General features: G+C 33.2%; 2 protein-coding genes across 2 annotated transcripts in view; one reads left to right on the plus strand and one right to left on the minus strand.

The window, feature by feature from the left end:
- Positions 1-6,319: 6,319 nt before the first annotated feature.
- On the minus strand, positions 6,320-45,279 carry LOC132729122 (general transcription factor 3C polypeptide 1-like). Its single transcript, XM_060714864.1, has 25 exons — positions 45,136-45,279; positions 44,333-44,431; positions 43,097-43,239; positions 40,351-40,476; positions 39,601-39,721; positions 37,913-38,089; positions 36,026-36,153; positions 35,233-35,372; positions 34,425-34,641; positions 33,928-34,142; positions 31,266-31,385; positions 29,583-29,681; positions 27,459-27,550; positions 24,937-25,080; positions 23,197-23,361; positions 22,898-23,008; positions 22,231-22,686; positions 18,961-19,066; positions 17,303-17,391; positions 16,403-16,594; positions 15,131-15,326; positions 13,947-14,097; positions 12,089-12,177; positions 7,375-7,458; positions 6,320-6,444 (listed from the first exon to the last, which is right to left on the minus strand). Exons 1-25 carry the CDS (start codon positions 45,262-45,264, stop codon positions 6,320-6,322), a joined length of 3,714 nt encoding a protein of 1,237 aa, XP_060570847.1. The 5' UTR covers positions 45,265-45,279.
- A 2,743-nt stretch (positions 45,280-48,022) lies between these two features.
- LOC132729120 (2-aminomuconic semialdehyde dehydrogenase-like) overlaps positions 48,023-72,089 on the plus strand; it is a 24,385-nt gene continuing 318 nt past the window's right edge. The window contains 9 exon segments of the mRNA XM_060714862.1: positions 48,023-48,476; positions 50,965-51,165; positions 52,072-52,283; positions 54,250-54,416; positions 54,823-54,905; positions 56,204-56,432; positions 57,415-57,528; positions 58,536-58,635; positions 67,587-72,089. The exon segment at positions 67,587-72,089 is cut by the window's right edge and continues 318 nt beyond it. Of these exon segments, the coding sequence (XP_060570845.1) occupies positions 48,310-48,476; positions 50,965-51,165; positions 52,072-52,283; positions 54,250-54,416; positions 54,823-54,905; positions 56,204-56,432; positions 57,415-57,528; positions 58,536-58,635; positions 67,587-67,729 (1,416 nt within the window). The 5' untranslated portion in view covers positions 48,023-48,309 and the 3' untranslated portion in view covers positions 67,730-72,089.

Consider the following 72,089-nt stretch of genomic DNA (forward strand, 5'->3'; position numbering starts at 1 on the left):
TCCCTATTTAAAATTAAATCAAAACTTAAAATTATTCAAAGCATTAAAATATCTTTTTACAGCCGCTTAAAATTTCTGCCAAGACGCTTCTGCTGATTCAGATAAATTAACACTTGGGACTGATGTATTACTAGTATAGTTTCAGCTTTTCATCATGTTCAATTCCCTATCAATAGACACACAATCCCTAGCTGTATATTCTCTATTACATTTCCCACTACATCTTTACCATTAAATTTCTACTTGAGAAAGTTTAATGTCTAAGCTTTCCCTTTACAATAGATGCTAACATTTACATTTATTATTCTGGCGCTTATCTTATGTTCTACCGTATCGTAGCAACTGTCAACACTTGTATCTTAGCAAGCATTTTTCAGTTTCCTTACTATGGACAGCATATACAATTTTGTTATGTGGAATGTGTTGACAAACACCTGCTGTGTCTACATCAATTTATCTTACTTCATGTTATTGTGTGAGTATTATTTTATTTTTGTTTTTTTTTTGTTCTTATTTTGTTACGTCTTTGGGTTGAGTCGACATAATTCTTTAGAGAAAACTCTCAGATGCAATTAAAGTATTATTTCCAAGTCTAAAACATCAACCTTCGTAGGCTGCTCTTAACGTTCATAACATGAAAACATTTTATCCTCACACAACAATATAATATTACATTATTTCTGAAACTGTTAATAGAGATTCATTTATAATAGAATCGTCAAGTAGTAATCTTGTGTCATAGAAGATTATCATTTAATACCTAATAAAATGTTAAGTTTAGAAGAGTAATACTCCACATTTCTCATGTAAATAATCTTAACCTGATGCTATGATACCGTGCGTTTTCTTCTTAGTTGTCATGTCAATGTAGCCAACGACACATCAGTAGCTAAAATAGAAATTCATTTATCTTCAAGAAAAACTGGTTCCTGCGGGCACATTTTTAATAATATAAGATATTTCATTTACTCTTTTCAACATTGTTTGGGGGGGGGGGGGGGATAACTTAAACGTTTGTATCCGGAATATAGTCCTGCGGGGCCTTTTTATTAATAGAAAGATATTTCATTAACTACTTTTCAACATTGTGGGGGGGTAATAACGTTTGTATCAAGGAATATAGTTGACAATAATCGATCAATATAGAAGAGGTCTTTGGGAAAAACTGGTGACCGTTGATGAACCGAAGCACCGTCAACATAACAACAATATATTTCTTTTTAGAAAATGATTTAATGCCTACCTTTTATGAATAAATTCGAGCAAAAAAAAAAAGTAAACACACAAGTTTGCGCAGAAAATATCTCTAGTTTTTATGACAGATGCCACTGACGACTATTTTAATTTGTAGGTTTTCAGTTAACAATTCTTTTTTGTAAATTGCAGATACATATTTAAAGAAACATTTGATAAATTCAAAAACATCATTCAAGTTTTTTCACCTTTAGGAGAAATAAATCATTATAGAAAATTAGAAATATCTACCGTATCGTTTTTTTTCTTCATTAGATGTATTCTGACTAATTCCTATAGGTAAATCCGTAACACGTACCGGCAAACGGTATTTAGCCCAGTTTCGAAAGGTCAATTTAACCAATTCATATACGGTTTACGAGATACATGCTCACAATCTGTGTGCCGTAAGGGTCACATGCTCCTCCATGCCTCAAAACTTAAACCGTACCAACCTGCCAGTTCCAGACCGCAGGGGAATAATTAACAACCTAATGTATAAAATTAACAAGAGGCCATGATGCCCGAGTCGCTCACATGTATATGAGACCCCCCCCCCCCCCCCCCGGGCAATTTTCCAAGGGCTCTTCTTTGTTTATTTGAACAGACTTGCGTAAGAACCCATAAGAAGATGTTATCATCTAAACATCTAAGTTCTAGCTTGTCATTGGTTTTTTAAAAGAAGATTTTTAAGTTATTACTATACACATATAGTTAAAAAACAATGACACCCCTGGGCAGGGCAGTTTTGACCCCGCTTTAATTTGTAGATATTTACTTATAGATGTTTCATGCTTAATATCTAAACTAAAGCTATTGCGGTTTTTTCAAGAAGATTTTTAGTTTTGCTATACACATATAAGGAAACTCAATGACCCCGGGGCGGGCCGTTTTAGACCCCAGGGCTTTTATTTGAACATACTTGGTAGACACCCATAGAACATGTTTTCATGCTAAATATCTTAGCTCTAGCTCTTGGGTTCTTTAAAAGAAGATTTTTTAAGTTTTACTATAATGCATATAGGGAAAATCATGACCCCTGGTGTGGGGCAAATTTTGACCCAAGGGCTTTTATTTTGACAAACTTGGTAGACATCACAAGAAGAATGTTTCATGCTAAATATATAAGCTCTAGCTCTTACGTTCTTTAAAAGAAGATTTTTAAGTTTTTACTATATGCATATAGGAAATCAAATGACCCCCCAGGGCGGGGCCAATTTTGCCCCAGGCGGCTTTTATTTGAACAAACTTGGTAGACCACTCACTAGAAATGTTTCATGCCAAATATCTTAGCTCTAGCTCTTTGGTTCTTTAAAGAAGATTTTTTTTAAGTTTTTATATATGCATATAGGGAAAATCAATGACCCCTGGGGCGGGGCCAATTTTGACCCTAGGGCTTTTATTTGAACAACTTGTAGACATTCACTAGAAGATGTTTCATGCCAAATATCTAAGCTCTAGCTCTTACAGTTTTGTTTAAAGAAGATTTTTAAGTTTTTACTATATGCTATATAGCGGAAAATCAATGACCCCCCTGGGCGGGGCCAATTTTGACCCCGGGCTTTTATTTGAACAAACTTGGTAGACACTCTTTTAGAAGATGTTTCATGCCAAATATCTAAGCCTCTAGCTCTTACAGTTCTTTAAAAGAAGATATTTTAAAGATTTTTTCTTTCGGTTGCCATGGCAACCAGATTCTGCATGGAATTAAATTCTTTGAACATTTTTTAAAGGTGACCACCAAAGGAACATTCCTGTGAGTTTGGATGAAATTGGCTCAGTGGTCTTATGAGGAGATGTCATTTAAAGCAAAAGCTTACGGACGGACGCCGGACGAAAGCGATCACAAAAGCTCACACCTGTCACTTTTGTGACTGGTGAGCTAAAAATGACATATGCTGGATATAATTGTAACAAATTGTAACAAATACTCTTTTTTTCTCTTCAAGAAAGAGATAGCAATAAGTCTATATATAAGCTCAGACAGATTAAAATAATGTTAATAAGAAAATGTTATGGCTACAAATTTTCATAGTTTACAATCATCCTTAAGAAGACAATGATAGCGCTACAAAGATCACTCACCTAAGATCCATTGCTAAAAATTTCATCAATGCAGTAAGATAATTATACCACATTTGGGTATGTCACTTGTCCGACAATCTGGTCAACATTAAAGGTGCAAACAGTAAAAGTTTGGTCAGAATGTACAAACATCATGCTGAGTGGTTGTTTACATACTGGTGGAAAAGTTTGTGTTCAGTCCCCCCATAATTTATTATAACAACATAATTATACTTACCACAGAATCCTCTTTTAAAGACCAGACAACTCTCAGCTTACAACGATCTCTGTATATATCCTTGTCTTTCGCATCTCCCTTCTCATACGGCTCTAAAATATATCATATAATACACTGGACATAATAATTGTACTTGTATTAAAGCTCTATATTTTATATCTATATAATCATGATTCAAATCTAATATGTTATTATAGCTTATTATTCGTCATTTATAGGTTTATTTAAAGCTCTAAATATATCATGACACGTATGGGGCCCATGAAATCATACTAGCATAATATCTAAAAATATATTTTATAACACATATGCTATAAAATCTATTGACTTTGGTATAGAAACTCTAATTTTATTTACAATTTATATAACATGGTATAAAACTTACTAATATATGATTCATTACACTTGATAACATGGTGTATGTATAGGTGATCATAATAGAACATTTGTATAAAGCTCTAAATTTATATTATTTATTACACATGGGCTATTAAATTTCATGAAGTAGAGCTATAAAGCTCTATATATAATATCATATATCTACTAATGGACATAAATCATATCTGTATAAACGTCCACTATAATATATCATTATACACTGACCACATAAATCATTTGGTATAAAGCTCTTATATATATCACATATGGGCATAAATTATACGGTTATTAATCTTTACAGAATAAAATCTATGTAGTATTCACGATAATTGTATCCATATTCAATTAATATAGTCACCATGTGTAAATCTACGATTTTACTTAACCCACCATTTGTTTAGTGTTAGATAATATAGCATATCACATAAAAAAACACATCATCGTGTGTCACATTATTATACACGCTATATCAATTAAATAATATGTATAATGTGTGCATTCCAGTTACACTTATATAATTACTACATAGCTTGACACACCATGATTTGAGCTATCCACCTCAACATTCTTACAATTCGATGGTCTTCTAACTGATTTTATGCATTAAATAATTAGGGGACCTTATAGATATATAGAAATCCCCCAAGATACTGTACTAATAATCATGTGAGAGTGTCTAGATAAATTATATATTTCATTTGATGTATTCAGATAGATTACTTATCACATAAAATACAACACATTTTCTATAAAACAAAAGGACCTCTGCAATTTTAATTGGTTGGCATCCAAATTATAATATTTATATATAATATCAAAGTTCTACTAACTTTTGCATGTAAATAAAAGTTATAGATTTTACTTAGCAAGAAAATGGAGGACATTCATAATGTTTTAGTCTTTTTATTAACATTAGAATTTTACCAAGTTTGGTAATAAAGCAAGCCATTAATCGCCAGAAATATGTCCATTGAATAAAAATGCTCCAATTGTTGTGCCACAAAACATCTATATAAACTATTTTGCAAATAAACAAAGCAGTTACACTACAAGTTACAAGTGGCACAAGCCCAAAATTTTCAATCTTAAATCTTACAATATACTTTCAATTAAAATACTTAGGTGTGTAAGTTCACGTGCTGAAAACAATTGATAGAAAGTTCCATGGCTCTAGCTGTTATACTCTCTACATTCACATATGACCACAGATATAAAAAATGCTATTTTTGCTTAATCATGGGCCATAACTCTGCTGATCATCAAGATATTTATCATCAAAATGTTTAGCTGTGTAAGTTCCCACATGCTGACAACTATTCTTAGCAAGTTTCAATCATTAGTCTTTGGAGCTATACTGATTGAATTTCATACAACACAAACTTTGTCTACGGATGGACAGAATAAAGGCAGATGAGTATGATTGGAATGGCAGATAAGGGCAAATCTTTATCCTCCAATAAATTGTTGAAAATAAATGATGCACACTACACAACATGAGACAGAGTGTAATTACACTAGCTTACAATGTGAATAATGTTGCTCAGTGCTCAGGTGAGCTATAAACAATCACACAGGCACATAGTTAAAGCGAAAAATAACTTACTTTTCTTTTTCTTCACTTTTTCTTGTATTTTTATACATCTCTTTTTCATAATTTACCCTCATTCTGCTGATTATTTCTGAAAATAAGTATAAATTACATACATGTGTAATTCTATTCTAATTATCAAGCTATACAAAATAAAGTAACAGTATCTACATGTAGCAGTGAATACAATACTACACTTCATCATGATGTATCAATGAAGATTTACATAAATACACATGAGCCCTTGACCTGAATTTCTGAAATAGACTTGTCAAGATTCCATTCTAGACCAGTTTATTATCAAACATCGCTTATTTTCCAAACTCCATCAGGATCACACTATTGTTTCTTTGAAACAAGAAACTTTATACTGAGAAATATCTCAGTACTGGTTTGTTCCAGGTATAGATTTGAGAGTGTGTCTATAAGCTTTTAGCTTCCTACTATATCAAATAAAATAAAATCTGTATAAACCAATGGACATTATAACATATAATTTATAAATATTTATCAATCATATAGTCAATGTTTTAATAGTTAAAAATCATTATTATGATATCAAATGATTCCTTTACTGATTCTTACAGTCTAGTGTTTGTGATGGAATAAGATGTTGTTAAAATCAGCACCAACAGACAGTGGAATAGGTATGTTTATATTACCAGTGTACATGAAGTATTGTTAACAATGAAGACCATTTACCAAATTACCATGCACAAGTCAAGATTTCAAAACTTTTGAAATTGCTGTTTCAACTATTTACATACTCATTTGTGTTATAAACAATACCAGGTTCAGTTACAACAATAAGTAACAAATTAACAAAGGTTGGTGGACATACTATGAGTTTTGGTGAATTCTGTATGTACCCTTCTCAGGATGCCTTTGCCCCCTTTATTTCCAGACACTTCTCTTGTAATCTTTTTCACAACTGAAGGTTTTTCTACAATGTAAACAAAAATAGGTTAAAAGGCAATGGCTGCTCCCTTACCTACATATTTGTCCATATACTTCAATGCACAATGGTCAATTAATAAAGGCATGAAGAAAAAATAAATGTAAGTTCTATTTGACCTTGACCTTGACCCATATGGCCCTTAAACTTTAGAGGACCAAAGAAGGTATCCATCTATGGCATAGGATTGACTTCAGTAAATAAATAAACATCACTTAAATAATCTACAGGTTTCTAATTACTATAATTAGCAAATAAGATATCTGAACAGTATGATTTATACATGCAACAAATGCCTTTTACATTAGCTGTCAAAACATAAGACTATCAAAGGAACAATTAAGTATATTATGTGAAAATTTGAGAACAATAAATTTAGGTCATTACACATTGTTTCTGACTCTGAGCCACTTATTTAAATACACAATAATGATTTATTTGCAAAAGGTGAAATATAAAATGTTGTAAAAAAATCCTTAAGTAATTTGACAGATTTTTGAAAGTTTAGAATTTATGGTAAGTTTTACTCATATCATGTTTCAGGTAAACAGACTATAATAAATTCAAATGTTTTTAATTTATTTTTAAACATGGTATTTGTATAATGATGGATATAAACATGTTTACTTTTTAAACCATTTTAACTCAAACAGAATATATTATCTACAAAGAGATCATCTTATATCTTCAACAAAATGAAATAACACAAAGAAAATAAAAGCATGTACATAATTATAGCAATATGAAACATTTGAAAACACTTTTTGGGTACCTCGAGTCATATGTGACTTTTTTGGGCCAGTCCCATTGAAAGCCACAAAAGTTTGACTTTACTCTATACAAAATGAACACTCTAACTCATCATGAACATAATTATTACAAATTCAAAGGTGAGAAATTAGCCCCAAATAAACTTACTAGGATCATCAGGTCTTTCCTTGCCTTTCTGTCGATTCTTATTAAAGAAGTCCACAACTTCCCTTTTACTTTCTAGGTCCAGTCCTGAAATGTCAATTATTCACAAATGGAAATGAAAATATTATATCAATAACTCTTAAATTGGCAGACCTCTTACCTTCAATGGGTAGTAAGAACAAGAATTTGTAACAGAGTTACCAACGTCCCCAGCCCCGGGAGTTTTATATGAAGCATAAAATTGTGCTATTTCAAAAGATTGAGGTATGGATCTCAGGACATTCAGTCCAAAATTATGATCAATGCTAGATCTGCAAATGTAACAATAAATTTGTTAAAAAAATAAAATGAAACACGGAATTTAAAAATCTATCATGTTAAGCTTTGACCTCTAAGTGTGACCTTGACCTTGGAGGTAGGGGAGCAGGTGTTGTGCATAACATAACGTCTTATTATTGAGACTATTTGTGCCAAGTATTTTCAAAATCCCTTGAACTATGAAGAAGTTATAGATTCGACACAAAATATACCCTAAAACAGACTATGTAAATCTTTGACCTCTACGTGTGACCTTGACCTTAGAGGTAGGGACACAGATGTTACGCATGACATATCATCTAATCATTGTGCCTATTTGTGCCAAGTATTTTCAAAATCCCTTAATCTATGAAGAAGTAATGGACGGGACAAAAAATATACCAAATAACAGACTCTGTTAACCTCTGACCTCTAAGTGTGACCTTGACCTTAAGAGGTAGGGGTGCAGGTGTTGTACCTGACATATCAGCTTATTATTGTGACTATTTGTGCCAAGTTATTTCAAAATCCCTTGAACTATGAAGAAGTTCTAGATTCGACACAAATTATACCCTATAACAGACTATGTTAATTTTTGACCTGTAAGTGTGACCTTGATGTTGGAGGTAAGGATGCAGGTGTTGCGCATGACACATCCTCTTATTATAGTGACTATTTGTGCGAAGTATTTTCAAAATCCTTTGATCTATGAAAAAGTTATAGACCGGACACAAAATATACCCTGTAACAGACTATGTAAGTATTTGACCTCCAAGTGTTACCTTGATCTTGGAGGTAGGTGACTGGTTTTTACGCATGACACATCATCTGATTATTGTGAACAATTATGGCAAGTATTTACAAAAGTCCTTCATAGATAAGAAAGTTATGGACCGGACACAACATATACCCTCAAATAGACAATGTTGACCTTGAATGAGCAAGTACGACCTTGACCCTGAAGGCACGGGTCTGGTTGTTGCGCATGACACATCGTCTTATTATGACAAACATTTGTGCCAAGTTATCTCAAATTCCTTTGATAAATGACAAAGTTATGGACCGGACACCAAATATACCCTGTAACGGACTATGTTAATATTTGACCTCCAAGTGTGACCTTGACCTTGAAGGTAGGTGACTGGTTTTTGCGCATGACACATCGTCTGATTATTGTGAACAATTATGGCAAGTATTTACAAAATCCCTTCATAGATAAGAAAGTTATGGACCGGACACGACATATACCCTCAAATAGGCAATGTTAACCTTGAATGAGCAAGCACGACCTTGACCCTGAAGGTAAGGGTCTGGTTGTTGCGCATGACACATCGTCTTATTATAACAAACATTTGTGCCAAGTAATTTCAAATTCCTTTGATAAATAACAAAGTTATGGACCGGACACCAAATATACCCTGTAACGGACTATGTTAATATTTGACCTCCAAGTGTGACCTTGACCTTGAAGGTAGGTGACTGGTTTTTGCGCATGACACATCGTCTGATTATTGTGAACAATTATGGCAAGTATTTACAAAATCCCTTCATAGATAAGAAAGTTATGGACCGGACACGACATATACCCTCAAATAGGCAATGTTAACCTTGAATGAGCAAGCACGACCTTGACCCTGAAGGTAAGGGTCTGGTTGTTGCGCATGACACATAGTCTTATTATAATAAACATATGTGCCAAGTTATTTCAAATTCCTTTCATAAATGACAAAGTTATAGACCGGACACGAAAGTGTGACGGACAGACGGACGGGCGGACTGAGCCTATTTCTATATCCCCCTTTTTTCTTCGAAAAGGCGGGGGACAATAAGTAACTATTATGACAGTCACAGAGAAACTGTTTTTGTAATGGTATATGAATAAAGAAAAAAGTAAAGTACACAATTGTAATATGGCACTATGGTGCCTGTGTGATTGTTTATAGTTCAGGCCATTCATCTGCATCCTCCCCAGTTACATCCGCTGTACCCCAGGGGACAGTACTAGGTCCTTTACTGTTCCTCCTTTACATCAATGACCTACCAAGGTGCCTGACTTCCATCAGCCGCCTTTTTGCTGACGACAGCCTGATCTACAGGAAAATCAAATCAGAAGCTGACGCATTAGCCCTCCAAGAAGACCTAGATAGACTCCAGGAATGGGAACGCAAGTGGATGATGTCTTTCAATCCCAGCAAATGTGAAGTCATACACATCACCAAGAAAAGAAGCCCCATCATTTATGCTTACAAGGTCCACCAATCAACTCTACAATCTGTCAAAAGTGGAAAGTACCTTGGTGTCAACATCGCAAATAATCTTTCATGGAACATACATACAGAATCTACCATCAAAAAGGCCAACAACTCTCTATCATTCCTCAGATGAATCATCACAAGCTGCCCACAAGACATCAAGGCCCAGGCCTACAAGACCCTTGTTAGACCAATCCTGGAGTACGCAGGCATAGTCTGGGACCCACACACAGCCACCAACATCAACCAGCTGGAAGCTGCCCAAAGGCGAGCTGCCCGATTTGTAAAAGGCGATTACAAAACTACCAGCAGCACCACTGCAATGATGACAGACCTAGGCTGGCCAACTCTACAGCATCGCCGCTCCAATGTCAAGCTAGTGATGGTCTACAGGATCACGCACAACCTCATAGCCATCCCAGCTGCACAGTACTTCCACCCCCTGACACTTGGTGGCCATGGCTACGGACACAGATTCCATGTCCCATTCTGCAGAACAGACACCATGAAGTTCTCCTTTGTACCTTCGGCCATCCGCCTGTGGAACCAGCTTCCAGAGCACCTAGCCACAGCAGTCAACCTTGAGGCCTTCAAGGGAGGACTAGTCATGGGGCCCTAATATGCCGGAGTCGATTTTATTTTTAACATGTTCTTCTTTTAAATCTGCACTTATGCGCCGCACAACACTTTGTACATACACCCTGTACGTCAATGCTCCAGAGTGGGTTATGTACAGTATTGGAAGAAGAAGAATTATCTTATAAAAATTATGTAAGTTTTCGAATATTTTAACAACCATAGTCATTATAGTGCAAAATGATACAAAACAAGATGAATGTGGCCTTGACCTTTGACCCCTTCACCCAAAATCAATAGTGCCCATCTAATGGCCAAGACCAATGCACCTGTAAAGTATAAGGATAAGGAACCGATGTGTTGTCAAGTTACTGGTCAATGGGAACATGAATGGAGTACATGACTATAGCAATTACTCTTATTTTCTAGCTAACAAATTGCAGAATATTAAACCTGCAGAAATAAGTATTCTAAGAGATGCAGAAACATATAAATGTATTATCATGATGAAATATAATTTAACTACTTTAATTAAAACTAAAACTATCACTAAATGTGAACAATACCCCCGCAAGAGTGCTTCGGCAATGAGGAATGTACTAGTAACAGAATACCTTGTAAAAGAATTGAAATAGAGTTATGGATGTGAGCAATTAAAGATAGTTGTGGTTCTTGTATGTTGCATTTCCTTTCAATGTGGTTGACCATTGATGAAGTTGCTCTTCTTGAGCACTGCACTTTCTCTCATTGCACTTTCTCTCATTGCACAAGCACCGGAGTAGAACCACCAATGTTCCGTAAGCTACCTTCTTTTATTTAATCGATAGGTAAGTATGTGCAATACTAAAACTACAACTATCACTAAATGTGATTAATAAGCCCCGCAAGACTGCTTCGGAAATGAGGAAGTAACTAGTAACAGAATACCTTGTAAAAGAATTGAAATAGAGTTATGGTTGTGGGCAATTAAAGATAGTTGTGGTTCTTGTATGTTGCATTTCCTTTTAAAGTGGTTGACCATTGATGAAGTTTTATTGAATTACTCTGTAATAAGTCCAGAAAGTGTACGCTTCTTGAGCACTGCATTTCCTTTCACTGTGCTTGAGCATTGTATCAAGTTGCATCAAATTCAAACCATTAGTTTTCAAGTTATGCTCCAGACAAGGAAAAGTAACAAAGGGCAAAAACTCTGTAATTAGTAAAGATGGAGTTATGGTTCTTATGCAATGCACTTCCTCTCAATGTGCTTTACCAGTGTATGAAGTTATATTAAATTCCAACCGTCTTCAAGTTATGCTCCGGACAAGGAAAATGCAACAGACAGCTGAACCAACCGCCTGACCGACACAATAACCGACCACCGACAGACTCCTATATACCCCCCAAACTTCTTTCCAGGGGGTGGGGGGGGGGGATAATTATATGATGATAAAAATATATATACATTTGTCCATGTGTACATCATTTTTACATAAAATTGAAATTAAAAAAATTACAATAACCTCTAAATGAAGCAAGCTAGGATTGTTTTTTTTTTATAAAAAGCAATTAACAATGATTTGATTAATTATCAATATAAAATAAACAATAACCTCCTTTAAGTCCAACAGCAATAGACAGTTTCCTGTATTTTCTATGTGGTTTGAGCACACCAGAGTTTGACCAGTTCTTCATTGTGTGACTGAAATATTATGTGAGAATCATTCACCATTAAGAAACGTACCAACTGAATACACCTTTAAATGCATATGTCACCAGTGCAGATCCAGATCAGCCTGCACGCTTTTCAGTTAGAATACTTTCTTTTCAATATAAAAGTGAACAGTGGAGAGCACAGATCTGCAGGCTGAGCTGGATCTAAACTTGTCCCATATGCGAAAGCACGTACTCATGGAGTAAAGGTTTAATTAATTAATGACCATCAAACAATGGTAAACATAACATTGTGTTCAGACTTCTAATCTATCTAGACTTCCCACACATAAAACATATATCCTTTTCCACGTCTGATAATGTTGTAAAAAGTATATACATGTATAATCAACAAATCATGGTATGGCTAGATTGTTCTGGGGAGTACAACGAAACATTGGTGATGGATAAGGCAATCATTCAATTCCTTTTTTAACAAACCACATGTGTGAAGATTCAAGTGAACACCTCAAATGATTGTGGATATAGAACTTGCAATAACCTGGCTATTAAGGAATATTCAATGTTTACAAGAGGACATGATTCAGTAAAACTTGCAGCTGGAGTAAAATAGGTTTCTGTTGTCATAACCTGTATTACCCTGAACATGTGATAACAGCTTAAGTGGTCAAAGTGATATTAATTTAAAGCAGCACACCTCCAGATTCATACTTATATTCGTGAAAATTTTGAAAATGTTTCAAAAAGTGTAATATTGTAATGTGAACAAAGAAAATAATTGTTTACATTGCAAACAGCACTTACAACCAATGTTAACTACCATAAAGATGTTAAAATATGCAAATTAGCCCTGCATTAGTAATGCAGTAAAATATGGTGAAAAATACCAAATAAATTTCTACTAAAAAAACAAATACAAACATGTATTGATGACTTTTTTTAAAAAATTGTAGTATTAAAATGAAACCCTGTACTTAGTCTCGAATTTTCCAGAATTCTATTGAGAGAAGGCCATTTTTGGCAGTCCCTTGAGTAATCTCTTAATTCAATGTCCACTGTATCACAAAATCGGTCATAAATCACATACAACATGGAAATTATTACTTTTATCTTGAATCTTTTTTTGTGTCTTTTTTTAAAATCTCAGTACATTATTTCTCAAGCTTGATTTTCTTGAAATATTTTGGTTCATATGGAGGCATGCAGCTTTAAGAACAAGAATCAGATATCCCTCTTACTCTTAGAACCAAAAATTCGCTGTAAACATGAACACATCTTGAAACGTTTTTATCCAATGCATTTAGTCTAATGTACCAAAAAATGAAAATCTCATTTCAACTTTTACTATCATATTTAAATAGAGAATTGCAGGTTTTCAAATAAGAAAGTAAAGATAACATATAGCATTAGAAGTTGCCTGAATGTGGAGATATTGGCAAATGTAATGAATCTATCTGATTATCTGTCTATTATAAACACAAGCATTCTGTTGACACATTAAATATCAATCAAACATAATATTGTGTGTTTGTTTGTTTGATTGGGTTTTACATTACACAGACACAGTATAGGTCATATGGCGAAGTTCCAGCTTTACTGGTGGAGGAAGACCTCAGGTGTCCTTCCACACAAACGGGCACCTGAGTAGAACCACCGTTGTTCCGTAAGCTAGCTGGATAGATTCCTCACATGAAAGAATCCAAAGTCCCTGTCGGGATTGGAACCCACATCAGTGAGGGGCAAGTGGTTTGAAGCCACTTCACCACAGACGCCCCAGCAAAATATTGTAAAGTTTACCTGAACAAAGAGGAATCTAAACCTGCACCTCCCCTACGATCACCAGGTAAAACACCAACATCTTTCACTGTTTCTGGATTATATGCTGCACTTGCTTGCTTCAAGGATTTTATTTCAAATGTTACTTCATCTTCAAGGTCTTTATGAACCACTGAAATATGCGAAATACAACAACTTGTCAACAACAGCAAACATACAGTTAGGTGAAAGATTACTTAACTTAGGCACTGAACACATTTGAGAAAAGGTGTTGATACATAGCTTTAGGTACTTGTATAAAATCTATCACATACCACATACATTTTTATGAAAATCTTTCAAAGGCTGAAAGAATGGAGGCTCAAACATTTGACCTTCAAGAGTAACCTTAACCTGACATGGTTGATTCATACTGCTTTAAAGAGGTTTACATCTAATTCAAGTTTATGAAAATCCTTCAAAAGTTATAGGAAATAAGCAACAGACAAAACAACCCATTCCCTTCATAATTTATGGAGATACCATCTTCAACACAAAAACCTAACCAAAGTGTAACGGTAATGGCTATGCCAACACCTACATCAGGATGATTACAATAGCTCTCCCTATTCTTCGCATAGTTGAGCTGAAAATGTTTTCAAGTCACACAAATAAACAGTAAGGTCGACATCTCTGTGTACAAGTATTAACAACTTTGAAAAAGAAACCCTCAAGAATGATTTAATATTCCCTATTGTTTCAAATGAAAGAACAATTATAAAACCCCTTCCACTACTCTGTGGGGGTTTATGAATTATAGCTATAGAATTTTATAATAGCGCCATAACAGAAAAAAACAACAGAAGAATGCCCTGATGGTACTGAATTTAAATTACTTTTGTTGAGGTCAACAAGAAATGCTACATGCTTAATGTATAAGCTCTGTGCATTGTAGTTTCTGAGAAGATTTTTTAAAATTTCATCTTTTAAGTCTATATTTAGCTCATGTGACCAACTGATACATTAGACTGGAACAATTTATATAACTTTTGTAGATGTTTGGTCAAAATCTTGATATTAAGAATGAGATGTTATTAAAGAAATCTTGGTAACATTATGTAAAGCACAAGACAGAAATCATGCTATAAAAAAAGCTCACCTTTAACACAACTTAAAAATTACATAAGTATTGTATTGGAAAGTAACCATTAACATGTCAAACTTACTTGATTTACATCCTAGATTACTATTTACTGCAGTAATCTGAAGAATTTCCCAGTATGTCTGCAGGTCACTTAAAGTATCAAAGTGGAATTGTTTCTCTTGGAAAACATGACCTTCAGGAGCGTTTGTTTTGTTGTAACCCTTTAACGATAGCTTTGTGTCTAATAAGGAAGCATTTTTGTGCAGGTATATGAACATCTGAAAATAAATCATAACATAATACTAGAAAACAAAACAAGACCATGATATGTAATTTTGTCAGGTTTCAGGTCTCAGAGTCCTATTAAAGACATAAATTGCATTTAACAATAAGCTAGAAGATTACGCCTCAATGTTAATCAGGCATATGCTCAGTCGACGTTACAACCACAGTGTAACTTACAAAAATATAGGATAGTTAAAAGTATTAAACTAATTAAAATCCAACTACATTGTAAACTAAAGAATGGATAATTCTGGAAACATAGTTGCCAGTGTTACAAACATTGTCATGTGCTTAACAGAGGAATGATTCATAAAACAATAATCATTAACCTTATATGTCAGACGGCTTATTGCAGGCACATTTTAAATGAAAGTAGGTAGATTCTAATTTGTAATCTTAAATTAAAAGGGGAGAAAACTCTTGAAATTAAGATGCTTGTACTAAAACTTTGTCATGTACTGGTTTAATGTGGGAAAAGATAAGAAACTAGTGTTCTAAGTCTGAAGTAAATTATTTTAGCAATAATGATTGAAGAGTAAAAATATCAAATTTAAACAAATTCTATGTTTACTGAGGTAAAAGTGGCGCAGTTTTTAAATATACAAGCCACGGTTAAGAACTTTATCACATATTATGTGGGTGATGATGAGGAACATACATTTGAAGTTTAAAGTAAGTTTAAAGTAAATATATAAAGTTTTCCCAAAATTCAAAGTTGAAGAAACTTGCAATCATGAAAAAGTCAAAATTTGTGATATTAGAAGATGGCATACTTGAATTATTATATGTATATATGTACCACATAAAAATGTTGACACAACAGAAAAATTCAACTTATGTGTAGAATTTTTATAGATATATCAGGAATTTCATTTTACCTCAACACAGCAAGAAAATCAACTTATCAAAGTTTAACACATAAAAGTTCTACTGAAGTAAATATTATTTCAATCCAAAAACTTTATTTAATCTGAAATCTGGAGACAAATGCTGCTGTTGCAGGACAGCTCTCTGTATACTTTGTATAGTCAAAAAAATATATTTCAAGGCAACGCTAATAAAAACAAACCTGATCCTTCTCTTTGAGGACTTCCCTGCCAAATGATAGAAGTCCCATCTCTGCCATGTAATAACACAATGTGGAGAATGATTGTACATACTTTTTAGAGTGGAGAAGTTGTTGGGTGAGAGAGAAAGGTAAGTTTATAACTGGATAAAACCTCTTCTGAGGATGTTCTAAAACCTCTTCTAGTCCTTCTATCTGTGAATCAAATTTTATACATAACATATATAATGATATAAAATGACAGACATATGTAACGTGAAAATACTGAAAACCTAACTTTCCAGATGTCTCTAGAGAACAATTCTAAATGTCTAGATGCTGCATGTTAATAATAATAATTCAGTACACTGTGTAAGATAATCTCATTCTCTGTCATAAAAGCATCATTGTACTTTAAAGATTTAAACTGTTGCTCCAGAATATCTAATGCAGAATGATGGTTTATATTATGAAATACTTTTTCACAGCTCAGTCAGTTTTGTTTTTGTTTCGCGACCAGGGTCCAAGGTTATAAAGAAATTCTCCAAGCTCAAACTCAAATCTCAGGTATTTGATTGGTCAGAAACTGCCACAGAATGTTCACTGACCAATTAAAATCCTGAGATTTGCGACAGAACTCAGAAAAGAAGTTTTATAAACCTGAGACCAGGTATAAGATTGACCTGTTTATAAGCCAGTGCTCTCTAATTGATCTAAAACAACGAACAGCTAATGTGTAATGTAAATAGTTTTAATTCAGAACTGCTTTATAGAAAAATTCTGATGGAATAAAATACTATGATTCTAACTCCTGTAAAGGAAGACACTTATACCTTCCATGTATTTTTATACTTGTTTCATTAGTATTAATTGCTTTTCAATGTAATTGTTGTATGAGTTAAGGAACAAGCTACAAGTACTTACTTTATAACAAACATTGACCATTTCACAGAACAAACATACTGGCATATTGAGCAAACAATCACTAAGCAACACCCAACCTTTTGGATAACCTGAAAAAAACCAACAAATGTTTAACAAGAAACATGGCAATGCCATGAAACCAGGTTTTCAATTATCACCATTGTAGATAAATATGTTGAAGTTGAAATACAAATACAAGCAACAAAGAATGTAACTATGTGCAACGTAAATCATGAATAATGTAGGAGGAATTGCACACAGAAGAATTGTTCACTATATATTCTGTTTAGGTGAAAAAAACAAAGGGCCATAATCAGGTAAAAAATTATCCAATCACAAAACCCCGACACTATAACCAGGGCACTTGATGAAAAGCTTCTGTGAAAGTTAGAACAAAATCCATTGAGAAATGTAGGAGTTGAGCATAGAAGAAATTGTTCATTATATATTCTGTATAAGGAAAAAAAACAAAGGGCCATAATTAGGTCAAATATTATTCAATCACAAAATCCCGACAATATGCGCCAGGGCACTTGATAACAAAGCTTCTGTGAAAGTTTGGTCAAAATACGTTGAGAAATGTAGGAGGAGTTGCGCACAGAAGAATTGTTCACTATATATTCTGTATAAGAAAAAAAAAACAAAGGGCCATAATTAGGTCAAATATTATCCAATCACAAAACCCTGACATTATGTGCAAGGGCACTTAATTACAAAGCTTGTGTGAAAGTTTGGTCAAAATCCGTTGAGAAATGTAGGAGGAGTTGCGCAAAGAAGAAATTGTTCACTATATATTCTATATAAGGAAAAAAAACAAAGGGCCATAATTAGGTCAAATATTATCCAATCATAAAACCCCGACAATATGCGCCAGGGCACTTGATGACAAAGCTTCTGTGAAAGTTTCGTCAAAATCCATTGAGAAATGTAGGAGGAGTTGCGCACAGAAGAAATTGTTTACGCCCGCCCATCCGCCCGCCCGCCCGCCGACATACCTCAATCTAATAACCAGTTTTTTCCTTCGGAAAACCTGGTTAAAAATGGTTGTGAATGGTTGTGTATAATTACAAGATTGTAGATTGTGTCACATACTTTAATACAAGATTTTGTATCATTACTTAATGCTAGACTGGCTGTCCATGAATACCTGATTTGTCACTGATTTAAGACTGGTTATGTAAAATTACCTCATTCTAGAATGGTAGTGTACAAAACCGTCCAGTTAGCTAAATTGGTATAGTGTTGAACTGTAAATCGGGCAACCAGGGTTCGATTTCCTGGATACTACAGGTCACTTTCATTGTGATTCTACACAAAAACTTTTCTACGGTCATTTGCACTGTACCTCTGCTCTGGCATGTACAGGAGTTTTCAGTTCCTTGCTAAAGTGAAGGCACTTGTACTGGTAAACTGCTTGACAGCATGGGCAGAAAAGATGCTGTGGCTGAACTGTGCTCTGATAATTCAAAGTGGCTTACTGATGTAATCCCAACACCAATAGTGTTAAAATTTCTGATTGTGTACTGGGTGTACATAATTAGCAGATTCCAGACTGAGTGTATATATTTGTCTAATTCTAGACTGGATATAAAGAAGAGGAGGAGGAGCAACATTGACTAATGACTTAAATGACAAGTTTTGTGTGTATGTGTGATTACCTGAATGTACTGGTACAGGTGGTAGATATCTTCTCCATGTCATCTCATTACAATATACTACAGGCTCATTCTCTACATGCTGACAATAACCACCAGTTATATCAACCTGCAGCAATTATATAACCATGTCAATAATACAAGAAAAATATAAAACTTTAGTTATAACAACTGCAACTCAATGTAATGAAATTACTGGATAAAACATGTATGTAAAGAAAAGACCTTTAATAAATTTGTTACTGTATATAGTAACAATTCAACTGATTATTAGTGTCACATGACCTGCGGCCGAAAATCATAATCATAATTGGCTCAATGAACACGAGTAATTGCACCAACTGAAACAATGACGTCACATTTTAGGTCATCAAAACCGCTAGCTGTCAAAGCGAAAGTAAGTTTCAACCACAAATCGCTTAATTTTATGGTGAGAACTTCAGTATAATTTGTACAAACACAGTTTACTTGAAAATAAAAGAATAAGAATACAACAAAATCATTCTGAGAAAATAAACCATGTTTCTTGATTTTAGCGTCCTTGTATGAACATAACCGAAAGCAACTGTCAGTATAAATCTATAAACAGAGACAGCAATTTCAACTAAAGAAATATCAAAGTAATTTAAAAGAAATGCTTCTGTTAGACCCATCAAGTGTATTAAAGACAAAAACACACATCAGAGACGGGCAGGAAAATGATAATCGGCCCTGAAATGAATAATGCCCTCGGGGGCAATTATTCATTCTGTGGGCCGATTATCACCTTCAGGACCTACTCTGCTGTGTATTTATCTCTTATTAACACTAAAATTCTTAACTTAAAAAAATGACAGCCATTTACTTTGTCATTAATTTTTACTGTCAAGATTTCAATAATAAATGATGTCATTAATTTTTACTGTCAAGATTTCAATAATAAATGATGTCATTAATTTTATACTGTCAAGATTTCAATAATAAATTCTTATATAGTAGGCCTTTACAGGCCAACCAGTAACATAAACATGAACACAAATATACAACTCACAGAGACTGGGATAACATTAAGTGACCTTGCCCCCATTCTAATAGCCTAGCATAGTGCAAAACAAAGAAAATTTAATGAAAACCCACTGTTAACTACAGTTAAAGACAGTTATAACTAGAACTATCACTAAATGTGATTAATGCAAGACTGCTTCGGAAATGAGGATTCTACTAGTAACAGAATACCTTGTAAAGAATTGAAACAGAGTTATGGTTGTGGGCAATTAAAGATAGTTGTGGTTCTTGTATGTTGCATTTCCTTTCAATGTGGTTGGCCATTGATGAAGTTTTATTGGATTACTCTGTAAGAAGTCCAGAAAGACAAGGAAAAGGAACAAAGGGCAATAACTCTATAAATACTGAAGATTGAGTTATGGCTATTGTACACTGCACTTCCTCTCATTGCGCTTGACCATTGTATGAAGTTGTATTGAATTCCAACTACTAGTTTTCAAGTTATGCACTGGACAAAAAAGTAACAAAAGCAATAACTGTAATTAGTCCAAATAGAGTTATTGTTCTTGTGCACTGCACTTCATCTCACTGCCCTTGACCATTGTATAAAGTTTCATTGAATTCCAATCATTAATTTTCAAGTTATGCTCTGGACAATACAAAGTAACAAAGCAAAAACTTTTAAATAAGTCAAAAGAGTTATGCTTTCTGTGCACTGCACTTCCTCTCAATATACTTGACCATAGTATGAAATAGTTTTGAATTCCAACTAGTAGTTTTCAAGTTATGCTCTGGACAAGGGAAAGTAACAAAGGGCAGTAACTCTGTAATTAGTCAAAATGGAGTTATGGTTCTTGTGCACTGCACTTTCTCTTATTGTGCTTGACCATTGTATGAAGTTGTTTTAAATTCCAACCAGTATGTTTTAAGTAATGCTCCAGACAAGGAAAAGTATCAAAGGGCAATAACTCTGTAATTTGTCAAAATGGAGTTATAATTCTTGTGCACTGCATTTCCTCTTAATGTGCTTGACAACTGCATGAAGTTGTATTGAATTCCAACCAGTAGTTTTCAAGTTATGCTCCAGACAAGGAAAAGTAACAAAGGGCAATAACTCTGTCATTAGTCAAGATGGAGTTATGGTTCTCATGAACTGCACTTCCTCTCAATGTGCTTGACCATTGTATGAAGTTATATTGAATTCCAACTAGTAGTCTTCAAGTTATGCTCTGGACAAAAAAAAGCAATCGAAAAGTAATAAAGGGCAATAACTCTGTAATTAGTCAAAATGGAGTTATGGTTCTTGTGCATGGCACTTCCCCATATTGTGCTTGGCCATTGTATGAAGTTGTTTTGAATTCCAACCAGTAGTTTTCAATTTTTGCTTCGGACAAGGAAAAGTAACAAAGGGCAGTAACTCTGTAATTAGTCAAAATGGAGTTATGGTTCTCATGCACTGCACTTCCTCTCAATGTGCTTAACCATTCTATGAAGTTATATTGAATTCCAACTATTAGTCTTCAAGTTTGAGTCTGGACAAAAGAAAGCAATGGAAAAATAAGAAAGGGCAATAACTCTGTAATTACTTTAGATAGAGTTATGGTTCTTGTGCACTGCACTTCCCCTTATTGTGCTTGACAATTGTATGAAGTTGTTTCGAGTTTCAACCAGTAGTTTTCAAGTTATGCTCCGGACAAGGAAAAGTAACAAAGGGCAGTAACTCTGTAATTAGTCAAAATGGAGTTATGGTTCTTGTACACTGCACTTCCTCTCAATGTGCTTGACCATTGTATGAAGTTATATTGAATTCCAACTATTAGTCTTCAAGTTATAGTCCGGACAAAAGAAAGCAATGGAAAAATAACAAAGGGCAATAACTCTGTAATTACTTTAGATAGAGTTGGTTCTTGTGCACTGCACTTCCCCTTATTGTGCTTGACAATTGTATTAAGTTGTTTCGAGTTTCAACCAGTAGTTTTCAAGTTATGCTCCAGACAAGGAAAAGTAACAAAGGGCAATAACTCTGTAATTAGTCAAGATGGAGTTATGGTTCTTGTGCACTGCACTTCCTCTCAATGTGCTTGACCATTGTATGAAGTTATATTGAATTCCAACCATTAGTCTTCAAGTTATGCTCTGGACAAGGAAAATGCAACGGACCGCTAGACCGACCGACCGACCAACCGAAAGACGGACCAACCGACCGACCGACCGACTACCGGGTGACTCCTATATACCCCCCCAAACTTCCTTTTTGGGGGTATAAAAAGTACCATCTGATATATTTACCCTATCTTCTCCAAGCCAATGTTCTTGTCCACTTTCAAACTCTCCTTTATCTGTTTTACTATCACCAGCATTATCACCAGCATTATCACCAGCATTATCACCGGCACTATCACCAGTACTATCACCAGTATTATCACCAGCATTATCACCAGCATTATCACCAGTATTATCACCGGCACTATCACCAGTACTATCACCAGTATTATCACCAGCATTATCACCAGCATTATCACCAGTATTATCACCAGTATTATCACCAGCATTATCACCAGCCTTAATATCTGTATCACCACCAGTGTTATCATCATTTCTTGCAGTATTATCAGAATGACTGGTCTCAGGTTTTACTGTCTTCACAGGTTGACCATGTGTATCATAGCACAGATAGAACAGATATTGATGAGCAGCCTGTATTCTCAGCATCTTAGGTAAAACTCCATATCTTAGACCTGCAGTCTGGTAAATCATAATATAAACTTAATAAAATAACTATTCTCTTATACATCTTTTTATACTTCCTTAGAAAATGGTCTAGATTTAAGCAGATCTGTACCCTATGACCAACACCAGAACTGAACACATTAGAGGGTAATTAATAGAAAGATTAAGCTGTTTTCACAAGTGTATTTAAAATATTGATCTAGTTAAAATGAACAGGGGAACTTACTCTGTCATATTTCATGGGTGGTGCTTTCTCAGCTAACTTCTTCCTGTATTCTTGATGACTTCTAATGGTCTCTAACGCAGACTGAGGGATATCAGATGTCTCTACAACTTTCTGTAAACGCAATCATGCAATACACATTCAATACTCTACAAATACAAGCATACACAATACATATTTATTTCTCAATGACTTTCAATAAACACAAACATACGCAATCTCAAACTCAATATCTTTACTAGTAAGATGTTTATTATAAGTTTATCACAAATAAGAGACAGAATGCTGAAAGTTTTGAATACCTTTTCTGTTGCAGGTTTGGCACCTTTTGTTAACAGTTTCCTCTGTAAGCTCCTGTTTCTCAGCTCCTCCTTGGACACACTGAAGTAACGTAACTTGGCTTCATCTATCATCCTCCACAATGTCTCATCTTCTGTTGATATGCTCGGTGTACACAGGTAGATAAACTAGAGTACAGGAAGATAAACTAGAGTACAGGTAGAAAAACTAGAGTGCATGTAGATAAACTAGAGTACAGGTAGATAAACTAGAGTACAGGTAGACAAACTAGAGTACAGGTAGATAAACAAGAGTGCATGTAGATAAACTAGAGTACAGGTAGATAAACTAGAGTACAGGTAGATAAACTAGAGTACATGTAGATAAACTAGAGTACAGGTAGATAAACTAGAGTACAGGTAGATAAACTAGAGTACAGGTAGATAAACTAGAGTGCATGTAGATAAACTAGAGTGCATGTAGATAAACTAGAGTACAGGTAGATAAACTAGAGTGCATGTAGACAAACTAGAGTACAGGTAGACAAACTAGAGTACAGGTAGATAAACAAGAGTGCATGTAGATAAACTAGAGTGCATGAAGATAAACTAGAGTGCATGTAGACAAACTAGAGTACAGGAAGATTAACTAGAGTGCATGTAGATAAACTAAAGTACAGGTAGATAAACTAGAGTGCATGTAGACAAACTAGACTAAATGTAGACAAACTCCAGTGCAGGTAGATAATCTTGACTGCATGTAGACAAACTAGAGTGCATGTAGATAAACTAAAGTGCATGTAGATAAAATAGAGTGCATGAAGACAAACTTGAGTGCATGTAGACAAACTAGAGTGCATATAGATAAACTAGGGTACAGATAGATAAACTTAAGTGCATGTAGACAAACTAGAATGCATTTAGACAAACTAGAGTGCATGTAGATAAACTAGAGTGCATGCAGATAAGATAAACTAGACTGCATGTAGACAAACTAGAGTGCATGCTGACAAACTAGAGTGCATACAGATAAACTAGAGTACATGTAGACAAAATAGAGTGCATATAGACAAACTAGAGTGCATATAGATAAACTTGAGTGTAGGTAGATAAACTAAAGTGCATGTAGACAAACTAGAATGCATGTACATAAACTAGGGTTCAGGTAGATAAACAAGAGTGCATGTAGACAAACTAGAGTACATGTAGGCAAACTAGAGTGCATGTAGACAAACTAGAGTGCATGTCGACAAACTAGAGTGCATGTCGACAAACTAGAGTACAGTTTGATAAACTAGAGTACATGTAGACAAACTTGAGTGCATGTAAACAAACTTGAATGCATGTAGACAAACTAGAGTGCATGTAGACAGAGTACATGTAGACATGCCATATATTTAACCAGCAGAAACAATGGGATATCACCATATGAAATACATGTGAAGCAAAATGAAAATAGAAAAATGTTCTTATAGAAGTATACACAGGATTTTTTTTAGACTCTGTTTTTTTACGTCGCACTAACACTCTATAGGGTGCCTTTCTGTGCATTATTTCAGGCATGAAGTCACCTGAGTAGAACCATTAAATACTCCATAAGCTAGCTGGATAGCTTCCTCACAAGAAAGAATCCCTGTCCCTGTTGATAAGTCCCTGTTGTGAGTCAAACCCATAGCAGTGAGGGGCAAGTGGTTTGTAGTCAATGACCTTCACCACTCGGGCCACAGATGTCCCTTCATAATTATACCATTCAAAATAAAATACCTCTTTAGTTCTTTCATCCATAGTAATAATAGCCTTGTAAGATTTCATTTTCCCCTCTTCGCACAACGCATAAACCAGACGTTTTAGAGACTTTTGATCCATGTTGATAGATAAGTTTATCTCCTTTTCTCTGTTCCTCAACAACTGGTGATTAGAAAAACAACTAATTATATAAGTCTATCTTATCAAAACCTATGACTGCCTAGAAAAAATCAGTTAATTCATGTTTCTTTGATTTGTCTTGGGTCAATTTGCAAATCATATATACATATTGACCAATACCTCCTTTATGTTTATGAATACTCTATAACTTCTATTTGGATTTACTGTTGTATAAATTTCTTCATATTATTTACATAAATAAGGCAAAGGAAGAAAATATTAACTTTTGATAAACTGTTTAAAACCAGTCTCTTACTGGACAACATCAGGCTTGCTAGTCCTCAAACTAGCAAATATAAGGTCCTGTATTTATATATAATACCTGGAGGTATATCTACTTGACCAACTGGACATTACTGGTAATGCAAGCTTATTGTTGATTTTAAATTATGTAATAAATGTATACATGTATTGCTCTAACTATCAAGGTGGTAAAAGGTTGTGTATTTCAAATAATGTAACAGTTTTCTGAGGCCATATATTGTGCTAATTGCAGCATGGAAAAATTAATATCTTGCAACACCAATGATTGGGCGAGATGTCAATTTTTCCAGTCTGCAAGTAGCAGAATACATGGCCCTTTGAATGTTACTATAGCATACTAGAGGTATTTCTACTCGACTGAATTGATGACTGGTAAACAAAATAAGGGCAGTGATGGAGTCTTGGACACCAGTTTCATACCTATTTGTGCATGTCAAATTAGTTAAATACAGCCTTCAAGAAATAAAATTCATGAATGAAGGATGGATGAATACTTGTGAAAATATGTGGCATTTTATCATGTTTCATGAAAATATATTCCATATCTCATTTAAACGAAAATATATCCTCTTGATATTCTCTTTCATGACATCATCAATTCTGACATCACAATGTTCATATTAAAAAATAACAAGAGGGCCATGATGGCCCTAAGGTCGCTCACCTGTATATAGCCCCCCCCCCCCCCCCCCACACACATAAGATATTCATGCTAAACATCTAAGCTCTAGCTCATTGGGCTTTTTAAAAGAAGATTTTTTTAAGTTTTTACTATACACATATAGTTAAAAACAATGACACCCCTGGGGCGGGGCCAGTTTTGACCCCAGGGCTTTTATTTGAACAAACTTTGTAGACACTTACTAGAAGATGTTTCATGCTTAATATCTAAACTCTAGCTATTTGGGTTTTTTTCAAAGAAGATTTTAAGTTTTTGCTATACACATATAAGGAAAATCAATGACCCCCAGGGCGGGGCCAATTTTGACCCCAGGGCTTTTATTTGAACAAACTTTGTAGACACTCACTAGAAGATGTTTCATGCTTAATATCTAAACTCTAGCTATTTGGGTTTTTTCAAAGAAGATTTTTTAAGTTTTTGCTATACACATATAAGGAAAATCAATGACCCCCGGAGCGGGGCCAATTTTGACCCCAGGGCTTTTATTTGAACAAACTTGGTAGACACCTATTAGAACATGTTTGATGCTAAATATCTTAGCTCTAGCTCTTTGAGTTCTTTAAAAGAAGATTTTTTAAGTTTTTACTAAATGCATATAGGGAAAATCAATGACCCCCTGGGGCAGGGCCAATTTTGACCCCAGGGCTTTTATTTGAACAAACTTGGTAGACACTCACTAGAAGATGTTTCATGCCAAATATCTAAGCTCTAGCTCTTAGGTTTTTTTAAAAGAAGATATTTAAAGTTTTTTCTTTCGGTTGCCATGGCAACCAGAGTTCTGCATGGAATTAAATTCTTTGAACAATTTTTAAAGGTGACCACCAAAGGAACATTCCTGTGAAGTTTGGATGAAATTGGCCTAGTGGTTTATGAGGAGATGTCATTTAAAGTAACAGTTTACGGACGCCGGAAGCCGGTCGGACGCAGGACGGACGCCGGACGAAAAGCGATCACAAAAGCTCACCCTGTCACTTTGTGACAGGTGAGCTAATGATGTACTACTTCATGAAATTCTTCTCATTTTTAGCATGATATTTGTCGATATTTATGTGTTTTTCGTCATCAATCACATTTTACTTACAAATATGTGTATTTCTCAAGATACAGATATTTACTAATGATTGAATTTGCTTTTCATCATTATTCACATAAAGTCCGGCTACTGTGAAAATTATGTTTTAAAATTTCACATAAAATTATCAAAATATAATCTCACTACATACTGAAAAGAATGTTATAATTGTAAGTTAACTGTGTATGCCTGTTTACACATGTTAATGATGAGCTTAATTGTAATGACAAAAGGGTAGCTAAAAATATATTTATCCCATGATCATTAACTCAACCAAATAGCTTAATATAAAAAGATCTCTCTTTAGCGACAAATACTAAAAATGATAAAAGTTCAACAAACTTTGAGAAGTCTGAAGTTCTCCACAATTTTTATTGCATTAATGACTTCAAGAATCCAGTTCGCTCTTCTAATATGACTTTCTGTCAACATATCTACAAAAATAACATGTACAAATAACCATCTTAAACGACTTTCTGTCAACATATCTACAAAAACAACATGTACAAATAACCATCTAATGAATTTCTGTCAACATATCTACAAAAATAACATGTACAAATAACCATCTTATATGACTTTCTGTCAACATATCTACAAAAACAACATGTACAAATAACCATCTTATACAACTTTCTGTCAACATATCTACAAAAATAACATGTACAAATAACCATCTTAAATGACTTTCTGTCAACATATCTACAAAAATAACATGTACAAATAACCATCTTAAACGACTTTCTGTCAACATATCTATAAAAATAACATGTACAAATAACCATCTTATACAACTTTCTGTCAACATATCTACAAAAATAACATGTACAAATAACCATCTTAAATGACTTTCTGTCAACATATCTACAAAAATAACATGTACAAATAACCATCTTAAACGACTTTCTGTCAACATATCTATAAAAATAACATGTACAAATAACCATCTTATATGACTTTCTGTCAACATATCTACAAAAATAACATGTACAAATAACCATCTTAAATGACTTTCTGTCAACATATCTATAAAAATAACATGTACAAATAACCATCTTATATGACTTTCTGTCAACATATCTATAAAAACAACATGTACAAATAACCATCTTATACAACTTTCTGTCAACATATCTACAAAAATAACATGTACAAATAACCATCTTAAACGACTTTCTGTCAACATATCTATAAAAATAACATGTACAAATAACCATCTTAAACGACTTTCTGTCAACATATCTATAAAAATAACATGTACAAATAACCATCTTAAATGACTTTCTGTCAACATATCTATAAAAATAACATGTACAAATAACCATCTTAAATGACTTTCTGTCAACATATCTATAAAAATAACATGTACAAATAACCATCTTATATGACTTTCTGTCAACATATCTACAAAAACAACATGTACAAATAACCATCTTATATGACTTTCTGTCAACATATCTATATAAATAACATGTACAAATAACCATCTTATACAACTTTCTGTCAACATATCTACAAAAATAACATGTACAAATAACCATCTTAAACGACTTTCTGTCAACATATCTATAAAAATAACATGTACAAATAACCATCTTATATGACTTTCTGTCAACATATCTACAAAAACAACATGTACAAATAACCATCTTATATGACTTTCTGTCAACATATCTACAAAAATAACATGTACAAATAACCATCTTATATGACTTTCTGTCAACATATCTACAAAAATAACATGTACAAATAACCATCTAATGAATTTCTGTCAACATATCTATAAAAATAACATGTACAAATAACCATCTTAAACGACTTTCTGTCAACATATCTACAAAAACAACATGTACAAATAACCATCTTAAATGACTTTCTGTCAACATATCTATAAAAATAACATGTACAAATAACCATCTTATACAACTTTCTGTCAACATATCTATAAAAACAACATGTACAAATAACCATCTTAAATGACTTTCTGTCAACATATCTACAAAAATAACATGTACAAATAACCATCTTATATGACTTTCTGTCAACATATCTACAAAAATAACATGTACAAATAACCATCTAATGAATTTCTGTCAACATATCTACAAAAACAACATGTACAAATAACCATCTTATATGACTTTCTGTCAACATATCTACAAAAATAACATGTACAAATAACCATCTTATATGACTTTCTGTCAACATATCTACAAAAATAACATGTACAAATAACCATCTTATACGACTTTCTGTCAACATATCTACAAAAACAACATGTACAAATAACCATCCTTTTAACTGATTTAAAAAAACTGTCTTTAATTTAAAGAAAACAGACAGCCGTTTAATATTTTCACTTTTCAAAAGAAACAAAATTTTACAATTGAGTATTTGAAAAATTTTTTTTTAAAATTTGACATAAAAGGAAACAATCTTTAAAAAATTTCATACACCTCAACTTACTTCCGAAACGTTCAATGCCATTAATCACCTTGCCCGTTTTTTTGTCAATAACTTTTTCAGGTACCAACTCTTCAATCACCACTTTAACACCAGCATCCTCTAAATATGTCAGGAAAAATAACAATAAAGTTAAGGTGATCAAATCCTGTAAATCTTGATAAAAGAAAGGAAAGATGGAGCATCCTGACAGAATCATATACAGTAGAACTTCTATGAGTCGAACTTTGATTAGTCGATTTTCTCGATGTGTCGAAGAAAAATTAAAGTCCCGACTTTTCCCCCTATATATTTCTTACAAAAACCTATTTATGAGTCGAGATTTTATGTGTCGAATTTTTCGATGTGTCAAGGTTTTTTCGTGGTTCGTGTTAAGTAAATCTAGTGCAATTTACCACAAATAAGTCGAAGTTGTTTGATTATTTTGACACCTTCGATCTCGACATTTTCCACACCTTATCTGGCTGCGAAGACAATTTCCAATCAACTTGTGTGACAGGTGTTAATTACACAGCCGTGTGTTCAAACAGCCTTTGTTTGCAATAAAATATGTGATAAAATGCTTTAATCGTTACTATTTTAATTGCCGTAGTGGTATTTGAAAGTAAACAGTAAGAACTACATCCTTGACCCGGTGTCGCGTGATAATAACACGTGAAATATATACTATAATTTGGTTATGTTATCGCCCTTTCGTATTGTTACGCCTTTTGTAACTCTATTGTATACGTCAACGGTAGTCCAAATAATAAACCTTGAAAAACGTTATTTAACATGCTAGATTTATCATTGTAAAATGTGAATATCAGATTAATGATTGAAAAAACATGAAATAGGTTTCGTTATAGACTAGTCACGGGTCGAAATTTTGTCATGATATTGAGAGCGATTCATGAGTCGAAGTCCCGATGTGTCGAAGTTTTTACGCAAGTCCCTTCAACTTCGACTTACCGAAGTTCTACTGTACATGTAAATTTTTTACATGTAACAAAAGGAAAGACCAAAGATATATATGACTCAACTTTGCAAGATCTTAGAATATGATAACAGAAATATTTCAAGGGGGATAATAATTGGGGTCATCAAGCAGTTCTTCAAGCATATTATCTTTAATTTCAACAGAATTTTCAGTCTCTTTACTTGAAGGAACATAAGTGATAAAAGCCTAAAACATAAAATTTGAAAATTTTTCATTTATCAAATGAAGCAATAAGAAAAACACTCAGCATTTAATTTCAAAACCGGCCTTTATGCCATTCTAAACTTGATTGGAGTTAAAAGTGTTTATATGCTTTGGGTCATTTTGCACAATGAAGACATGGCAGAGTGGTTAACACGTCTGGCAAGTAATCTAATGATTGCAAACCACATGGGTTCAAACCCAGATTGAGCAAGTTGTTGTTTCCTTGAGCAAGAAACTTTACACTCATTCCTAAGTACTGGTTGGTTCCAAGAACGGATTCAAAAGTGTGTCTATAAGCTTAAAGCTTCCTACACAATCAAACTAAAATAACTTCTGTGTAAACAAATGAAGATGATTATTCTGGAGATATGGATTGAGCGAATGAAATGAAAAATTCATTGCTTCAGACCAACATCAGATGGTACAAAAATTTAAGAAGTTTAACATTAAATATCATAGAGTTTTCATTTTGCGTTTATATCTAAAATTTAGATTTTACTTACGAGTCATCTCCTTCATAATTTCTCTCTTCACAGCAAGTTTGACTGGTGATATAAACTGTATCTCTTCCAGCCGCTTCAGCTCCTGTCTTATCTCTGATACCTTATCATCTGATGGCTCCTCTATATAATATAAACACAAGACATGAGCCACGTCATGACAAAACCAACATAATGGATTTGCGACCAGCATGGATCCAGACCAGCCTGCGCATCTGCGCAGTCTGATCAGGATCCATGCTGTTCGCTATCAGTTTCTCTACTTGTTATAGGGTTTGTAAACAAACAGCATGGATCCTGATCAGACTGTGGGGATGCACAGGCTGGTCTGGATCCATGCTGGTCGCAAACACATTATGTTGGTTTTGTCGTGATGCGGCTCATATAAACACAAGTGTGTATTATTAGCTATAAAGATTTTTGACAGGTTATATGGCGCTATATAAACTTTTTTTTGAAAAATAACCTGAGCTGCAAGGTGAAGGTTATATTGCAAACAACCATTCATATATGTCCATATAATCTGTCAGGAATATTTATAACCAATTTAAAATACAGCAAACTTCCTTTTTAAAAGTAAAAAGTGAGATTTTTTCATAAATTGACAGCAGCTGTGTATATAAATTTATATAAATGTCACGATTATCAAATGAAAAGCCATGATACAAACGTGCAGTATTATAAGAATATTTATAATTTAATTCGTTTATCAGTTAAAGATATACTATGCTTTAATTTCATATAAGAAAATATTGATAATTGCTACAGTCTCTTTATAAATATAAAATAAAAATGTTTTAATGTTAACAATTCTACACACTATAGGTGGTCACATTATGAATATATACGGTCAGTGTTAAAAAAACTGGCAGTTTTTATAAGAAAAGACCAACTTTACTTGACCTGTAATAGGGAACGCAGCTTCCCATACATAGTTTATTCATTCTTTTTTTCAAGTTCTACATATTCAGTAAGAATATCAAAGATTTCAATAAATTTCTGTATTAGAAATATTTTACTTAAGAATGAGCAAAGTATATCTTAAATTACACATCTATTATCATAAAAGTACAGTACAATGTTTGTTGACAATATATTTATCAATTTATTGATATTTATTTTTTCATTCCATTTAGTTAACCCATTACGCGATATACTTGCCTTTTAACGCCTTTTTCACCCCCCCTTTTTTTGTTGTCTCAAATGGTGAAAAAATGCCTTATTTAGGCCCCCAAACACTTGTTTTTGTTTGAGAAATGTTGTTAAAAAAAGTGACCACTTTTTCGGCGCGGCCCCCCAACCAAAAGATACATCAGGGGGTTGCCAGAAGGGGGATGTGCCCCCTTCTGTTTGGGGGTTTGAAGGGGGGTGGCAGTCCCCGTCATCGCCAAGAAAATTTTGGACTTAAGAGAGGCTAAAAATGACCCCAGAACGATCATAAGGTAACTTTTAACCAACGCTGAAAAGCATTTGACTCCATCTCAATCCATTGAGAAGTTGCAGCACTTTGAAATCAATTTTGATGGAAAAAATCAACGCAAAAATAGTGATTTTTGGCAATTTTGAGATGTCCCCTCGTTACCATGGTAACAGAAAATTTAAGCCTGAGCATGTTGTTGCAAAGGCAATGGTCCAGTCAACATTTGTGCCAAGTTTGATTAGTATTGAAGGAGTTTTTATAGTTTTATAGTAATTTGAACTTGAAACGGGAGACTTTTCAATGAAAACAGTTATTTTTCACAAAATGCTCATGAAGTAATGGGTTAATGTAACATCATTGCATGTCTTATGTGCTTAAAGAAATTAATTGAACAAGGGTTGTCTTTACACTTGACTATTCTCAGTGCTTGACACCAAGAAAAGTGGTATCACTCTGTTAATAGGTAAATTAGACTTATGGGACCTAAGTCCATCATTTTATTTTTTTTATTTTTTTTTTTTTTGTCCTCCTCATATGATGCTAAAAGGTCGGGGGCATTCCAAACAGCATCTTACATATATAATTATAAACTGTATACAATGACGAGAAACAATAATGTAAGATAGTGTATCACATTTATATAATCACAAAGATCAATTGTGTGAAGTTTCCATCCATTCCCTTCTGTAATTTTGGAAATACCAACTTGCATGCAAAAAATTGACACCAGGTTTAGTACAGTAGCTCTCCCTTCCAATAGTCAACCTAATAAACAGCTAATGGTACAAGGTCTATGTTAAATTACATACTGTCACCTTAGAGCACTAACTGTCTAACTCCTAGTAAATTTAGAAGGAATTAACCCATTGCTAAGGTGACAATACCATAAGGACTTTACCCATTAATGCACTAAAATCACAATACCATATTTATACAGCAAGGAAAAACACATTGCTTTACTAAATCAATTTTACTTTGAAAACATACATAATATTGTTACTTAAATTTGCATATACTTCACATTTGGTTTTCATTTTCATTGCTCTTGGAATGTCCTTCATACACGCAACATATTCTGACACCTGTGTTTGCTTTATGTTGAAAACATACACATTTAGCCAGGAAAGTGGTCGCTTAATGAAAATATGACTAATTAACAATGAGCAAAAGTTAAGATATAGTGGGAAAATGATCAGGTAAAGAAAAAGGTTATTTATCATGAAGAAGACTAACTGTTGACATTACCTTCATTAAAGGTCATCTTGGGCAGCTCCTTCTTAGCTCTCTTCCTGGAAGATTTTGTTTGTGGTTTAGTTGAATCTGTTTGTTTATCTTTCTTATCTGGTTGTTGAGTGGTGTTATTAGAAACTGTTTCCGTGGAGATTGTCTCAAACTCCTGCATTGCCAACTTTACACTCTGCTTTGCAGCATTCTCTCTTTTATTGCGTTTATCTACATAACTTAATAAACAATTCAAAGTTGTTAAAGGAGACATTTTGCATATAACTATTAATTATGTAACTGGAAATCAAAGAAATGCAACATTGTTAATACAGAGGCTAGCATAATGAATAAAAGTCGTATGTGATGTGACAGATGATACTGATCAATCATAACAAATATGTTGAAGTTATTCTCTTCTTCACATGTGCTGGCCTATTTTGGTCTAAACTGGTCACATTGGTAAAATCAGTCGTGACCAGCTGGCTATGAGTTAAATAGTTTCACCTAGTAATACTTACAGGATTGTTTTCTGTCTGCCCCTATCTTCTATAAATGTAGTCACATAATTTGTCTTCTGTAGAAAAACCAAGATACGCCTTACTGCCAGTCGTGGAGAACTCATTGTACGTTGTAAATCTACCTGTGACATTCCTTTTGACCCAGATTCTCTGATTAACTCCATCACTTGATATAAGTTAGGCTCATCAAATACCCTGTTGTAATTCAGTTTACTCACTAAAATATATGTATACATTTTAAATTCTTTTAAGTTTTATATACCTTTCACCAAAGTTAGACAGTCATCTCTACTTGTAAACTTCAAACTTCTACATTATTACAGTTCATTGTAGATCATTCATGTCTCTTTAATTTTGTTAACTTGTTTTTCATGCTGCATTAATTCACCTTCATTATATATGGTCAGTTTAAATGAGGCTTACAAAAGAGTAACATTAAACAAATGATCTCAACCTTGAGATCATGGGTTTGAGCCCTACTCGGTTCACAACTATATTTCTTCATATGACACCAGTACTGGTTGGTTCCAGGAAGCGAACTCGAAAGTGATTAATATAAGTTGCAAGAACTTGTTTCGCAATCAAGCTAAAATAAATATGTTTGAACCAAGAACATTTCAATATACTTAAAAACCATTAAATAAAATCAACTATTGCTATTCTTTCAGTATTTACTGACTTTATGGTATATCATTAATCAAAATATCTCAACCTGTTCATGTAGAACAAAATCACATAAAATGTATAGTGAGAGAAGATTTAAAACTCCAATAACTAAAATAAATAAACAACAACAAATAAAACAAACCATAATTAGTGTCATCTTCGTCTTGACCATCAACTTCATCATCTGATTCTTTCTCTGTCTGAGTTCGTAAACTCTTCTCTACCTCTTTCAATGTCGGGATTAACCGAATGTGTCGTATCTTCCTCTCTTGACGATGATTCCTAGACCAAACATGATAATTATAGTCTTATCTCCACATGACAAGAGATAAAATGTGATTTTGTAACAGTTCTAACTTGTGAAAATGACATGCTATCCCCAATCATAATTTCTTGCATATCAGACTGGTGTTTCCGTTAGTTTTACCCATGCCGGAAATTTCATCTGGCATGAGGGATGCCAGATGAATCGCATGCTATACAATGGCATCATTTTAGCGCATTTTATTAATGAACCGAGTTAAAATAACATCATATTGACGTTATGAAAAAAAGTTGTAAATTCATATGCTATTTTAAGAAAAATATTTACCGGTGTAATGACATTCATTTAATTTCCATGGAAAATTGTTTCATTGAGGTAAAGAATTTAAAATATGGTAGAATATGCAAAAAACAACAACATATGTTGGCGATTCAGATTGGAATATCCGTGCCTCAAGAACCCACCCAAGGGCGACAACTAGGCAAGCCTCTTTACCGCCTGATGGGCGGGTCCCCACAAGATTGATATTTTGATCCAAACCGCAGCATATGACAGATATCATTAGTCTTCTACAACAAATATTCAAGTTTATGGGTTAAAGAATCTAAAGCTTTCTTTATAAAACTACCAGAGAGCACCTGAAAATAATGATTACTGCAGGAAAACTTACTTCATTAAATAGTCCTTGGGTTTAGCATCAGGGTATCTCTCCCTCCATGGAACATCTATAAATTCAAAATATCTCTCACCAGATGGCATTGTGTTCTGTGCAAGCTTCTTGAATACATCAAACAGTTTCTGAAGTTTGAATAAAAATGGATCGAAATAACTCTTTATGTTTAAAGTTATGTTACAAATTTTATAAAAACTACTTAATCAATGATTCTGAGGACATTGTTTTAATATCTCAACCATTTTTTTTTAACTCAATCTTTATGAAATTTGAAAATCTTATGACAACACTTTTTGCAGTAGACACTTCATTTAGAGATTTCAAGTGACACATCATTTAGAGATTTCAAGTGACACATCATTTAGAGATCTCAAGTGAAGCGAACAAATATGTGCTGTCTGTGGGAGAACTCGTTCAACTATTTTTAGCACTTCATTGTTAAATAAAAGTCTGGATAATGTAGATTTCAACAAATAATTTTATTTGAAATACATGACATTTTTATTTTCTTTCATAATGTACACAGTGACCTTCAAGTATTATTTGAAAACAGTTTCAAGTAAATACCATCAATAGTTCTAAAGATTTATTTTCTATGTAAAACTTAAACTAAGATTTTTTTTATTTTCACAAAAGGCCATAAAAAAATCTGTCCAATTTCAGTGTTTTGGGCCTTGGAAAGTGAACTTCAATTCTGATTTTATAGCTATGTCTTTAGTTTCCAGTGAGCATTGTTTGTATAGTATTTTGTAGTTGTTGCATGCAAATCTTTAACCAAACATTTCGTAAGTTCATAAGGGGCTATATTTCAGATTATGGATGATAATTCAAGACATATTGGCCTTGAACATTGATTTCTGATAAAGATTACAGCAGAACATGTATTAAGTTTTAAGTAATTATCTTTATTTGTTTTAAAGATTGATGTTTAACATAAAACTTTGAAGAATTTTTTTTCTTAATTCACAAATGGCTATATTTTTTTTTTTAAATCCATGCCAGAGTTACATGCATTGGCCTTGGACAAGAACCTCCGATTATGGTGAGTGACAGTGACAAATACATGCACAATTTAACCCGTTTAGAGCAACCTCCTATCAGAGTTACAAAATATGGAGCTACAAAAATAGTATTAGTATACAAAGTCTAGTATCCGCTTTTATTTCAATACCTTCACATTTTCTATGATGGTCACATGTATTTATGTCCAATATCTGCAATTTTCAAATAATTTTAATAATTTAAACATAGAAATAGCATTTATTAGTATATTTAGAAAAACACATGTGAATAACATGTACAACAGTTTCAAACCTTCAACAAATCAAAATCACCATGGAGGACTACAAAGGGTTAAAATTCATACAGAATTTATTTTAACTAAAAGTGTAAGGAAGAACTACACGTCAAACACCTTGTCTGTTTAACTGGTTTTATTAAAGATTCTACCAGTTTCTGTACAAACTTTATCAGGAATTTAGTTTCGTTTGATTGTAAAGAAAGCTAAGTTATTGGTTAATTTAGTTTTTGGCCTAAATGTTAGATTTTCTAAAGTTACCTGTATCTTATACTATTATACACATTAGAATAGACTTACTCAGGGATTAAGAATATTTTGAGGCTTTCCCAACTAATCTAGGGATACACGCAAACTTTAAGTTACAGCTTCGAAAATAAGCACAACAGGTTGACTGATCTATTGTGACAGGTAGTTCACCATGAAGTTATAATGGTAAAAGTTTGTTTGTACTGGGAGGGATAAGCTTGGAAAAACCAACATTTGTCGAGTTCCGGATAACATCTATTCTCCAATATTGACTGACATAATGTTAACCTACATAATGTCATATAATCTATAGGTATATTTTACATTATATCACTCACCAGATCTGTTTTAGTTTTAAACACTTCTTCCATACACTCGGGTTTTTCAGAGAGATACCTGGACATGTTCAGTAACTCATGATTAACTCTGTTTCCCACTTCTTTATAGAACCTGTTTAAATGGTACATGAAACAGGTAATCTTTGTGTTTGTCTGTTTGTTCACCACAATCAATCTCTGAAAACAACAACAATAATTACGTCTTATCCCCATGTTATATTGTCTAAACTTAAAGCTTCAACAAAAATAATGTGTACATGATTAAACAGAATTAAGAAAGAGCTATTAACTTATTCTTTTGCAACTGAGTTAGTATCTGACAGAACTGAAATATTTTCATAATCAAGCTACTGTAATCAATTAACCTTTATCATGCTATGTTTCCTTAAACTTTCTTATTCATCTTTCAATCTGGACAAAAACATCACTTTTAGGGAAAATTTCAAAATATTTACTGAATGAATAGAAAACAGTATAAAAATCTGATAACAAAGTGATTCCTTAGAAGCATTCATCAAAACAAAATTACTTGAAAATTAAAGACTCAGTTTGATTGAGTCTGTACATGAGGGATAATGAATAAGTGCAACATCTCTCACGCTCCCAGCACCGGCTTGAGTGGTACTCTCAACACTTAATAGTGCTGGCATCAATGATCCCGAAGGACCAAAAAAATATAACAACACTGACGCCATGATCAGATAGTAGTACTGGTTGCCTTGGTAGAATCAGTTGCTGCCACCAAGTTGAAAGGTTAATCCAACAAAAATTAGTTGATTATGTTTTAACATTTTTTATCACATAAACCGCGGCCAGGAGTGTAATAAAGCCATTTAATAAAAACGATATTACACTAGTGTAAAAACACTTTGATGTGATGTCATTTGCGCTATAAAGAAACAAAGCGTTAAAGCGCGCTAATGTTAGTGTTACACTATGGGCGCGTCATTTAAAAATTACTCATTTTAACAATTAACTGTTCTTATTTTATATATGTGATAAATAGAATATTATTTTCGTGTAGATTCAATACTAAATTTATTGAACTTGTTGAATAAAACAATATTATGCTCGCCAGAGGCTCGCATAATATGATTTTATTCTACTTGTTCAATAAATTTAGTATTAAACTAAACTCACTCAATATCCTCTATATCTCTCTTACATGTATAAGACCCAGTAAAGTGTATATTATATAAAAGCCATATATCTGCTGTTAAAATTTTGTTTGAATTTTACAAAAGAATACTTCCAAAATGCTTATATGAAATAAATATTGAAGTAAATTGCCTTAAAAAAATGGGGGGGGCTTTTGTCCTATGTGTAAATTTCATGGGGGGGCTTTTGTCCACCTTGTCATTTTTAGATGGGGGGGCTTTCGTCCAGGGGGGCTTTTGTCCGTATCCCTTCTGGAACATTTTATTCTGTTTACGTACAATATTCATGAGTACTGAATAACAGAGACAATGTAATATACAACTCTTTTGAGAATCAACTGTAAGATTATGGAACCAATAAATTTTACCTGTTGATATATTTTATAAAAATATTTCAAAAGATAAAGCTTTATACCCTTTCGAAGTTTGAAAATTTCCATTTCTCATTTCTTACCACTGCTATATGGAGGCTCTAGATTGTTAATAACATTAAACACCCCTGATATCTTAATTAAATCATTTTAACTTCACCTGTTTTTTGAAGACTTTCAAAGGTTTTAACTTCTTTAACATATAAAAAATAGTCTTCGGTGATTCTTTAAAATCTTGTAAACTTAGTTTCCCAGTAGATGCTTCCCCACTGTAGCGAGTTCTGTAACAAAAAGATACATTTAGATATATTTATCAATCTTTTTTCTTTCAATCAAAACTTATTAGATAAATACACAAGCATTTAAGAATTGTCTTAAAAACCAAGCATAACTATTAAGTTAAATGTAGAAAATAAAGTCCAACAAAGAATTGGATGACAATATAGGGCAGTATGAAATTTTTACAGACACTAAAGTAATATCGATGCAAGGTATGTACTCAAGCAAGAGCTGTTTATTTAACACTTTCCATGCTTAAAAATCTTAAATGGACTTGTCCGTCTTTCAATCCAGAAACAACCATTCAGGTAAATTTGTTCAAAATATACCAAAATAAACACTAACTGAAAAGCAAACAGTGTAGACCATGATCAGATTGTCAAATGTGCAGGGTGGAGGCCGATGTTGGTCCACACTGGACACATGGCTATAATCTGTTGCTGCCAACTGGCTTATATTAAAGTAACCCATAATAAAATTATCAATTTGTTTAATACAAAGTATCTATAATAAATTGGATATCTGATAAGCAAGATATAAACAATGTTTACAATAACCATAGTCATATAACCTGTCATATTTTTATATAATTATGTTACATTCTAGGTTTTACTTTACATATCTCCTTTACCTCCCAATTCTCTCTAGTAAACAAAAACTGAAGACATCAAATTGGAAGTCAGGATCATTTTCTGCTCCTACTATAGTCTCTTGCCTTATTGCCTGAGAGGCAACCATAACCAACATGTTTCCATACCTAAATGACAAACATGCCTCAATAAAAATAATCATAATTCCTGTTTCTGGTTTAATAAAAATACACATTTATCTTACTTAAAGATATACTATGCTCAAATTTGATATAAGAAAATAGAGCAATAATTGCAGAGACATAGATAACAGAGATAGGCAATTAACTTCATAGCCAGTTAAAATATCACGCGTGCTTGCTAAACTTGTAGCAAGTAAAACTTATTAACAGTAAATTAATACATTTTCTGAAAGCTTATGCATTTGACTCTGGCTGCAGGTAAAAACCTTTATTGTTCCCATTTTAATAAATGATGCATCAATTTTTAAAGAGACCTACATATTGATTTTGTTACAAAACTATTCATATGACGAACAAACTGGCTCAGTGAGTATGTTCTGCTATGTTTTTAAATAATATGCAAGGAAAAGAATCAAACACCTGCTGCTGTCATAGAGGGGGATATCTAGTTCTCAGGTAACTGTTCAAGGGAAATTCGGCAAAGCCTTGTTACTTTCATAAACTATGGAATGCCGGTAGGGACATGCCACTTTGCTTATTTGCCAACTACTTAATTGCTTATTTGGTAATTGCTGATTTGCTTATTTGCTGATTTGCCAATTTGCTTATTTACATAAATTTTTATGCTATTGTCAGGCGACACGTCCGACTCACGAAGTTCTTGTTTGATATAAAATAACAAGTCTTTGTAGACTTTATTTCAAGCTCATGAACCTACATCATGCTATTATGTTTATAAAGTTTTGTTGATTATAACTTGTGACAATTATGATCAATCCATCATTACCTAGAATATAGGTAGAAAGACAGATGGATACATTTTAATCAATTTCGAAAAAAATAAATTTAGTTTCAGAAAGTAGTTGTTTTTTTAATTATCTTGAGTTTCAGTTTTAGCTCCACTATTCAGAGAATAGGGATGCTATTCTACACACCAATGCATTGGTTTTCTTGGTAACTTGTTTTTCTATCATATCTCTGTTACTTTTGCTGATTCATGCATCTTACTGCAACTTTGCATAAACTTTGCGTTACAAGCATGCATACAAAGTACATGAAGAAGCTGTGCCCGTTATATACTGAATGTTAAGGTCACCAATGTATTGTACTGAAAAGCCTTTGTTTTTCTGTCATATCTCTGTTACTATTGCTTATATCTAACTGTAACTTCACATAAGCATTACAAAGGCAGCATGCATACACAATATTCAAAGAGGCTTTGTCCATTATACCCTAGGTCATGATCATGGTCATGGTCACCTGATAGCATGTAAAATGTACAACACGAAGAAATGGAAAAGTGTGACCAAATTTCAAAAACATTGAACCAAAGCAAAATGTTGATGCACACACAGACATAAGTGATCTAAAATCTTACAGAGCTAAAAACGAAGCCTATTGCTTAAGTGCAAAGACAAACACCCGTGTTAAGCATGCACCAAATGTATCATTCGTGATACTATGTGTTCGTACCACTAAAATGAGGCCCTCTGTGACAAATGAGAATAACTGAGAATAACGACATTTTATATGCCATAAAATGAGAAATAGTTTTGTTTTCAAGTTCTTTTATTTTCAATCTTTACCCAATAATTTTCACTTATATATGACTAATCAAGTGTTTATTATGCCATCAATCTCTGACTTAAGCTGCACAAACAGATATATAGCTGCAGCACATTATATATATAAGACACTCTCAAGCACAGATGCTGGCGTGCCAGATCCTGCCCCTAACGTAATACGCGTCTGTAAACACTATATCAAAACTATTTAAGTATTTATTTAAATACGAATTGGACATTTGTTACAACAATTAAACCATTAAGTACTTTATTGAGACTTGGTGGTATATGGTATTTTTTCATACCGGTATATGTAAAAATTGCTTGACAACCAGTTTTAACGATGTCCAATTCGTGTTTAAATATTAAAATATTTTAAATAGAGTGTTTACACAGCCACGTATCATGTTGGGGTACGGGATCTGACCCCCAAGCGTCTGTGTTCTCAAGGACATGTCAGCCATCAGTTGTAGACATATATCTGCTTAGGCATCACTGCAACTAAAATCATTGACCAACAGTATTCTTGGAAAAACACTGAATTTACAAGAATACTGTTGGTAAAAGTTAACAGATCTGGCTCAACTGGTTGTCTGTAGTCAGATTTTCCATATACTTCCGGCACAGTGTAAACTTTTTCTATTGCAAAAAAGCAAATAAGCAATAGGCAAATAAGCAAATACGTAAACCAGCGGTTAACAAATAAGCAAATAAGCAATTGGCAAATAAGCAAATTTGTCGTTAAGCCTATCAGCCATTGGCAAATAAGCAAATCGGCAATTAGCAAATAAGCAATTCAGCAATTGGCAAATAAGCAAATTGGCATGTCCCTACCGGCATTCCATACATAAACAGTTACCCTCTACCTATCTACATCAGTCTGTGCTGACAGCCAGTGTAAGATTTTTATATGATCACTCCGTACTAAAGAGCAACGGTGTGAAAAAAGAAATCTAGCTTATAAAACTACAAATTTTTACAGCACAAAAAATTAATTTAGGAGTAACTAGGAGATAATAAAATGGTTTAGAACAACATACATGTGCATAACTTCAGCAAGATTCTGTTTCTTGTCTCTTATCTCCATGGTTACATTCTCACGTGTGCTGTATGTACTACATGAACCAAACACACCATCTTTATTGATTATGTTGATTGGATAAATATCATCTGGAATATGTTCCTGAAAATTCACAGCAAAATAATTTCATTTCAAGTTTAAAACAACATTACATAAGTTATCTCAAATAAAAACTTTTGTCAAATGTTGTTACACATCCCAAATCAATTTTACTGATCAAATTCAACACCCCTGTTTACTTATTTTGTTTCTATGTTTACAAGTTTAAAGAAAATTCATGTGAATATATATTAACAAGAAATTAATAGATCTTAATAAAACAATAATGGTATGATCACTATTTGTTTTGTAACACTGAACAAAAAACAGTACTCAAGACACAACTTAGTTTCCATGTTTGATCAATCATGTGTATAGTGTAACAGTTATACCTGATGATTCTCAATATGATCATTCATGTTTAACAATTATTCTTACAGTTTCCAGGTTTGATCATTTATGTGTAACAGATAATATACTTACAGTTTTCAGGTTTGATCATTCATGTGTAACAGATAATTCACTTACAGTTTTCAGGTTTGATCATTTATGTGTAACAGATAATTCACTTACAGTTTTCAGGTTTGATCATTTATGTGTAACAGATAATTCACTTACAGTTTCCAGGTTTGATCATTTATGTGTAACAGATAATTCACTTACAGTTTCCAGGTTTGATCATTTATGTGTAACAGATAATTCACTTACAGTTTCCAGGTTTGATCATTTATGTGTAACAGATAATTCACTTACAGTTTCCAGGTTTGATCATTTATGTGTAACAGATAATTCACTTACAGTTTCCAGGTTTGATCATTTATGTGTAACAGATAATTCACTTACAGTTTTCAGGTTTGATCATTTATGTGTAACAGATAATTCACTTACAGTTTCCAGGTTTGATCATTTATGTAAATTACAGTTGCTTGATCATTCATGTGTCAGAGATGTCATCTATGTGTAAGAGTTTCTAGGCCTTGAGATTATAACTTTTTTTTCTGAGTTCAGTGTCAAACCTCAGTATTTTCATTGGTCAGTTATCATTCTGAACATGTTTCTAACCAATCAAATATTTGGGATCAGAGTTTGAGCATAGAAAATTTCTTTACAATCTTGGACTAAGGTTTGCCTATTACAATGTAATGATTATACTTACAGTTTCCAAATACTGCTTGGTTTCTGGGTCTATATAATGGAACTTGTTGTACAGAATAAGATCAGGCCGTGGTTCTCTCAATTTGTAGAATTCAACTCCCTTAAAAATTTAAATAATAACAAATTAATAAACAAGAACTGGATGTTAAACAACATGCTTGGCAATTATTAGTGCTTGATAATTAATCATGTAGGATATTGGGAAAATATTTCTCCAAAGTTAAAGTTTTTAGAAAGATATCTACAATCATGTTCCCGATGTCTAAAAGCGAAACTTCCGTGGTTGTTAAATCTGATAATGTATACAAAATTTTAACCTGAAACTTTTTAAACAATTCAATTTAAACTTCATGCTTAAGATACGGATTTTGAATATTGTACTACAATTATGCTTGAGATATGGATTTTGAACATTGCACTACAATTAATAAGATATCAAGCACCTAAATAGCTGCAAAGATTGTTGAAATATGCAGTAGTGTCTTAATACTTTAAAAGACAGTGTAAATACCAATGTAGCCGACAGAAATAATAAGGAATCTTTTCTGTTTTACTTTAAGTTTAATTAAGAATTTAAGATTGATACAAATGTTTGAATATCTTATTGCTTAAAACAATCATAGGTCAGTATAACATTTGTATTATAAATACTGTAGAGTTGTTAGTTGAAGTATGTTTCAGAATGTTTCAGCGTTGAAATTACAAACAACAATGATGGGAATTACATAAATATCTGCTTTGAAACATACAGTGTTGACTTAATCCCTGCTTTAACCTCCTTACTTTGAGTCTATTATTACATACCTTAAGATCTGTAACACAATTCCACAAGTATGGCTTAGAGTTGTCATCCAAACTAAAGGTAAAATTTGGTCTATCTTTCAATCTTATCCATAGTGTATTGACTGTGATTCCTACAGGAAATAAACACATAGAAAAATTAATTCACAATTTTCATTTTCAAACATAACAATAAATATTGGCATCAAGCTGCAGGAGCTGTAAGCTGTGTAATTTTCTAATCAAAATATCCAGAAGTCTGTAAGTGCCGTGTTACAAAAAGAATGATTTTAATGAAACATGACAGTATGTGCTTATATAGTTTATCAACTAAGGTCTTATGTTTTGATAAAGAGGACAGTCGAGAAAAAAGTGATGAGTTGTTTCCCTTTGTCCACAGACGCAAAGAGCGGAAAGCATGATATTCTTAGAAAATAGGTCTTTTCACTTACAGTTCAACCATAGTATATATATACAGTTACATTCCTCCATTTACGGGGAATCGGTCTATTTAAGACCATACTTGTGGGGTTTATATTTAATGTGGGGCATACATAAGGCCTCGCAACTCTAGCATGTTTAAAATGACGTATGGGGGTGTAGGCTACCCTTCTAAAATAGTGTCTGTAAGCCGGTTTTAATAGTTAATGATATATGCACCACAAATGTATATATTTTTAATGGGGTTTTATGTTTCTTGTCAATATGTTTTCACTTATTGTAAAATTAAATATATAGTTGATATATATAACTTAGTACCCCTTAGTTCTGTTGTTTGGAAATGTTCATTATATGCCTACATAGTGGCATATATAAAAATTGACTGCATGAAATAATGCCACTCAAGTCGGTGTGTTTTTCTCATAGTTACATTACACTTCATAAAAATTTAAGCTCTCTATATTTCTCTAGAATAACCAAAAGTTTTACCTCCCAATGGGTGTTTTTCTGCAAAATTTGCACTGTATTCTTATCTTCAATAAATATAATCCTGAATATATTTCTGTATCAAAACACTTTATAAGATGCAAAAACATGGATAAAAGATTTTTTGGGGTAAAGGTCTTTCAAAGGTCAAGGTGAATAACTCAACTTCAAAGTTTTGTCCTGAATGTTGTTTGTCAAAATATAAACCAAATCCATCAATGAATAACAAAGATACAGTAAATATGATTGCAAAGTTAAAATTTCATATTTGACCTTTGAAGGATCAAAGGTGAAGGTCATACCAGAAGTACTTCACATCATTGTTTATATGCAGTGTGTTTCTTCTTTTTGTTCAAGTATATATGATCAAATCCTTCAAATGTTTTTGGCCATTATAAGAAAAATAAATAACTTGACATTCAAGGTAAATGCATAAGGTCAAAATAATTTGTTTATTAGTCAAAGATAATCCTTTTCTTTTATAAATCAAGTATCATGTACAACAGTTATTTTCTTTTGAACATCAATTTTAAAACAATTTAGCCCAATCTCTCAACTATAACTAGAAATACTTTAACCTTGTTAACAATCAATAGGAAGTATTTTACTGTCTACTATATCAACACTATCATTGTATAGGGTCCTACTTTATGTATGGAAAGTTCTAATAACTGTTAAAAAAGACCATGCGCAAAGGTCATTTTTTTAAAGCACAAGGTCTAAATTTTTAAAACACAAAGCAAAATTGTAGATTAATTCAAAGCTTAAAAAAATATTTTCAAAAAGCCCCTTTATCACAGAATCCCCAAAAAAAATTTTTATTTTCAAAAAAATTTTTTTTGGGTATTTATACTGATTTTTCCTATACAATAATACATGTACATAAACTATCCTTTGCTTTTGCTCTGTCAGCACTACTTCATTCAGTTCTTCAACATGATATAAACATTGTACTCTAAATCATTGTTAAACATATGTTTGATATATCTAAAGAATAAAAAAAATATGAATTGCAAATCTTTACACAGTGATACTATATCTACTTATGTTTTACGATGGGTAAAACACTAAAGACTTCTCTGTACTAAAATACATGTACCTTGGTAATGCTATTAAATGGTATACAATCATGTCTATAATTACATATTAAGTGCTGAAAATAAGATGTAATAAAAAAGCAGTTTCGGTGATTTTAATGTTTTCAATGAGTTGTAGGACCACAAGGCACAGAGGTGGTGGCACAAAGCATCTGGTTGTACAGTCATGTACAATATATTTTGTAAACAGTATGACATAGTTGTCTCCCTTTACCTACAAATTAATTTAGGGACAGAACTGCTCATAGATTGTAATATTACATAATAAATTTCAGTTTTCCTTGACCATGATGTACTCGGTGATTTTCTACAAATAAAATAGAATCTTAACATTATCTAAAAAATAATGAAGCTTGTCAGATTTGAACCCACATCCCTTGCCCTAGCTAACAAAAAAGAACCTGCTCATTAAGGTGTTATCTTATAAATATTTAAGAAATGGCTAATTTAATTAGCATTGAAACTTACTAAAATATCCAAATAACTCGTGCGAACATTAATTATTCAATGACAAAATAAAACGGATAGCGAGACTTGATTAATTCAACATTTAAGTCAGTAAATATCTTACATGCTCTTTCATCATGGCTGGCAGGTTTATCAGGAGAAAACTCCGGAGTCCGTAATCCGGAATCATACGGACATATACATTTTGAGCGAATTAATCATACATGGTTTTGACATAAATAAGTGTTAAAATTGACTGTCATAATTATTTAAAATTAAATGTAATAAGTTTCTTTTTGTCCCAGATATGATATGGTGTCACACACCGTTTTCAGGCCGACTATTTTGCAGAATAAGGATTTTGGTATCGCAATGCAGAATTAGTGTCGCCCAATAGCAAAATTACATGCCGAAAGGAATAGTTATCGAAACGGAAATAGAAGACATGACAGATTCAAAGACGATATGCATTCTATTTTTTTTAAATAAACACGCATTTCAAATTATGTTATTATTTTTTTCACCCTGTGACATCTATGTCATAAAGTATGATTAAAATCCTGATAAATCTATATGATTTTACAGGATCCGAAAATCCTTTCAATTTTATCAGCGAGTTGGAACGATAACAACAAACAAGCACAAAAAGATTAACTGATTAAATTAAGCCTTTTATATTAAATAGGAATTGTCATCTACCAATGTCATTCTTTAGATAAATAAAAAAATGTCTGCAATTAAAGTGCAAAATTTCATCAATGGGAAATTCTGTGAAACCACAAATTACCTGGATAGTTTTGACCCTTCCACTGGAGAAGTTTGGGCAAAGATTCCAGACAGCACTGCGTCCAACGTTGAGGCAGCAGTTTCTGCAGCTAAAGATGCTTTTTTAGGGTAAATCGGTTTTTAATATTTTGTGTTTTCATGCCCTTGAATGGAAGAATACTGGCATGCGAGTTGTTCCCGTACTAAAGCCTACCAGTATTTTTTGTATTTATACATGATTTTTACTCGCACTGTCAAATCATGAAGATGTGTGTCCTATACAAAATCAAAGTGTCAGCTCAATAGTAGGTTAAAAAATATTCTCATATCTGGGACCCTTTGATTACTGTACTTCGGCTTGATTACACTTGATTATGTCTGTAAATTAATGCAATTGTACATTAATTGTGTGTATATTTATACAATAAGATATTATTTTACTTAAACTGTACTTCGGCTCTACAGTCTTAGCTTTCCGACCGGCTAAATAGTGAACAGTTCTGAACCCTGCTATATAGAAATTCATCCTCTAACTTCTCATGGTTACAGAGCAATGTGAATTATACCGTGAGCTATATATGCACAGTGCAGTCACGGCCCCACATTGGGAGCGTTTACAAAGTGAAAAAAATGTGCAGTCTGACCTGGACTGACATTAGGGACCCTCGGTACATCGTTCCGCAGCTCTACCAACTGAGCTATCCGGCTGCTTACATATCCTCTCCCCTAAATAGAGAACAGTTCAGAACATACTCCCATGCTATATAGAAATTCATCCTCTTAATTTCTCAGGGTTAATGAGCAATGTGAATTAAACTGAGCTATATGCAGTCACACCCCCCAACTTGCCTCCAGTTTTGTATGGTCCTTCTTCAATGTAAGAATGGCTGTTTGTACACAAACACCTTGATAATTTAAATAAATGAAAATTAACAATTTCTGGCATAAACCATAGAAATATATTTATCAAAGTAAATAGATTCAAAGTGTGTGAAGTTTGAAAAACTTGAGGCCCTGCATGCAAGTTATGTCTTAATGAAATATAAGTAATTAGTTGTTTGGATGAATAGGCGATGAAATGGGAATGATATAGGATGGTGGCTTGTATATCAGACTGTGATGAAATTATACACATAAATAAGGACATAATTACACAAGATGTTTACAAATACAAGGACAAAATTATACATAAAATGATATTTGTAATAAAAAGAATATCAACCACATGACATTTATGGCTTTAATAAGTAAAATATCATGCATTCAAGCATTTTATTGCATTTTAATGTGTTGGGATAACTGTACTGTGTAATAACACATTTCTTCAATTATTAAAAAAGAAAAATAAGACTGATATAACAACATTGTATGGAATGGTTATGGGTCATGATATTGTGGCATTTAACTAAAAAAAATTGGCCGACAAATAAACTAGAGAATGACTTTGCCTAGAAGTTATAGATTTGGAGTGAAAGTTTGCTGTGACTGCTACAGTCTGTCAAAGGTGAAGATTAACTTGGCATTGACTGGATTGAGCACAAAAAGCCTTTTGCTGTATAACTACATGGGGTTAACACCATATGGATCTCAAAATTGAGAATTTGGGCCAGCAGTTCCTTTATTTTGGACCAAATCATAATAATTTTTTCAATATGGATTTATTTCGTTGTTAAGCATCCTTTGGTATTAATATTTCACAAAAACCATGTATTTTAGGTCCGTTTAATGACATATTCTTCATACATATTGCATTTTTGGACACATTATAACCTATGATGAAAATAGTATCTAGGTGAAGACTGCACAAAAATCAGGGACAAAATTGGTAAATATAGAGGAAAGTTAGTTGGGTAGAATTACATTTCAATTTTCTTCAAAAGAGCTTTGAATTTTACATAAATGTGTAAAAGGTTGAAAAAGTAACCTGTGATTGACCTATTTTCCTTTTAACATAATTATGGTGTTATAGTGCTCATTTGGATCAGCAGAACTTCACATATATTTTTTACAGATGCTTAATTTTAAGATCCATATGGGGTTCACCCTCTGTGAACTAGAGAAGTCTTAGGTCTTGTGTCATAAGACTTGGTTATGTGGTTGCCCCTAAAATGCCTACTTGGATGCACAGTTTTTTACCTCTCGCATCAAAATCGATGAAAAATGTATTGCAGTCTTCATAAATATTGCTTAACGCCATGAAAAACCTTGCAGTACATGAGTGTTTGCTACATGTAAGTCTTGTAAGATATAATCATTGAGTACTGCTTGAGACTGCTGGAGTTGTATATTGGACATCATGAATAAATAGTTGGACCCCTTGAATTTGTGGCTGGAACCCTATTATTAAAGTACTTACATCCACTGCACCTTGCAAATTTGAAGTGATGTAAATCTCTGTGACCTGTATTGACTTTGGAATCAGTAGGTCAAAGTCAAGGTGACTTTGGTCATTACCACAAAATACATGTTAGAGAATGTTTTGGTCTGTAGTTGTCACAGATTTGTCATAGAGGTTGGTCATTACTAGTAGGTGAATCCTATTGATCATGGCTAATTTTGATTGGTTTCTATAGGGGGATACATACATTATCTCAAACATTTCTTGTCTTTTTATTAGTTGGTCAGAAACATCAGTTCAGGAGAGGTCAAAGATCATGATGAAGATTGCAGATGTGCTAGAATCTCGTTTGGAGGAGTTTGCTGAGTTGGAGTCGCGAGATCAAGGGAAGCCAATATGGCTGGCTCAAACTGTTGACATACCAAGAGCGGTGTACAATTTTAGATTCTTTGCTACCTGTGCTCTACATGATCTCAACAGGTAATCAGTATTTATTGTATTATGAAATTGCCATCTTATAAGTTACTGTTAGTTACCATTTTATGTGGCCATATATATTTGTATTAAGTAGAGACAAGTTGCCAAGGACAAGTTCACTTGTTAAAGATGAGTTGACCAAAAGAACAGGACTAGCGGACTTAAATAGGTGACAAGTTGTGAGGGGTTAATCATAGAATTAGTTGACATACAAAATATATTAAGTGTTCTTGAAAATAACAGTTTATAGTTTGATTTCATTGTTAAGGGGAGTGTTTAACACCGTCTGAATTTATATAATATGCAGAAATCTCAGTGGCAAAATTTTTTTTTTCATTTAAACTACATGTATGTTTCAAGTCGCTAGATAACAATTGCAGAAAGTGTTCAGCTGTTATATTTATCAAGTGAATGTAAATTATTAAGATATGCAAGGTGTTGTCATCATGTCACATGTTAATGTTAAAGTTACTCTGTGTTGTATATGTCAATGTCACACATTTGTTTTATCAAGTCATGTGATGGGGTTGTTTCGGATGATTTTACACAAATCTCCACTTAATGTTATAATGACCCATGTCTGTAGGTCATTTGAATAATAGTTTTCTTGTACAGGTTAACCTTGATAAAGGTGATGCTCTGACTTGATAAAACAATGCTGTTTTATTTAAAGATGATAAATAACAGACTTGTCAGCTATATGTTCTGTTAAGGTCTTTAATTAAATTACAAAAACAGTTGGACTGTCACAAATATTCACTTTTATAGTCTACTTCATTTTTATTGCCTTTACATTCTTTACCATGTAGAGTATAAAACATGAGCATAAAACATAAGCTATGACATTTTGTTGATATTTCATGTCTCAAAGTTGTTGTTGACTGAAATGTTACTATAAATACTTCATAGATCCAGTCAGATGCAGGCAGTAGATTGTTTCAACTATACAATTAAAATGCCAGTGGGTGTGGCAGGTCTGATAAGCCCATGGAACTTACCAATGTATCTGCTAACATTTAAATTAGCTCCAGCTATTATAGCCGGTAACACAGTTGTTGCCAAACCAAGTGAGATGACTTCAGTAACCGCCTGGAAACTGGCTGAAGTCTTAAACATGGCAGGTATTAAATTGTCTTATAAATTGCAGTTTTTTTGTTTTTTTTTCTTCTTGATACATGTAATTATTGATTAAACAGGCATCGAAAATTATTTTCAGAGTCACTCGTCATGCAGGATGAGTAGCTACTAAATCCAATGTGCAGGCAACATTTTTCTACTAGTCCTTCACCAAATACTCTAAGATTCTACTCGTAATTACGAGCGGACAAGTGGAATTTTCGATCTCTGTTAACATTGGATGTTCAGTTTGATTTCAATTGAATATAACAATATTTAATATCATTATATCATTTGTATGGATAACAGATTTTCTTCCTGGCCTAGCTAAATGACTTAATTGCATTAGAAAACCTACTTTTTCCATAGAAGATATAAACTTATAACAGTGAAGAAATAATGGATTTGAAGTACATGCAATTGATTATTTCTAATTGTTCATGCAGGTCTCTAGTAAAGGAATGCCTTAATTGACATAACTATTCTTTTCTAAATTTTGGAAAGCTATTGTCAGTAGTAGCTTACATTTGCTAACTTGTGACATATGTAAAAGCAGGCCAATCCAGGTTAATATAAACATGCACGTGTCAACCAGACACAGTAAATGTAATCATCTATGCAGTTAACCAGACTCATTATCACTACTTCATCATTTGACGTCTGTATAAACTCTTTATTTTGTAACATCAACAAAAGTATAATAAATAGTAAAAATGTAAAAGGAACATGTTCATCATATTCAGTTTTGTACACATACCAGACAAAAAGCATTATATATATTTTACAACAATCAGTTAATAAGGCCTCAGCTTGTCAGATTGATGACTTTATTTTTACCATATTGAATTCATTTAACGCCCCTGTGGGTTTGCATTTTTTTCAAAAGGGGGTTGCTTATAAGAATTATAAAAATTTGCTTTAAAATATGTTTATTAAAGAAACAATTCATTTGTCAAAATCATTATGCATTATACATAACTCGAGTGTCATTAATTCATTAATTGTTATTTTTAAGATAAAGATATTTGAATTTTTTTTATTGCTCTTGTAAGAGTTTTTCTTCTACAAAATGTGTTGGGGGCGGGGGGCTAATAAGAGGGTGGGGGGTGTTAATGGAAACAATACGGTATATACTTCTAAAGGTCAAAAATGAATCTTACCTAGGTTTTGTCTTAATCACTCAGAAACACAAATAAGCACTTGAAACACAGTTAATTATAATTGTATTGTAACAAAGTGTAGCATATTTATGTAAATAAAGAGAATTTGTACATGTCTTTCTTAAACCATCTTTGTTATACTACATACATGTATGCTAAAACAGGTGAAACAATTATGTTTGTTGCTGAAAACAACACACACACACACAATATACTTCCCAGAACACCATCATTGCTTGTAACTTTGGCCTCTTCCCATGTCAGAGATTGCTATTTTGAATCTTGAAAAATACAGAAGTATATATTTTAACATTGAGAAATGGTCAAATTATGTTGTTTGGTTACTTTTGTTGATTTGTACATTAAATGTCTCACTTATTTAAATTAGTCACTTATTTAACATGCATTAACATTGTATATAAACAGAATAAAATGTTCAGGAATAAAATATTATGCAGCTGTTTTACCATTTACATGTAGCACTGATTTTGTACATATTTCTTCTGAATATGTTTTTGGAAGTATTGTATTTCAAAATTCAGACATTTTACAATAATGTTGTAAACTACAGATATATAGCCTTAAACACTGTAAAAATGAAATCTTTAAAGAATGGTTTCCTTAACAAGAACAATATGCATCTGTGCAAACTGACATCACTTTGTAGTTGAGTATTTTGTACTTCCACTACAAGGGGCAATTCTAAAAATTCAAGACAAAAAACATGTTCATTACATTAAGCATAGTAAAGGTCAAGTTGAAATTGAATGTTCAGTAATATTTAACTTATAAGTGTTTTTTATGTTTAAAGGTTTGCCTCCTGGTGTCATTAATTTTGTGTTTGGTTATGGCCCGACAGCAGGGGAGGCGATTGTCAGTCACCCGGATGTTCCCATCATATCTTTCACTGGTGGTACGGTTACAGCAACAAAGTTGAGAATGGCCGCTGCACCATTCAGCAAGAAACTTTCCCTAGAGGTATGTTCTAAATAAATCTATTCTAGATAAAATATACTGTATATAAGTGATCACTTATTTTAAAACATTCTATTGTTGTATGAATAACATATTTTTTTTTATCAACACATATATTAAAACATTTGAGATTTGTTAAGACCAAACTTAAATAAACAAGCAATGAGAAAAATTAATCTCAGTTCCTGAACAGTCAATCTTATAAAAACATGTTTCAAATGAATAAAATTTGTGCGAAAAGTAATAATTTTTGCGCGATCAAACATTTTTGCGCATAATTTCAATTAGCAAAAATTTCAAATATTTCCACGTCACAAAATTAACCACTTATACTGTACTAGATCTGTGACTTATACAAAACCAAAATGATTTTACTATGTAAATTTAATTTGTAAACATTGTGTTACAGCTTGGAGGAAAAAACCCTGGTGTGATATTTGATGATGCTGACCTGGAGAAATGTATTCCTACAACAATCAGGTAACTTTTTATGTTTATATTCTTATATTAAATATCAATATATATTAATATATTGTAGTTTTAAACTTGGGTAATATTCCTGCTCAAGTGTTGCTTCTGTTAGTATAAATATATATTTAGTAAATAAGACAATTGTGAAATGTTATTTCCCTGAACATAGCACTACCTGTGCATTAAGTTATAAAAAAAAAGATGATGTAAAATTGTTGTTGTCTATTTCTTAAAGATATAACAGTTAAACATATTATGTAAAGACTATTTACAAGTTTTTTTCTAACAATGTTTCCACATGCAATTTATCTTAAGGCACACTAAGTGGTTGAACAAATTTTTTCCCTACATTTAGAATCTACATAATCTTATAACATTAGAATACTGACATTTTAAGTCCTTGATTAGATGATTTTTATAACATGTAGTAACATGAAAGTGTTATTTAAAGATCAGAAAAATGGTCTAATTAATTATAATTATTAACATATATCTACATATATTTTCGCAAAAACATTTGAAAGTTTAATGCCAAGATAATATATTGAAGTTTTATCCTAGAACAAAAATTATAGCTTTGAATTATAAAGATGTCATGCAATTGCTTTATTGACCCCAATTGTCTATGTCAACATTCTGTTGTAATAGAAAAAATTCATAATTTACGAGGTGAAATAAAATATTTACTAATTTTGAAGACATCATTATTGTTTTTAAAACATGCTACAACCACTGACAATGATAATTGCCTTTAAAAAACTGATTTCTAAATGCTCCAGGTTGTGAGTTGAAATCCGTTTATGGGAAAGGGGTTTGGCAATTACATTTAAAGGACATACTAGTTATCACTATAACCAGCTAAAAGAGAATGAACAATATAATATTATGTATAATTGAGTTACAAGTAGAAATTAGACATCTGTCAAGAGTTTAGCACTCTCTCAGATGTTACTTTAGTTCAATACCCATGTATAGGAAGAGCATTAAGAAAAATTCTTATGCATTTTGAAGCTCTAATTTTAGATATTGAGGAGATGGCTTTACCTTATTTTAGACCATCAAATGAAGTAACATAATTTTGCTAGGGTAATAAATGGTCCTGTTTTAGGCCCACTTTTAGTAAAAATGTAAATCAGGAAATGGTAACTGAAATACATGTATCATACTTATAAACTTTAGTAGGCCAACAGCTGCACTAGAGGTTAGATATTTAATATTAAGAATTAAAGGGCTTATAAAAAAATGGACTGATGATGATTAGTACTTTTCATAGACATAAAAAATAGTTTTCCTCTAAATTGTCAAGGTTTTGATATAAGAAATTTGGTATGTATTATTATCTTGAGAGTCTCTAGAAAAGGTGATTAATTCATTAATTCTAGGAAACTGGTTGTTGGGGACCCAAAAGCAGAGGGTACATTTATTGGGGCTCTAATCAGTAAAGAGCACCTTGCTAAGGTGAAAGGTTATGTTGATATAGCAAGACAAGAGGGTGCTAGTATTCTATGTGGGGATGAGGACATAAATCTTTCAACAAATAATCAAAATGTAAGTACGAACAACTTTTGAAGGAAAATCTTCATGTTTGGAGCAACTGATTGTTTCCATTCACTATTAAGGTACTGAAACTGATATTTTTCCATGGTGATTTTTGTGCCCCCACTATATAGGAGGGTGGGGGCAGGGGCATTTAGATTTTTTTTTTGTCCATCCATCCATCCTTTCTCATTTTGTGTCGCAGGTAGCTCAAAAAGTATTTGACCTAGAGTAATGAATATTTACAGGAATGTTGCTCAACATGTGTAGTTGTGCACCTGGGTATTTTCGTGTGGATTTGACAAAGAGTGAAGTGTGGGGTCACCTGTGTCCTATGGACACATTTCTAGTTTTTGTATTTATAGGATCAGTAGAAAACCTAGTATGCTAGCACTATTATTATCTTAACTTTTACCATGTTATAAATATATGTTAAATGGACAAGACCATTTATCATTTTTTGGCAAAAAACAAAAATACATACTGACTGAATAGTAAACAATGCAGACCATGATCAGATGACACCTATTTTCCTGCTTATCTTGATTAGCACTGGTCATGTGGTTTGAATCAGTAATTGTCTGCAGGTTTAGAGTTAAAGCCTTGAAAATGTTATATAAACATCTTACTTCAAACCACTTGCACCTCACCGCTGTGGGTTTGAATCCCAACAAGGACTTTGGATTCTTTCATGTGAGGAAGCTATCCAGCTAGCTTATGGAACGTCGTTGGTTCTACTCAAGTTCTCGCTTGAAATAATGCATGGAAGGGCACCTGAGGTCTTCCTCCATCAGTAAAGCTGGAACATCTGGAACGTCGCCATATGACCTATACTGTTGTTCGTGTGATGCTAAAGCCAAAACAAACAAACAAACAAAATAATCATCTTATGATACCTTCATTTATAAATGAATTTCATGTAATGAAAATTCTGATTAATTTGTGCTACTATGTGTAGTTAGAGAAAAGAATGATATATATGTATGTATATTAGGGATATTTTATGCGGCCAACAGTGGTGGCAGATCTCAAGGACACATCTCGTCTAATGACGGAGGAAATTTTTGGTCCAGTAGTTTGTATTGTGCCATTTGATACAGCTGAAGAGGTATGTTTCAATTTTTGACATGTTGACATTGTTACTTACATTAATGCTGCATGCCTCCAGATGAGCTAAACTATTAAAAAAAAAAGTAAAACTCGAGTAAAAAGAACTGTGATTTTAAAAAAAGTAAAAAGCTTCAAGATAAATGTAATAATTTCTATGTTATGAGCGATTTGTGATCGATTTTGTAGATTTTGCAGCTATTTTTGCATATTTTGACCTTTTTTTGGTAATTTACATGGGTTGTTTATGCTGTTTGCCATGTGAAAATTATTTTCTTTGTTCACTTCACAATATTTTACTTTTTAATACATTTTCAAAATTTTCATGAAAATAAACATGAATCTTGAGGCTGCTGCTTTAAGTCAAAGTTTTTAAAATGATCACTTCTCCTTGATATAGATAAATAGGGGAGAATTGTAAAATTTAAACAAGAAAAAAACTGTAATCACAAATGCAGATAATGTAAATATAAATAATATTAATTATAATGCCTATAAATTTTCTCCCTAAAATACATTCAAATCATGAATATGCTTGAATAGATAGAAAAGTCTGCAATCATGTTAGTACATATGGAAGTGTCAGACCATTTTTCATGTTGGTTCCCATCTTAGCTAACTATTATGTAGCATTTGGAAACCAAAACTATTGAAGGTGTGGCCTCTTTTTCCACAGTTGTGTATTCATGTATTCATGAATTTTATCTCTTGACATCTGAAATAACAAATACAAAAGTGTATTGAGATTATTTTTGTCTTTTCATGACTTGTTTTGTATAGGTATATTTAAAAGTATAATTATGCTGTGGTAACCATGTATTTTGCTACTGGCATCATGGGAAAAGTTGATATCTCGCTCAACCTTGCTTGTAGCAAAAGCCTCAGAATCCTACTTTACTATGATATTCTGTATTTACATGATCTACAATTTGTATTGAAATGAGGATTGTATATTTAAAATGAAATCTCAAAACAAAAGAATTTAATATGATTATTGTTTATATAAAGGTGATTGTAAGAGCTAATGCTGTAAAGTATGGACTTGCTGCAACAGTTTGGACAACCAATGTGACAACACTTCATAAAGTCTCCCAGAAACTACATGCAAGTTTTATTTATACTGACTTAACTGTATTTAGGAAATTCGGCCATTTTCCTTGACTGGCTGCATAAGACAAGTTGAACTGTACTAAGAAGTGACTTTAAAATTCAATGTCAAACAAAGTTTTGTCTCATTCTTAATGTGTGAATTCCAGGGTCTGAGGTTATAAAGAATTTCTCTATGCTCAAACTCAGATCTCAGGTATTTGATTGGTCGGAAACTGCCACAAAATATTCACTGACCAATGAAAATCCTGAGATTTGGCCTGATCTGTTCAAGAATTAAACATACATCCTCAAATTAAAAATGCTCTCTCTTTATTGAATAGAGACAGTTTGTGAGATGAACATAAATATGCATTTCACTTGGGGTGTCAGGTTTAAACAGGTACGGTCGTTTTTTAGTTGAAAACCGGTTAGAAAATTCAATAACCGAAAATCCGAGGTTAGCTTTGTATTAAGAGGCAAAAAAGTTTTAAATCAATTCTAAATTTTACATTAATTTCCCATAACAAGACATGACAATTTGTTCATATTTAAGTTGCACTCAACAGTGTTTTTTTTTTCGATCTTAGTCAGTATGGTACAACCCTAATGGAAAATAGTTACTATATATCAGATATGTATTATAATCATTTTGAGTGTGACAAAATGTGAACTAAACGCCATTCTTTGTCATAAAGAAACAAAGTTAATGTTAAAAATATAAGGATTTTGTTAGTAGGGTTGGTTAAACGTTTAACTTAGTTATTAGGCCGCAGTTTAAACGGATAACATTTTTAGCTCACCTGTCACTAAGTGACAGGGTGAGCTTTTGTGATCGCTTTTCGTCCGGCGTCCGTCCATCGTCCGTCCGGCGTCCGTAAACTTTTACTTAATAAATGACATCTCCTCATAAACCGCTGAGCCAATTTCATCCAAACTTCACAGGAATGTTCCTTTGGTGGTCACCTTTAAAATTGTTCAAAGAATTTAATTCCATGCAGAACTCTGGTTGCCATGGCAACCGATAGAAAAAACTTAAAATACCATATAAGTACTTATTTCTGCGGCTCAATATTCTGCGATTTTGGTTAAAATAAGGGGTTTTAAATTTCTGCGTATCTTATTTCTGCAGTGTCATCATTCTGGCATTGATGAGTTTTATTTCTGCGTTTTAATTAAGATATTTTTACAAAATTAACGATACAAACAGACAACAATGTATCGGTATATAAACGTTATTAAACAAAAATCAACAACGTGCAATGACAACAATTAATTTTAATACTGTATGTGTTTAAATATGAAGTGTGAAAAATAAACAATTGTAAAATCGCACGTAGATACAATATATTGTACAAATACAAAAGGGTTTGTTCATTGCACCTGTCAAACTATAGTAGTTTTATTTTTAAATAAATCAAGCTTAGGATGAGGGAAAATCATACATACATGATATTTTTTTAAACAAAAAGAACAAGTAAAGTACCGGTATCTTTTGTTTTTTTCTAATATTTCATTCATGACGAATACATAAAGAAAATTCCCATCTACAAAAGCTGACAACGGTACATGGTTAAGTAATGCCGGCTCACCACGGCGAGCCGGTATTACGTTAGGATTTTACTGAGAAACAACCTAAAACTCCAAATCCATCCAAAATTTTTATCGAAGCTTGGCTTCCAGCTTTCTACAAATTTTATCTGTCAGGGCTTAATCTAAAATTATTTAGCCAATCAAATTTAAACTTACATAGCGTCAAAAAACCTTCAATTTTCACGCCATTTGTAAAAATCAGCAAGAATTGCTTTGAGCGCAAAGATATAATGATGATTTAAATGTTTGTTTTCATGAAATCTTTTCAATAAATCATATTTACACTGACTTTTGATTTAGCATTTTCACTTGTTTTCTCTGTAGTAAGTTTTCGTTTGGTTTAGTAACATAAGTGTACATCTGGTTCTGTGCAATTTTTTCTTTTTCTTTTTTTTCCGGTCATTTTATCCTTTCCGGTATATATAGTGGGGGAAAAATCCCGGGACGCCCTGGCTCCGGGATATTATTATATAGGGAAAAGGAATAAACTACATTTGTGTTGAATCTTTGTACAGGAGATGATCATTATGCCAAGCCTTCTTACAATATAATTCCCTTTTATGCTCACTATGAGCAAGTTGTGCTCTGGTGAGCATAAACAGGAATTGGGATCCCTATTCATCTGTTGTCCCTAATGTGTAATTTAGTTTCTCTTTAAATGATATATATGAAACCAAAGACTGCACATTAACCACACTACAGAAGTCCTCTTTCATAGTTGTTCATATTACACATAGGTCAAGGACACGTCTTATATAGAAACACATACGCACACCTTTATACCTTATTAATGCCCAAACCTTAAATATTTGGCATGTGGTATTGCCTTGTTAACCACTTTAACATTTTGTTCATGTATTTAAATCATATCCATTTGTTTAAAGTGTTTCTCATACCAAGATGAAGTGGACATAATTTTTATTAAAATGCTTAGGGAAAATATGTTTAAGTCTAATTGATATAAACTTCATTGCCTCCAGCTTTAATATTGAATATGTACCAATGCCTTGAGAACTTGTACAAATCAAATGTTAATTATGCCCCATGAATCTAAATTCGCCCACACCCAAAATAGTTCTTCAGTAATATATTCCTGTATAGGATGTGTGTCTGTCACTCATTCCAATACTAAATAACATATTACAACTTAACTTTGTATAAAAATACATCTTCATGAATTCTACCTATCTAACATTTTTTTGGTCAAGGTCAACAGGCCATATAGTCAATGTGCATAGACATAGGAACTTCCTTCTATCTGTTTACATGCATCTTCATATATACTCATATTCCTCTTTGTTAAACTGAGAGAACTGGCTTCCATAACTTTATATGTCACTTTTATTTTGATGTTCGCTGAAGTTTCTTCAGCTAACAGAACTGTCATTTTTACATTTAAACACACCCTGGAAAAAAATTACGAAGCGAGTCGCTACTAGCTTTTTTAAAAGCTAACCTTGTTATACAATACAGGTAGTTGACATATTCCGACATACATGACATTGTAGACATAGCGAAAGGCTTAATTTTCTGCGGTTTTTAAATCTGCGGTGCCGTTATAAACCGCAGAAATAGCAGAAATAAAGTCCCCGCAGAAAAAAGTACTTATACGGTACCTTCTTTTAAAAAACCCAAAGAGGTAGAGCTTAGATATTTGGCATGAAACATCTTCTAGTGAGTGTCTATCAAGTTTGTTCAAATAAAAGCCCTGGGGTCAAAATTGGCCCCGCCCCGGGGGTCATTGATTTTCCCTAAATGCATATAGTAAAAACTTAAAAAATCTTCTTTTAAAGAACCCAAAGAGCTAGAGCTAAGATATTTAGCATGAAACGTGTTCTAATGGGTGTCTACCAGGTTTGTTTAAATAAAAGCCCTGGGGTCAAAATTGGCCCCGCCCAAGGGGGTCATTGATTTTCCCTATATGCATATAGTAAAAACTTATAAAATCTTCTTTTAAAAAACCAAAAGAGGTAGAGCTAAGATATTTAGCATGAAACATCTTCAAGTGAGTGTCTATCAACTTTTTATACGCCCGTTTGAAAAACGGGACGTATTATGGGAACGCCCCTGGCGGGCGGGCGGGCGGCGTCCAATTTTGTCCGGAGCATATCTCCTACATGTATGGAGGGATTTTAATGAAATTCATATAGATGTTCACCACTATGAGGAGCAGTGTCGCGCACATGAACCAGGTCTCTAGGTCAAAGGTCAAGGTCACACTTAGAGCTCATTGAAAAATGCTTGTCCGGAGCAAAACTTCCACATGTATAGAGGGATTTCAATATTACTTGGCACAAATGTTCACCATTGTGAGGCGGAGTGTCGCGTGCAAGATTCAGGTCCTTGCGGCCAAGGTCAAGGTCACACATAGAGGTCAAAGTTCAGATAAAAATATGAAGATGTGTATATGGACCATTTAGTCATCATTTATTGAGGGATTGTAACACAAATGGTCATTATCAAGACTATGGCTGTGATACATATAATTTAGGTCAATATATACAAGGTCAAGGTCACTAAAGATGATGAAATATCCAGATTTTGTAAATAGAATTTAATCAAAGGGAGACAACAAAGTTATTACTTTGTTCATAAATGACTTACACAATTACTCCCCTTGATCTATTTTCACTTTCAATTCTAAAAATAGAATTTAATCAAAGGGCATGAAATAATCCTCTTTCTTGGACTTGAGTATGTTCTAAAGAATGTAACATTTATTTACACATGTTTCATTCATTGGTCAAGATTCTTAACTGTGATAACTATGGTGTTCTGTAGACTTGGTATTTGTTCACAAAGATCATACAGTAATTACCTTATCAAATGTAAATACTTTCTCATAGAAATTTAATTATATTTTAGTTTTCAAGTAAATATCAGTTCAGCTCATTCAAAGATTAAGAATTGTAATGAAATGTATTTCCCTAGAATAAAATCTAAAATCAGAATTTTTTAGTTATTAAATTACATGTACTTTTTATACGCCCGTTTAAAAAAAGATAAAAATATGAAGATGTGTATAGGGACGATTTAATCATCATTTATTGAGGGATTGTAACACAAATGGTCATTGTAATGACTACGGCTGTGACACATGTACTTTAGGTCAATATATGCAAGGTCAAGGTCACTAAAGATGGTGAAATATCCAGATTTTGTCTGGAGCATATCTCCTACATGTATGGAAGAATTTTTATAATACTTTATGGAAATGTTCACCACCATGATATGTATTGCTCCATGCATGATCCAGGTCTCCAGGTCAAAGGTCAAGGTCACACTTAGAGCTCATTGAAAAACGCTTGTCCGGAGCAAAACTTCTACATTCATAGGGGGTTTTCAATATAACTTGGCACAAATGTTCACCATTGTGAGGCTGAGTGTCGCATGCAAAATTCAGATCCCTGCGACCAAAGTCAAGGTTACACATAGAGGTCAAAGTTCAGATAAAAATTTGAAGATGGTTATAGGGACCATTTAGTCATCATTTATTGATGGATTGTAGCACAAATGGTAACTATCATACTACAGGTGTTACACATTTAATTTAGGTTAATATTTGCAAGGTCAAGGTCACTGGAGATGATTAAATATCCAGATGTTGTTCTGAGCATATTTTCTACATGCATGGAGGAATTTTAATGTTACTTTTATAGAATTGTTCACCACCATGAGACGTAGTGCCCTGCACATAAACCAAGTCTCTAGGTCAAAGGTGAAGGTCACAGTTAGAGCTCATAGAAAAACACTTGTCTGGAGCAAAACTTCTACATGCATAGAGGGATTTCAATATAATTTGGCACAAATGTTCATCATTGTGAGGCTGAGTGCCGTGCATAAAATTCAGGTCCCTGCGACCAAGGTCAAGGTCACACATTCTGTGCATATCTTCCCTATTGATTTGTTTTAAGGTTCATTTAACAACACAGTGCCAAGAATAAAAACTTGCTTGCTAGATAACACTTATCCATAATGCCCCCATCTCCATCTAAAGCTTTTTCGTAAACGGGTGTATTTTGTGACTATGGCACCCTTGTTTCAAATAAAAGCCCTGGGGTCAAAATTGGCCCCGCCACAGGGGGTCATTGATTTTCCCTATATGCATATAGTAAAAACTTAAAAATTCTTCTTTTAGAAAACCCTAAGAGCTAGAGCTAAGATATTTAGCATGAAACGTGTTCTAATGGGTGTCTACCAGGTTTGTTTAAATAAAAGCCCTGGGGTCAAAATTGGCCCCGCCCAAGGGGGTCATTGATTTTCCCTATATGCATATAGTAAAAACTTATAAAATCTTCTTTTAAAAAACCAAAAGAGGTAGAGCTAAGATATTTAGCATGAAACATCTTCAAGTGAGTGTCTATCAACTTTTTATACGCCCGTTTGAAAAACGGGACGTATTATGGGAACGCCCCTGGCGGGCGGGCGGGCTTGCGGCGTCCAATTTTGTCCGGAGCATATCTCCTACATGTATGGAGGGATTTTAATGAAACTTCATATAAATGTTCACCACTATGAGGAGCAGTGTCGCGCACATGAACCAGGTCTCTAGGTCAAAGGTCAAGGTCACACTTAGAGCTCATTGAAAAATGCTTGTCCGGAGCAAAACTTCCACATGTATAGAGGGATTTCAATATTACTTGGCACAAATGTTCACCATTGTGAGGCGGAGTGTCGCGTGCAAGATTCAGGTCCTTGCGGCCAAGGTCAAGGTCACACATAGAGGTCAAAGTTCAGATAAAAATATGAAGATGTGTATATGGACCATTTAGTCATCATTTATTGAGGGATTGTAACACAAATGGTCATTATCAAGACTATGGCTGTGATACATATAATTTAGGTCAATATATACAAGGTCAAGGTCACTAAAGATGATGAAATATCCAGATTTTGTAAATAGAATTTAATCAAAGGGAGACAACAAAGTTATTACTTTGTTCATAAATGACTTACACAATTACTCCCCTTGATCTATTTTCACTTTCAATTCTAAAAATAGAATTTAATCAAAGGGCATGAAATAATCCTCTTTCTTGGACTTGAGTATGTTCTAAAGAATGTAACATTTATTTACACATGTTTCATTCATTGGTCAAGATTCTTAACTGTGATAACTATGGTGTTCTGTAGACTTGGTATTTGTTCATAAAGATCATACAGTAATTACCTTATCAAATGTAAATACTTTCTCATAGAAATTTAATTATATTTTAATTTTCAAGTAAATATCAGTTCAGCTCATTCAAAGATTAAGAATTGTAATGAAATGTATTTCCCTAGAATAAAATCTAAAATCAGAATTTTTTAGTTATTAAATTACATGTACTTTTTATACGCCCGTTTAAAAAAAGATAAAAATATGAAGATGTGTATAGGGACGATTTAATCATCATTTATTGAGGGATTGTAACACAAATGGTCATTGTAATGACTACGGCTGTGACACATGTACTTTAGGTCAATATATGCAAGGTCAAGGTCACTAAAGATGGTGAAATATCCAGATTTTGTCTGGAGCATATCTCCTACATGTATGGAAGAATTTTTATAATACTTTATGGAAATGTTCACCACCATGATATGTATTGCTCCATGCATGATCCAGGTCTCCAGGTCAAAGGTCAAGGTCATCCTTAGAGCTCATTGAAAAACGCTTGTCCGGAGCAAAACTTCTACATTCATAGGGGGTTTTCAATATAACTTGGCACAAATGTTCACCATTGTGAGGCTGAGTGTCGCATGCAAAATTCAGATCCCTGCGACCAAAGTCAAGGTTACACATAGAGGTCAAAGTTCAGATAAAAATTTGAAGATGGTTATAGGGACCATTTAGTCATCATTTATTGATGGATTGTAGCACAAATGGTAACTATCATGACTACAGGTGTTACACATTTAATTTAGGTTAATATTTGCAAGGTCAAGGTCACTGGAGATGATTAAATATCCAGATGTTGTCCGGAGCATATTTTCTACATGCATGGAGGAATTTTAATGTTACTTTTATAGAATTGTTCACCACCATGAGACGTAGTGCCCTGCACATAAACCAAGTCTCTAGGTCAAAGGTGAAGGTCACAGTTAGAGCTCATAGAAAAACACTTGTCTGGAGCAAAACTTCTACATGCATAGAGGGATTTCAATATAATTTGGCACAAATGTTCATCATTGTGAGGCTGAGTGCCGTGCATAAAATTCAGGTCCCTGCGACCAAGGTCAAGGTCACACATTCTGTGCATATCTTCCCTATTGATTTGTTTTAAGGTTCATTTAACAACACAGTGCCAAGAATAAAAACTTGCTTGCTAGATAACACTTATCCATAATGCCCCCATCTCCATCTAAAGCTTTTTCGTAAACGGGCGTATTTTGTGACTATGGCACCCTTGTAAAATAAAAGCCCTGGGGTCAAAATTGGCCCCGCCACAGGGGGTCATTGATTTTCCCTATATGCATATAGTAAAAACTTAAAAAAACTTCTTTTAGAGAACCCAAAGAGCTAGAGCTAAGATACTTAGCATGAAAGATGTTCTAATAGGTGTCTACCAAATTTGTTCAAATAAGAGCCCTGGGGTTAAAATTGGCCCTGTCCCGGGGGTCATTGATTTTCCTTATATGTGTATTGCAAGAACTTTTTAAAAGATCTTTTTTGAAAAAACCAAAATAGCTAGAGTTTAGATATTAAGCATGAAACATCTTCCAATTAGTGTCTCAAAAGTTTGTTCAAATTAAAGCCCTGGGGTCAAAATTGGCCCTGCCCCGGGGGACATTAATTTTCCTTATATATGTGTATAGCAAAAACTTAAAAATCTTCTTTGAATAAAAACAAATAGCTAGAGTTTAGATATTAAGCATGAAACATCTTCTAGTGAGTGTCTTCAAAGTTTGTTCAAATAAAAGCCCTGGGGTCAAAACTGGCCCTGCCCTAGGGATGTCATTGCTTTTAACTATATGTGTATAGTAAAAACTTAAAAAATCTTTTTTTAAAAAACTCAACGAGCTAGACCTTAGATGTTTAGCACGAAACATCTTCTAATGGGTGTCTACCAATTTTGTTGAAATAAAAGCCCTGGGGTTTAAACTGGCCCCGCTCTGTTGGCCTATATACAGGTGAGCGACTTCAGGGCCATCATGGCCCTCTTGTTTCTAGCCATGACACCCCTATATTTCACTATTTAAATTTTATATCATGATAGTCTATGTTACTCTTAATATATATTTTCAGTATGAAAAAGTTGAAATTTGAGTTTTTTTACATGCAAATATGGATTATGGATTATTAGTAATTAAAGAGTTATATTTAAATGACAATAATCAATTAATTTTATAGAATATTATTGATTTATCAGCATTGTATATTGGAATATTTGTAGGCAGGTACAGTCTGGGCTAATTGCTGGCTTGTAAGAGATCTGAACATGCCGTTTGGTGGGATGAAAGAGTCAGGATCTGGTAGGGAAAGTGCTAAAGAATCTCTCGAATTCTTCACTGAAGAGAAAACTATTTGTGTCAAACTTTAAACATATTATACCAACAGGGCAGTAACAGTATTACTTATAACAATTGGAAGTTAAAGAAATGTGACAGTGTTTTAAGAATCTTGCCATTTTTTAATCAAAACAATGTTATAACTGTGATAATTAAAAATAAGATTACATTGTGATTTGATAACAGTTTTGTCTGATACTTTCATTACAGTAAATATGTTAGTGGAAGATTGGATAATCATCATATATTAGGAGTGCTTAAATATCATTGCTTGTTATATATACAATGTAGGGAGTGCTTTTGTATTGGACGGATCCTGATATACATATTTGCACAAGTTATATATTGGTTGTGTTTGTGATATATTTGAACTTGTCGTATATTTCTACCTTTATACATTTGGGTATTTGAAACATTGTATTGGATCATTTTATATTGATTCATATAGTGATATTGAGTTGTATATAGTGATATTACCTGTCATATATTGATAGTATACAGTTATTTTAAGGCTGTTAGTGAGACAGTCAAGACTGTTGCCCCGAGGTGTCAGGGATGACATTTGGAACTTTTGCCAGAAGTCAAAGGCCAAGGGGAACAGTTTCAAATGTCATCCGTGACACTGAGGGACAATAGTGTTGACTGTTCCACTAACAGCCATGAAATAATTGTTTTATTACCTAATGCTTTGCAATGAAACTATAATATATATTCCAACAACATACTGATAACATATTCACAACTGTTTTAACTGTAAACACTGACGTTTGACATTACCGTACATTGAGATTTTTAAAGCCACATTTTATTTCCAAATACTGGCAGACAGCTTTAACGGAAATACCTGAAGAGGTCGATCTAGGTGTAACAGTTAAAATGTTGACCTTTCAATAGTTCCTTTCATCACTGCGCATGTACAGGATTTTAGTGGTTCAATTAAACAGTTGTTAATAAGGAATTTGTATTTATAGAAGGCATTAGGTACTAATGCCTGTTATATTTTAATAGTTCCTGTTAAATATTGGTTGTACTAGTCATTAAATGGTCAGGGAAAAATTTTTTTTTTCAAGAAGGAGTTATGAAATTTGTCGGGGAAAGGTCGGGAAATTTCAAAAGCACAGGTCTATCATGATGAAAAAACAAAAATAAAGCAAAATTATAGTAAACCATTCCAATTGAAATTTGAAAAGTCAAAATAACTAAATTTTGCCATTATTGTTTTCAAGTCTATATTCTACTTTGTAGTCAATACCTCAAGTGATCCATGGAAATTTCTACCTTTATCCATCCTAATTGTTTTCAAAATGGCCGCCATATGGTCTATGTCCTTGTGTCATACAGCAGAAGATACCTATACGTTATACCTTATGACAATTTTTGTACCATAAGTTTCATGTTTTGTTTTCTTTCTTGCTTCAAAACGTTAAGTACCGTGAACTAAGAGGAGCACAGTATAATTTCTGCTCAACTTAAACATCAGCATTATGTATATATGTTTAGCTAGTATCATAAAGTAATATTGATAATGATAGTAATTATTTTATGCTTTTGAGTGGATTACTGGTTTATCTGTGAAACTAATATTTGATAATTTCACAGTGAAAATTAACAAAATATAATTTCACACTTTTCAATGAAGAGACTATTTGTTAAAGATTTTCCCTATGTGGTATCTCAATTTAATTTTTTCTTACAATTCAGACATTCAATTTACCAAACACCAAATATCATCTCTAATTTTTCATTTCATTTTAACAGTCTGAAAAATACACATCCTCCCACATGCTAAACTGATTTTGATGACATTTGGGAATATTTAAGTATCCTACAAGCAATAACTGTATTGCAGTGTCTTAATGCAATGATGCATGTAGTCACCATCCAGTAGTGTAACAACCCAGCATTCATAAGACAGCCTTTAAAAAAATGCCATGTTTTCCAAATTTCTAGTAGCTTCTAGAATGTTTACTCTTCTGTCAACTCAACAATTATTCATTGTCTGTAATAATCCTCAAATACGTTTTCTTTCTTATGAATGTATGTAGAAATAACAAATCAAATGAAATCCCTCTGAATCAAACACATTTTATATTTTCCTCCTGTGAAAAACACAACTTTAAAAATGGCGGTCTCTTACACTTCAAAGGACAGTCTAATAAAAACTTCAGTGAAAAGAAACAGAAATAAGCTCGGCATCGTATTCCTCAAAATGAACATAATATTAGCCTTTTAAAGGGATTCTAAACTTTTTGATATACAGAAGCCTTGTTCATGTATATCGTTATATTCTAAGGTGTATCAATTTTGTTTTTACAAGTACAATGTATACTTATGAAGAGATGAAAATTATAACATGCATTTTTGTCTGTTTTTGTCATGCATTTACTTAAAAGCACAACATACACGGGTATGGATATTTTTGTAGATAAATGATTTTGTAGATGAATGATTTTAGAAAAAGAAAATAGAAAAATTAAAGAATTGAGTTAAAACTTCTAAGAGTAATTCAGTGACAACACTGGTTGATTTGTATGTGAGAAGAAGGCCAACAGATGTTAAACAGTATGTGCAAAATGCAAAAAATAGATACTAAAACTGCAGACACCATGTTAATACATTTATATTGGTGTGTTATTATATAATGGCTGTGACAGCCATATGTCATATAATGGTGCCCGTCATATAATGGTGCCTGTCATATAATGGTGCCCGTCATATAATGGTGCCTGTCATATTATGGTGATAGTCATATTAAGGTGCCTGTCATATAATGGTGCCCGTCATTTAATGGTGCCGTCATATAATGGTGCCTGTCATATACAGGTGTCAGTCATATAATGGTGCCTGTCATATAATGGTGCCTGTCATATAATGGTGCCCGTCATATAATGGTGCCTGTCATATAATGGTGCCCGTCATATAATGGTGCCTGTCATATTATGGTGCCCATCATATAATGGTGCCTGTCATATTATGGTGCCTGTCATATAATGGTGCCTGTCATATACTGGTGCCCATCATATAATGGTGCCTGTCATATAATGGTGCCCATCATATAATGGTGCCTGTCATATTATGGTGCCCGTCATATAATGGTGCCTGTCATATAATGGTGCCTGTCATATAATGGTGCCCATCATATAATGGTGCCTGTCATATTATGGTGCCCGTCATATAATGGTGCCTGTCATATTATGGTGCCCATCATATAATGGTGCCTATCATATAATCAATGGTGCCTGTCATATACTGGTGTCAGTCATATAATGGTGCCTGTCATATAATGGTACCTATCATATAATGGTGCCTGTCATATAATGGTGCCTGTCATATAATGGTACCTATCATATAATGGTGCCAGTCATATAATGGTGCCTGTCATATAATGGTGCCTGTCATATAATGGTACCCATCATATAATGGTGCCTGTCATATAATGGTGCCTGTCATTTAATGGTGCCCCGTCATATAATGGTGCCCCGTCATATAATGGTGCCCTTTATTCATATAATGGTGCCCGTCATATAATGGTGCCTATCATATAATCAATGATGCCTGTCATGTAATGGTGCCCGTCACGTAATGATGCCCGTCATATAATGGTGCCCCTTCATATTATGGTGCCCGTCGTAAAATGGTGCCCATTATTCATATAATGGTGCCCTTCATATAATGGTGCCCGTCATATAATAGTGCCTGTCATATTATGGTGCCCGTCGTATAATGGTGCCTGTCATATAATGGTGCCTGTCATATAATGGTGCATTTAGGGTTTGTTTTTGTGTTTACATTCCAGTTAGTTTAAACAACATTACATGTAAAACTTGTTATGTGTTGTGATTTAAAAGTAGACTAATAAAATGTTGTCATCGGTATATAGAACATTATCCTTGGTGCTGGCTAGATGTATATATAATATTATAAAAGATTGTTTATGTTGTTGTGTTCTATAAAATGCCATCATAATAACATATACAGGTACTTACATTGTGCCTCAAAATGTTTGCTTCTTTAGAAGGGTTCAAACTGGTTTTGATAACGTTTAAATAATGGTTTTAGAGCATTTAAGATGCTTATTTCCTGAAGATAGAAGCAATGACCTATGAAAAAAATTTGGTCTTAAAAGTAGCAAAATGAAAACAAAGTAGTATTTTGACAAATTAGTAAATCACCATAATGCAATAGAGGTAGAAGATGGTTCAGATGACTGGCCAATAAGTAACTTTTTTTAAAAGATAATATATCAAACATAAAACACTTTTGAGAAATAAAAATGATTGGGTTTCTGAGGAATAAAGGGCCTTTAATCAGTGTGTACATTAATATTACTTAGAATAACATGTATGTTGAAACTTTTCAGTATTAGAAGTATTGGCATTATTATTTTATTTA

This window comes from Ruditapes philippinarum, unplaced genomic scaffold (genome assembly GCF_026571515.1).
Source record: "Ruditapes philippinarum isolate M1 unplaced genomic scaffold, ASM2657151v2 ctg3616_1_1_1_1, whole genome shotgun sequence".
Lineage (NCBI taxonomy): Eukaryota > Metazoa > Mollusca > Bivalvia > Venerida > Veneridae > Ruditapes > Ruditapes philippinarum.

Bases quoted from the DNA above. Each gene is read 5' to 3' on its own strand.
- LOC132729122 (XM_060714864.1), bottom strand. From the start codon at position 45,264: ATGTGTTTATTTCCTGTAGGAATCACAGTCAATACACTATGGATAAGA. The intron at 15,327-16,402 runs GTTTGTTTTTAT...ATTTATTTTCAG, and splicing joins TCCTCAAAGAGAAGGATCAG to ATGTTCATATACCTGCACAA. The intron at 7,459-12,088 runs GTTATTGTTTAT...TTGACATTTCAG, and splicing joins TGCTGTTGGACTTAAAGGAG to GACTGGACCTAGAAAGTAAA.